At 41.4% G+C, this 71,357-nt stretch overlaps 4 protein-coding genes, 2 long non-coding RNA genes and 1 pseudogene across 12 annotated transcripts; 5 read left to right on the forward strand and 2 right to left on the reverse strand.

Annotated features, from left to right (window-relative positions):
* Positions 1–5,615: 5,615 nt before the first annotated feature.
* LOC147644704 (uncharacterized) lies at positions 5,616–6,153 on the reverse strand. Of its 2 annotated transcripts, none has more exons than XR_015273561.1 (2): positions 6,080–6,153; positions 5,616–6,012 (listed from the first exon to the last, which is right to left on the reverse strand). It is a non-coding gene; the product is annotated as an uncharacterized LOC147644704 (long non-coding RNA). The 2 variants fall into 2 exon arrangements; XR_015273560.1 differs by having other exon boundaries at positions 6,085–6,151.
* Positions 6,147–16,996, forward strand: Not3 (CCR4-associated factor Not3). 5 transcript variants are annotated; one of them, XM_020942954.2, is made up of 12 exons: positions 6,147–6,273; positions 6,351–6,535; positions 6,666–6,814; positions 6,916–7,013; positions 7,073–7,222; positions 7,284–8,105; positions 8,180–8,249; positions 8,307–8,678; positions 8,733–8,885; positions 10,386–11,050; positions 16,436–16,645; positions 16,754–16,996. In XM_020942954.2, the coding sequence occupies exons 3-12, from the start codon at positions 6,790–6,792 to the stop codon at positions 16,850–16,852; spliced, it is 2,664 nt and encodes an 887-aa protein (XP_020798613.1). In that variant the 5' UTR covers positions 6,147–6,273; positions 6,351–6,535; positions 6,666–6,789; the 3' UTR covers positions 16,853–16,996. The 5 variants fall into 5 exon arrangements, with proteins under 5 accessions (XP_020798613.1, XP_086697376.1, XP_020798614.1 ...); XM_020942955.2 differs by having other exon boundaries at positions 6,168–6,279; XM_086841249.1 differs by having other exon boundaries at positions 6,168–6,246.
* A 1,908-nt stretch (positions 16,997–18,904) lies between these two features.
* On the reverse strand, positions 18,905–21,568 carry LOC110176564 (protein-associating with the carboxyl-terminal domain of ezrin). Its single transcript, XM_020942952.2, has 2 exons — positions 20,934–21,568; positions 18,905–20,873 (listed from the first exon to the last, which is right to left on the reverse strand). The coding sequence occupies exons 1-2, from the start codon at positions 21,219–21,221 to the stop codon at positions 19,014–19,016; spliced, it is 2,148 nt and encodes a 715-aa protein (XP_020798611.2). The 5' UTR covers positions 21,222–21,568; the 3' UTR covers positions 18,905–19,013.
* Positions 21,222–22,362, forward strand: LOC147644705 (uncharacterized). The gene is made up of 2 exons (XR_015273562.1): positions 21,222–21,330; positions 21,565–22,362. It is a non-coding gene; the product is annotated as an uncharacterized LOC147644705 (long non-coding RNA).
* Positions 22,363–26,813: 4,451 nt separating this feature from the next.
* On the forward strand, positions 26,814–29,564 carry LOC147644706 (uncharacterized). The gene has a single exon (XM_086841251.1). It carries the CDS (start codon positions 26,921–26,923, stop codon positions 29,270–29,272), a length of 2,352 nt encoding a protein of 783 aa, XP_086697377.1. The 5' UTR covers positions 26,814–26,920; the 3' UTR covers positions 29,273–29,564.
* Positions 29,565–30,704: 1,140 nt separating this feature from the next.
* Positions 30,705–34,622, forward strand: Spf45 (splicing factor 45). Of its 2 annotated transcripts, XM_020942951.2 has the most exons (4): positions 30,705–30,953; positions 31,009–32,026; positions 33,756–33,861; positions 34,349–34,622. In XM_020942951.2, exons 1-3 carry the CDS (start codon positions 30,837–30,839, stop codon positions 33,848–33,850), a joined length of 1,230 nt encoding a protein of 409 aa, XP_020798610.1. In that variant the 5' UTR covers positions 30,705–30,836; the 3' UTR covers positions 33,851–33,861; positions 34,349–34,622. The 2 variants fall into 2 exon arrangements, with proteins under 2 accessions (XP_020798610.1, XP_086697378.1); XM_086841252.1 differs by lacking the exon at positions 34,349–34,622 and having other exon boundaries at positions 33,756–33,888.
* A 30,677-nt stretch (positions 34,623–65,299) lies between these two features.
* LOC147644707 (uncharacterized) lies at positions 65,300–70,242 on the forward strand (annotated as a pseudogene).
* The last annotated feature ends 1,115 nt before the right edge of the window (positions 70,243–71,357 follow it).

Below are 71,357 nucleotides of genomic sequence, written 5' to 3' on the forward strand. Positions count from 1 at the left end.
CTCTCGTTGTGTGTTAAAGTTTAAAAATAACCATCGAATAACATGCACACTTCGCGTGTGCATGCAGCTATTCTGATTTGTGTTTATAATTTGTTTCATTTCCCAATTTTGTTGTGCTGCTAGTGCTAGCTTTTGCATATTTTGCATTTTGTGCCTTCTTCGTTTGGCTTTTGTTTGTGCCGTCGCAACAGCTAAACGTTTTTGCTTTTTATCTCCCACGCTCTCCCACTCTCTCGCTTTCGCTGTACCGCTGCACTTCTTGTCTTATTTAATCTCCCACGCTCTCCCGCTCTCTCGCTCTCGCTGTGACTCTTCACTTGTTATCTTCATAGCTTTGTTGTTTTTTTTTTTCTCTTTTTTTTTCAAGTACAAGTACAGTGGTAAGTCCTTATAATGTCCTTATATTTTCTGTTTCGCCAAAACCTGCAAGAAGGCTATTTCTGTAGGTGACCTTACAATCGGCTGCTGGCTGTGCGACAACGTCATGCACGCCAAGTGTATTGGTGTTGAAGCTCGGACGGTGGACGATGTAAAAAAAAACATCGGCCTGCGTTACTGCTGTGAGGCCTGTCGCGATAAAGAAAGGGAAATGATGTCTTTCATGCGGCAAACCAAAAACGGTTTTAAGGGCATTTTAACGAATTTTCGTAAAACTCTTGATATGTTCTTGGCACTGGACACCCAGCCTTACGCTATTAAATGAGTTTCCTAGGCGCAAAAAAACTGCTAATGGTGAGCAGCATGTAGATGGACCCCAACTACCTGCAACGGGCTCTCAGCAGCAGCCTCCCTCGGCTCAGCATTCGACCTCAGCATTAATTCCAAGAGTGCTGAGATCGAGCGCTAGAAAAGATTCGGTATCCGAATGTGCAGCGGGAGTGCCCGTACCGCCGGTGATTTCTGTTTTGTCCCCTGGGGGGTCGCAAATATTGACCCCTCAAAGTCCCGTGTTTAACAATATATCTGCCCAGGGTGTTAGGCCCGGAATACCGGCCGGCAATGGCACGGCAGATAACCAATCTGCCTTGCCAAAAGCCCTTATAGCGGTTCCACCGAAGAGACATATTTTTGTCACGCGGCTCTCCCCTGATCAAACAACGGAAGATGTTCTCGCCTTTATACAAGGCAACACCAGAGCCCATAAAATTAAGATTAAGGTGGAACAGTTTAAATTTTCGTATGCTAGGGACATTTCCTCTTTCAAAATAAATGTCCCTAACGAGCTCTTTAACACTATTTGCTCTCCCAACTTCTGGCCAGAGTACATCGTTGTTAAGGAGTTCGAAGCGAAGAAAAAGAAAAAGCGGCCTGTAGGAATAACTCTTCCCAGGCCTGATCTTCGAACCCCGACTCAAAAAACTAACCTACTCCCTAGGTATTTCCTATCAGAATGCAAGAGGCTTGCGTAGTAAGCTTCCTAACATGTATTCTGATTGATATTTTTATTACCTGTTCCTACAAACCCATATTGTCGGAACTTCCTATTTATTGGAATCATTCAGATGGTTTCCAGTAAACTTTTGGATATACACCAGTTGGTAGTCCTAGGAGATTTTAATATCCCTGGTGCTATTTAGTGCTCAAATAATTCCACCAAAACTCTCCATACACCTACACAACATGACTTTATAGCAGGCTTGTTCGACATATCGCGGTCTCAAGTCAACCATGTCCGAAATTCCTTACAGCTTGCTCGATCTTTGCTTCGTCTCTGATCCTGCGAGAGTCAGTTTAGCAAGGGTGGCGCGTCTGACGCAGACCGAAGATCCATCTTTCGATGTGAACCTTGATATCGGGTGTGTCGTACAGAATATATCTGACCGTCTAGCCAATAAAGTCCTATGCTTTCGTAAGAAGGACTTTGAACGGCTGAATAATTTTATAAACGAGTTCAATTGGTCCGATCTATACATGTGCACTGACATGGCAGTTGCCGTGGATATTTTTTACAGTGCCATGAATTCATTTTTTACTGAATGTGTTCCGTTAAATAATCCAATTCGCAGTTTTTTCAAACAACCTATGCAAACTCTTCGTATTTACACCAGACTTATTTCTACGACATACCCAAATCAAACTTAATTTTCTGTCCTAGACTAAACGAAAGCTCTCTTTTTTAGATCTTCACCGTGTCAAGCCAGTTTATTCGCCAGGTCCCGACGGAATTCCTGGCTGTGTGCTCAGGTATTGTGCCGACGTTTACATTATTTATAAATGACCTGCCCAAAGTCTTGACTAACTCCAGAATGCTTATGTACGCGGATGACATCAAGCTTTGCGTGCAATTCAATGACGTTGCCTGCCAGTCGGATTTACAAACAGATCTTAATAATTTTCAAACTTGGTGCCGTGTAAACTTATTAAACTTAAATGGCTCGAAATCCAAGCTAATGACATTCTCTCGTGTCGTTCCTAAGCTTTCTACTTACACGGTGAACTGCTGCTCTTTGGAAAGAATTAATTCTGTTGATGATTTGGGCGTCCGCTTGGACCCAAAACTTGACTTTATTGATCATATTTCGTCTATGGTGAATAGAGCCAGGGGTGTGCTTTCATCTATTAAACGTTGGTCGAATGAATTCAATGACCCCTATGTTACTAAATACTATATACTTCTTTAGTTCGTCCTATCTTAGAAATTGGATGCTGCGTTTGGAGCCAACATTACGGCGTCCAAAGCAAACGCATCGAGTCGGTTAAAAAGAACTTTTTAGAGTGTTTTGTGCAAATTATAATGATTTGTATACACTAAACTAAACTAACAATACAATACATACAATATAAATTTTATATATTTATGTTAAAAAACAATGAAGTAATACCTGCTTTCATTTCATTCACCTGTACATATTATATTTGCAGTTTTACATTCACAGATATGCATTTTTGATCCACATAGCGATCGTTTGTATGGCACCTATATGATATAGTCGTCAGATTTTTAAATAATTTGACACAAAATTTAAGACTAATATTAAATGGCTATATCTCAAATTCGATGAAAATCTTTTGAAAACTGAAAATGTTATAATTTTTTATTGAATTTATTTCTCGATCGTTCCTATGGGAGCTATAGGATATAGTAGTCCGATTTTGATAAAATTTTACAAAAAAAAATTTGAATAATATGAAATGGCTGTATATCAAATTTGATTAAATTCTGTTGAAAACTGAAAATGTTATAATTTTTTTTGTAAAAATTATATTATATGATATAGTCATCCGATCCGGCCCTTTCCGACATTTATACGAGTGAGAGTATATAGAAGACTAACTACAAAGTTTCATTCAGATAGCTTAAAAACTGAGAGACTAGTTTTCGTAGAAACGGACGGACGGATCCTGATCCTGATCCTTCAGTGCGTTGCAAACTTCTGACTGAAATTATAATACCCTGCAAGGGTATAAAAAGTGATGCAGTTTTTTAATGCAAACACCTCGGATCAACAATTGCTTGTAAGGTAGGTAGGTAGGTTGCAGTGGTGAGGCCCATTGTTGGGGCCTCCAATTAGAGCTAAGCTCCTTTTTGTTCCACTCCCTCTGTTTGTTGTTGTTATTCACTATCAGTACCATCCAGAGTCAGCCAGGAAACCTAGGATTGCTGAAACTTTCAGCTTTCCTATCTTTCTCAGTGACTCCATCAGGTAGGCACCGAAGTGTCGAAATCTGATGTGGTTTAGCGCTGGGCAGAAGCAGAGCAGATGTTCCGGTGTCTCTTGCTCTGTAGGTTGCTTACAGCTACATATTGCGTTGTATGGCAGTCCCAACTTCATTGCGTGCGAACCGATCGCCCAATGTCCTGTGGTGAGTGCCGTGAACCTGCTGATATCCCGCTTGCTCTTGGATAGCAGTTCAGTGGTTCGTTTCTTGTCGTACCTCGGCCAACATTCCCTTGACCTTCTGTGGTCGTTTTACTTTGCCATTTTTTATTAGCCTTGTCTGGATCGCGTTTAGGAAGATCGGTAATTCGAATTCAGAACTTAGCCCTGCCGAACCTGCACGGGCTAGTTCGTCTGCCTTCTCATTTCCTGGGATCTCGTTGTGTCCCGGTACCCATGTTACTTGTACCTTATTTTTGTCGGCAAGTCTATTAAGGGCCTTCTTGCATTCTGCCACTAGTCGTTAGTTCGTTTTCACGGCAGATAGGGATTTTATAGCCGCTTGGCTATCCGAGTAGATTCGAACTCTTTTGCCCCTGAGGTCCTGCCTTAAGGAAAGTTCGACTGCTTCCCTTATGGCTAGTAACTCAGCCTGAAAGACCGTCGCCGAGTTAGAGAGATTGAAAGCCTTTTCAATTCTCCAATTTTCAACGAAGATCCCAGCCCCTACGCCGCAGCTCATTTTTGACCCATCGGTGTAGAGGGACACCTCGTTCTCCACTACTACTCTGCCCTTACTCCAGTCTTCCCTTGATGGGTATGATGTCGAGAATGCGTTCCTGAATTTCATTTCCGCGATCATGGTGTCGGTCTTAACGTCTGTGTTAATGCCGCTGTTTCCAAGGATTTTGCCGTGCCCGGCGCCGTAGCAATTGCTCGCCTTCAGTCTTACTGCGCTCTGTTCCGCAGTGTCCTTCACGAACAGCTCTATCGGCATTATATCCAGGATGGCGTTGAGAGCAGCCGCGGGGCATGAGCGCATTGTACCCACTGCCCCCGCACTCGCTGCCCGTTGCATCCGTGTCAGCTTCGTTCTGTTGTAAGCCCTAGTTAGTGCCGGCCACCATACTAGGGCTCCGTATGTAAGAATTGGTCGTACCACTGCAGTGTAGAGCCATAAAATTATCTTTGGGTGCAGTCCCCATTTGTTCCCAAACATTTTCCTGCAGGAGTAGAAAGCAATGCTTGCTTTCCTTACTCTTTCTGCAATGTTATCTTTCCATGAGAGCTTTTTATCCAGGATAACTCCTAGATACTTCGCTCGCTCCGATAGTTTTAGCTCCATGCCGTTAATACTGGGCATGTTGAAGGGTGGTATCGTAGTTCTTCGCGTGTAAATATTCATTAAATATTTCACATCAAAAAATTGTATTACCGTTAATATGCATAACTTTGATTTGTTTCCATGGGGAAATATGTTGCTGTGTCAAACTAAAAATTTCAAGGGATATTCTCAGTCTCCGGGGTCGCTGAAGACTGAAAAAATCTTATAAACCGTTTTTATGGGAACAGCTGTCTTCAGTAGGGGATACTTTCAGTAATTCAGTCATTAATTGAATTCAGCAGGGCAACATGAACACTGATTATTAATGGAACAGAAACAAAATAACTGATTTCATGAGTTAAAATTTAATTTCCATTGTTTGTATTCCATATTTTCTATTATTATTATCACCGATATTTCACCATCGATAAAATCCAACATTATCGTGAAAAACTACCGTACTATTATCATGCTCTCTTTTTGCTGATCATTATTTATAAGATCCATCACGGATCAGTGATCATGTTGTTCTGTTGAACGAAACCAATTATTAATATAGGGAATCCCTATATGTTTTGAATCAGCTTGTGTCTGCCTTTGTGAGAAAATATGTACGCATTTGAGAAAAGTTAAGGCGATTGTAAGATGCTGTTGAAACAAACCACATTTCGATTGAGAAAAAATAAACAGAATGCTGAAAAATCACAATTTAATTTATAAAGAAATACATAGATTATTTTGTTGCTGATTGATAAACAAATAAATTTACAAATTTACTTTACTTTTTGAATTATAAAGTTTCCTCTTCACGTTTAATGGAATACAACTCCATAATTTAATTTATTAAGAAATACATTGATTATTTTGAAGCTGATTGAGAAACAAATCTCAAATTTCACTCTAAGTTGTTGCATTGTCTTCAATTTAATAGAGGGAATTAATCATATTACTACTACAAATAACAAATATCGGCTGCTGAAAACAGTTGTTTCATCTCGAGGTTGTCCAAAGGGTTCGAATAAATCGACTTTTTGGATAGCTAAATGATAGGTATATCCATGTATAGCGTCTAAGTTTTTTTGGTCATTCCTGATAAAAATATCACCGAATACCGTGAAACAAAACAAGTAAAACAAATTAAAATACAATACAATACCGTACTTATGGATTGCCGTGCGATAGTTAAAAACAACAAGAAAATATTTATAGATTAGAGTTGAAATAATATAAAAGATACAGTCGATATATCGATATATTGTACATAAAGTATTGGTGGTATATATTTCAAGATGGCGGAATGTGCGAAGAAGAAGAGAACAAAAAGCAAGCGAAAAATCATAAAACGTATCTGTAAATGTATAAATGCATAATCTTTATATTTGCTAAGCCTCATTACACATTAACTAATTATCTTATCAATATTTAAGAAACCCAAACACAGCCGCCACGTTGTGCTCCGTGCCTCTCCATCACAGAGTTCTAAAACTAAGGAAAAATCGAAATCTTGTATCTGACTCCCAAAAGAGAATCATCAAAGCAAAGAGTAACAGAAGGGGGCCAAAGAAAAGTTATAAACTTACAGGAGTAACTGTGAGAGGTGTTACCGACCAAGGTAAAGGTGGCTCCACGAAGAAAAGATTTTTTTTGCATATTCGTGTGCATCGTAACTTACGCGCCCTTACCGCCACGACGCTCCGTTTGTTCTGTACAACGAACACTCATAACATTCCTGTTTATTGCAGACTCCTAATTTAGGATTCCTCCTGCCCAAGCGGCTAGGGTGTTGTACTCTAACATTCGCCGCATTTAGAAGCAGACTATGTCTGACTTTTTGCGTCACCAAAGTCCACAAGATTACACATAGCCATGGCTGCGACGAGGAAACTGCAAGGTAAGCAAAATATATTTTTCTTTTAAAATTTGTATACATTATCTGAGATTCATAAGTATGCACATAAATGAAGCCAACTCTTTTAAACTATTTTTTTTTAGGCGAAATCGATCGGTGTTTAAAAAAAGTTGCCGAGGGCGTTGAAACATTTGAAGATATTTGGAAAAAGGTGCATAATGCTACAAATACCAACCAGAAGGTAAGTGTTTTCAAATTTAAAAAGAGTATTATTATTATATTATAATAAATCTTTATTAGCAAAAACATCTGCAGGAGAAATATGAGGCAGATCTCAAGAAAGAAATTAAAAAGCTGCAGCGATTGCGGGATCAGATTAAGTCATGGATTGCTTCAGCTGAAATAAAGGACAAAAGTGCACTGCTGGAAAATCGAAGACTCATTGAAACGGTATTTACTCATTGTCGACTTGTTATATGTTTACATCAATACAGCGATTTTTTTATTACAGCAAATGGAACGTTTTAAGGTTGTCGAGCGAGAGACAAAAACAAAAGCATATTCAAAGGAAGGCTTGGGAGCAGCACAAAAAATGGATCCAGCCCAACGAATTAAGGATGATGCCCGGAATTGGTTAACCAGTTCAATTAGTTCACTACAAATACAGATTGACCAGTATGAGAGTGAAATTGAATCGCTGTTGGCAGGTAAAAAAAAACGCTTGGACCGGGACAAGCAGGAGCGTATGGACGATCTGCGAGGCAAATTGGATAGGCATAAATTCCATATAACAAAGCTAGAAACTCTGCTGAGGCTGCTTGACAACGACGGTGTCGAGGCGGAGCAGGTGAACAAGATCAAAGATGACGTCGAATATTACATTGATTCATCGCAAGAGCCAGACTTCGAGGAAAATGAGTTTATTTACGACGACATCATTGGACTCGACGAGGTGGAGCTAAGTGGCACTGCCACGACTGACAGCAACAATAGCAACGAGACTAGCGGATCACCAAGCAGTGTTAACTCCGGTGGCAGCCCGTCGCAGTCGCCCGTTACGGTACAACAAGTGCTTACTTCTTCCGCGCAGGCAGCGGCAAGCAGTGGCAGTAGTGCAGCCAGCGCTGCTTTGTTCCAGCAACAGCAAGCAGCAACTCAGGCGCAATCAAATGGAAACAACATAGGTTATGCGAGTGACACCAGTGCAGCATCATCCTCAGCGACAACATCTACCGACCCGTCTGGCAGCGTCCCGGTTGCACAGTTTAGTGGTGGAAGTGGAAGTGATAAGCGCAACAAAAGCAGCGAAAGCAATGCCAACATCAAATTGAAAGTGTGTATTGAGAAACGGATTTACCTTGTTCCCTTGTATGAGTTATGCAATGAATGGTTTACTTTTGTCCGCAGCAACAACCTCTGCAGCTTATTAAGCCCACGCCTGTTCGAGCGACGGCTAAGATGCCCTCGAGTAGTGATAGTAAGTAGCAAATAAATAGAGTGCAGAAAATATTACTAACTCTTGTTACTTTTTCAGTTCAAATCAATAAGATTGTCAGCTCAACGCCCAGTAAAATACAGCAGCAGCAGGCAACAACTACCGCGGTTTTAGCTACTTCCAGCTTGCCACAAAGCAGTACAAGTATGAGCGGGGCCGGAAATAATGCTAACGAGGGAACGGGAGCGCCCGCTGCACCAGCAACCAATAGTGGTCACAATCCTGCCGTACAGCAACATGCTCCTACGCCTGGCATATGTTCCTCCGCCAGCATTCCTGCAGGTACCACTGCAACTGCTGCCTCGAGTCCCGCCAGCTCTGCAAACACGAACAGTGGCAACGTTCAGGGCCTATCTGTGATCCATGCCTCACCACCAATTGCATTTGCAGCTGTAGCAAAACACAATACATGTAGGAGTACAACAAAATTTAATGATTGCACTTACTTACTGTAACTTTTTTTAGCACTCTTGGAGAATGGATCTGTATTGCAGCAGCAGCAACAACAACCTGCAGCTCCCACGGTGGCTGCTATTGTTGGAGCGGGAGCACAGGCCCAGCAACAACAGTTGACACAATTATCCAATCTTCAAACGAATTCCTCACATTTACATAACGGTAAGAATAAGTTTTACGAAACATTTTTTATAAACCGTTTTTGTTATGCATGGGTTAAACCTTTTTTTAAATTCGGCGCCCCAAAAAGAATTTAAAGTACTGAAAATAAGTGCCTGCCAGAGAAACTTCCTTTTTACAGCTGGTCACCAAAATATGTTATATGCGAGTTAACCGATGACTTTAAAATTCAGCACAATATATTAAAATAGTGCTTAGAAAAAGCTAATATTCCCGAACCGACAAATGCTGTTTTAAGTGATTAGTCCGATCGATTTATAAAATATAAATTTTGTACAATTAATTTAAAAAATAACAAGAATATACAAAACATTACATTTTGGTTGCCCCAGTTTAAAAATACGTTTTCAGACTTCACTCGTAACACCTGCGGTAAGTCTGAAACCAAGAGGGATAGGAACAAAATTACTTCATTGTCTTTTGATTTATCTTACCTTTCAACCAATATAAAGCTGAGTTGTTTTTACATAAATTGAAATTATAAAACTAAATTGATCTGTGTGCAACAATTAAGAATGTTAACACAAAATTAAGTAACTGTAGCTCTTATAATCTCATATATTTTTTTTCACTCGGACGGACCGACGACCGCGGCTAAATCAATTCGGCAGGTGATTTTGTTCAAGAACATCCATAATTGACCAAAATTTCTAAAAAAAAAAAATAATAATAAAAACCAAGTAAGGAAGTTAAATTCGGCAATCCGTTGTATAAAAACGTGAGTTTTTAATAAAACATTCCGATGTCAAAGAGTAAAATAAAACAAGCATTGGTATATTGAACTATAAAAATTTGACAGCAAGTATTACCCATGGTAAATTGCAAAAGAAGTATATAGTTTCGTTTTCGGCACTAAGCTGCAAAGCAGAGAGAATTGAGAATTGGGTAGAAATATTCTAAAGCAATACCTTTTTTTATACCCTTGCAGAGTATTAGAGAGACTAAGAGTATTAGAAGACTAACTACAAAGTTGCATTCAGAAAGCTTCAAAACGGATAGACTAGTTTGCGTAGAAACGGACAAACGTACAAGAATATATATACTTTATGTGGTCGGAGGTGCCTCCTTCACTGCGTTGCAAACTTCTGACTGAAATTATAATACCTTGCAAGGGTATACAAATAAATATTTCAACTAGCGTGCCGTATCAGAAACTAGTTAATTTTTTTTTTTTTTTGCAATCTCGTTAATCGTTTTTTATTTTTATTTATTTACTTAAATGTTTATTTCGAAGATCCTTCGGGTATCTCTCAATCTATCACTCTAGGCAGCGGTTTTCTTTTTCAAATCGACAGAAATATTGGCTTCTGAAAAAGAGTTACGCAAATAGGCTCTCAGAGGCATTTTCAATATTTGTTAATTTAACATAAAGATTCATTTATAAGATACCTCACAATTCTCAACTCTAGTTCTTAACAAATTTTTAAAATGTTTTTTTTTTTTTTTTTTTTTTTTTTTTTTAATTAAATAATATATTTACAGGTCTGCAAGTCTCCTCGGTTGGTACTAGTGACAACAATAGCAATGTAGCCGATGCAACGATTTCATTAAAAACGATGGCACAAGAAGCTATTAATCGATCTACAATCGATGTCAATTCCGTAATCCAGCAGCAACCAAGCAATGTCGACACTAGGCAGCCACTGTCTTTATCTCATCAACCGCAACCGAAATCCATCCTCCAGCAACATTTCATCTCGGAAAACACTGCCAACCTACAACAGCAGCAGCAAAAAGTAGCGGCGCAGCAACAACAGCAGCAGAACGCAGTAGCGGTTAATGCTGCAGCGATCGGATCAATCGCAGTTGCTGGGTCCCATGCGTCAACAAACAGCAACGGCCCCATTGCCACCAGCACTGGGATAATGACTCTGGCGAACGCTGCTGGTCAGCAGACTAGTGGAAATGCTAAGGTCCTTACATTGCAACAACATCAGCAACAACAACAAATGGCCACTACAGAGGCGCACATTCCTACTCTGCTGGGAGTGACACCATTGGGACCAACGCCGCTTCAGAAAGAGCATCAAATACAGTTTCAAATGATGGAGGCTGCCTACTACCATCTACCACAGCCCATGGACACGGAGAAATTACAAACGTACTTTCATCGCGCACCAGTACCCACGCCTGCACATTACCCACAGGTAAGCTTTTCTCTGGATCCTAGTTTCTGTAGATTTATATTTATCTGAGCTCGTAAATAACATGTTATTGGTCCTCCTTCGCGGTATAGATTCGAACATATGTAATTTAAAATATTCTTATGGTTTTTCAATACCATTTTATTTTTCAAATTCAATATAATAGCTTAGTTACGATTTTATCATTATTTGTGAAGGCGGATGTTCCCGTGTTCAAATTGTATACAAAACATGATCTGCTTGAACACATATAAAGGTTGTCGCTGAATTTGGTTGCAATATCCATTAGAGTATCTAAGATCCGTTTTTCACACGGAACCCCAACGGACATGACTGAATCGACTTGGTTGGCGATGCTGTGTAATCTACGGTGTCGGAGATGCCTACTGCCCGTTACATACATATAAGTAAATTATAAATTTTAACTTTATTGCATTCTCGAATGTTTCGGAACATTCTTTTCAAAACTAATTAGTTCACTACAAGATCGCTTTGATTCCAATCTTGTGCAATATTGCAAATCGGCCTCCCCTGCTCATGTTTCGAACGGAAAAGATAAAATTGAAAGGAACAATTTAAGGGCTGTCAGCTTAACGAAAATGAACGACATATTTCTGAGATTAATGTTATACAGTTTGTTTTAGTATTAACAGCTGTCAATTCAAGTTAATATTATATGTTTAGAATATCATTTAGTTTAGTCTATAAACTGCACATAACATTATGCGAAGGCAAATATTCCTCGAACTTGTCAATACTTTTGTAAAAGTATTTGTGAATATTTCACAACACTGCTCCAAAAACGGTTGATTTAAAAATATTTTAAAGTGTGCATTTGTGGCCGTTTATGCTTCTTAATTTAATTTTAATTTTAAAGATTACATTACTACATAACTATCTACATGTTGTAGACTACAATCAAAATTTAATCAGCCCCGTATTAGCAAACTTCGAACAGGACTGCTGTAAAAATACATATTGTATTAAATTAATGAGCCATTTAGAAATAATTTAATTCTATTATATAGGTGGCATATACTTGAGAACTGCGCTACAAAATTAAAAGTGTTAAAAATTAGAACAAATTTTACCCATGGCGATGTGAGCATTATCTGTAGGTTTAATGCTATTCGTATCGTTAGCTCACTTTGAGATCCCTATGGATTAACTTTGGTTCTACTTGAATTATTGTGTTTTAAAACAATAGTTTTTCGGTTTCGTTTTTTCGGTTCTCCGATGCTGTACTTCATTGACTACATACTTTAATAAAAACAAGAAAGGAAGCTAACGTCGAAGTTTATATACCCTTGCAGATAGAAATTCTATGACTAGGAATCCATACCATATAAATTATATATAATTTGTGTTAAAAAACAATGAAGTAATACCTGCTTTCATTCCATTCACCTATACATATAATATTTGCAGCTTTTCATTCACAGATTTTCTACATCAAACGATAGTTGGTATGGCACCTATATGATATAGTCGTCCCATTTTCATGAAATTTTACACAAAATTTAAGACTAATATAAAATGGCTATACCTCAAATTTGATGAAAATCTGTTGAAAACTGAAAAGATATAATTTTTAATTGTATTAATTTCTCGATCGTTCCTATGGGAGCTATATGATATAGTAATCCGATTTTCATAAAATTTTATACAAAATTGTAGAGTATAGTAAAATGGCTATATCTCAAATTTGATCCAATTCTATTGAAAACTGAAAATGTTACAATTTTTTTTGTACAAATTTTCCGATCATTTCTATGGCAGCTATATGATATAGTCGTCCGATCCGGCCCGTTCCTACATATATACGAGTGAGAGTATATAGAAAGCTAACTACAAAGTTTCATTCAGATAGCTTCAAAACTGAGAGACTAGTTTGCGTAGAAACGGACAGACGGACAGAAGGACAGAGGGACAGACGGACAGACGGACAGACGGACATGGCTAGATCGACTCGGCTGTTGATCCTGATCAAGAATATATATACTTTATATGGTCGGAGGTGCCTCCTTCACTGCGTTGCAAACTTCTGACTGAAATTATAATACCCTGCAAGGGTATAAAAATGCGAATATGCTAAGAAAATAAACCTTTTAAAAAGCTCATACAAATTAAACAAGTACAATATATTGTAAAGAATTAAAAGATACGAATTATAGTTAAATAAAATTTTGTTTACAAAGATCAAGCAAAGGATTAAACTTTTATTTTAATTAATATATATATATATAAATATATTAATTAAAATATATATATATATATATATATATATATATATATATTAATTGCTTGATCTTTGTAAACATAATTTTATTTATATAGTTTATATAGTTATAGTTCGATCAATAATCAATTGTTGCGGACATGCGATTATGAAATATCTAACTAACTATTTCGTAATCTCAATATTTCATTTAAGACCTCTTTGTTGCATGGTGTTTTTTCTGTTAACTTTGAGCAATCAAATTCTTCAATGAAATTCTTCAGTGAATTTTTTTTAAAATAAATTTGCCAAAAAAACTGATAATTCTATGGTTTTTTTTTTCTCATACTTAGGAAAGTGATAAAGTGCTATACTACTTAGCCTTAAAAATTGAAAAATTGAATATTTATATATTTTAATTCATTTTCTGGAACGTCAAAATGGCAGTATGACTCTGGCTTGCATTTTGGAAATCAATTTCAGTAAATGGAAAACTATGATGCCCCAAAAAGAATAAACAAAAACATGTTAGGTAAATGTGAACTACTCGCGTAATTTGTAAATGGCGAAGGGCTTTTAATGAAAAGGCAAAACATTAGTAATTCCTTTAGATTTAGCAACAATTTTTTCAAGATCTTAAATTTGGATGGCTGTTTACAGCATGGTTGCATTCTGCTGGAACTATGCTAAACCGGATACTGGGCTTTAAGGGGTTAGACCACCCTAAAAATTTTGAAAAATGTTTTTTTTTTTATTTTTACATAATTTTTATACCGATGTTCTTATGGTAATTTTAAAACTTCGGGCTTATCTCATTTTTTGTGGATATTACAGTCATTAGAAGTGAGCATTGCCTGTTTACCTTAGAGTACTGTATTATATTCTTTTGCGTTTTTCTCAAAACTTCGTTTTGTTAAACGGTGTATATGATTTCTCAAAATCTACTCAACCAATTCTCTTCAAATTTACACAGCTTTTCTATAACATTCTCTATGGCATGACGTAGTATTTTTTCGATATGTTTTTTGTACCCTTGAAGGGTATTATAATTATTAGTCAGAAGTTTGCAACGCAGTGAAGGAGGCACCTCTGACCATGCAAAGTATATATTTTAGGTTGTTTGGTAATGACATACCGGTTTTTACATTCAAATTTCGCGCTTCGCTTGTAAAGTCAAATATAATTGAATCTGGGAATGCTATATATCGTTTGAAAGGTATTGGCATCACCTTTAAAATGATATATAGTTTGTTTACATGAGCTTCCACGTTAAAAAATTACAATCGATTGAAATGGAGTTCACAAACGCAGAAATTCGGGTAATTTTAAAATTTTATTTCGCACAGGGAAAAACTGCTGCGGAATCTCGCAGACAGATTATTGCTGCCTTAGGAGATAACAAACTTTCGATTCAAACCGCCAAACAGTGGTTTAGGCGATACCGAAGTGGCAATTTGATACCGAAACACCCAAGCCTTCCGGACGACCAGTGACCGTTGATACGGATAAAATCATGGAATTAGTGGATCGAGATCGTCATGTGAGGAGCTGCAACTAAGCACGTATCACAAGCTAAGGGAGCTTGGTTGGGAAGTGTTAATGCATCCACCTTATAGTCCGGACATTGCCCCAAGCGATTACCATCTGTTTTTGGCCATGAAAAATTTTTTCGATGGACATAAATTGAGTTCAAGGGAGGATTGTGAAAATCGAATCGCCGAGTTTTTTTTGCCAGTCGTCGTCAAAAATCAATAAAGAAACCAGTATGTCATTACCAAACAACATAGTATTATTGATCAGGATCAAAAGCCGAGTCGATCTAGCCATGTCCGTCTGTCCGTTTCTAAGCAAACTAGTCTCTCAGTTTTAAAGGTATCTGAATGAAACTTTGTGGTTAGTCTTCTATATACTTTCACTCGTATATATGTAGGAACGGGCTGGATCGGACTACTTTATCATATAGCTGCCATATGAATGATCGTAAAATTTTTACAACAAAAATTTTAACATTTTTAGTTTTCAACAGAAATTAATAAAATTTTAGGTATGGGCATCTTAAATTATTCTACAATTTCTTGTACAATTTTCAAAAATTTGACTTCTATATACTATATAGCTCCCATAGGAACGATCGACAAATACAATTAAAAATTATAGCTTTTTCAGTTTTCAACAGATTTTAATCAAATTTGAGATATAGCCATTTTATATTTTATAGCCATATTTATACCTGTGAATGTAAAACTGTAAATATAATATGTATAGGTGAATGAAATGAAAGCAGGTATTACTTCATTTTTTTAACATAAATATATATAATTTATATTGTATGGATTCCTAGTCATAGAAGTTCTATCTGCAACTTCGTCTGTCCGAAGTTAGTTTCCTTTTTTATTTTTATTTAAGTTATATCATACATTTTTAAAGCACAAATTTCGTATACAAAAAAATTGTTTTTTCAAAGTGCTCCTATTTGGTCAAAAAAATTTATTTTTCTATACCGACTACGTTAGCTATATTTATATAGTTAAAAAAAATTTTGTTTTCGGGTTTCAGAGAAAAACTGTCCTATGCAGCAGGTACTCCATACAACTGTTCACTAAAAAAATTGCCTTATTAGATTGGCTATATCTCCACCATTTGTGAATATTTTGTATTTTTCCAATAAATATTTTCTAGTTTAACATATTTACTATGATATTCCAATCAATAAAAAGTTAATTTTTTAATAGCTTTGGCAAAATACATTTTTAAAATACCCTCCCATTTTAAGGCGTTCAGGGTGATCTAACCCTAACTATCCAATGATCTCCTTATCAGTATCTAAGGCCAGGATGCGTAATCATTATTATCAACACCTTCATTTCTGTTGATTTAGTCAAGAAAAGAATATGGAATAGTGCTAATAACAACTTATTAACAGTAGGACAATAATAATCATGATTAAATTACAGCGGGAAAATGGTTCTTTTTATTGTCTTACTTTTGCATTCTAATGAAAGAGGTTTAAATTTAGGACCCTATTTTTCCCAAATCAATAATTCTATAATTTACATTTAAAGGTTTTTGAAAATTACAAACTTTTTGGGCGATGGATTAATAGTCAACTGTCATTTGCGAGCTCTAAAATTTTTATTTATATTATATAGTAAATAAATATTTAAATATAGTCACAGCTGCCCATATATGATACCGTTGAATTCTATCAACGACTATCAACGGAGACGCTGTTCTTTGTGTTCTATTATATGGAGGGCTCCAAGGCTCAATATTTGGCTGCCAAGGCATTAAAAAAACAGAGTTGGCGTTTCCACACCAAATATATGATGTGGTTTCAACGTCACGAGGAACCCAAAATTATCAATGATGATTACGAACAGGTAAGATTTTATATATAAAATCAGAAATAAATAAGAAGATAAAAAACTTATTGACTATAACTATTAAATGTTATATATATTATAATTTTAATATTATATAATTCCCAGGGTACGTACATCTATTTTGACTATGAAAAGTGGAGTCAGCGCAAGAAGGAGGGATTCACCTTTGAATACAAGTACTTAGAGGACAAGGAGCTAAATTGAAAAAATTTGAGAATTGTTGTCCCTCCTTTGTCAATAAGAAAATCATTTTAAAAAAAAAAAAAAAAAAAAACAATAAAATTAAATTAATATCACTTTCATACCAATCACAAAACACACCCAATATCGTACACACAAAAAATAAAAGAGAGAAAGATTACGACGTACAGCAAGAGAAAAATCATGATAAAGCTAAGAAAAATGAGGCAAAAGCATACGTTCAAAGGAAAAAATTAAGTTGAAATACTTGTTCAAAATGAATGTAAAACTATGCTTTTTATATAGATTTTTTATATTTATTTTATTGTCTTCTCGCACGGCCTTTCAAATCGAAAGACGAAACGACACAAAACTTCTATAAAAAGTTCGCTTAGCGCTTCTGCTAACATGGAGTGGAATCTAGCTATACATAAAGCGAATACTTTCGTGATTCTCCTTAAGCAAACCTTCAATAATTGTATAAAACCAGATTGTAGTACATACACTTTCAATTATACATACATACACAGATTTAAACAAAAAATTCACCAATTTTTATGAGTGTAGACTAAGAGACAACAAAAAAAATCAGCTGATCTTAAATAAATTTAATAATGTCATTTTGCGGTTACTAAGATAATTGATATAGATTGAGCATGTGTTGAATGGAAAAAAAGCAAATTAATAAGTAATTAAATACTTTTTTAAAATAAAAAATGAGCGAATAGTTAAAAAATTTTAAGTATTCTTTTATTTATTTAGCTAGTGACTATACATACTGAATGTCATTTAAGTAAATAGGAAATATTGTGTTAAATGCTTGTGACGGTTCCTCAGAAGAAATGTTTCTAGTAAATATTGAAAATACTTAGGAATGTATTTACATTATATCAGATATTGAAACAACCAACTGCCCATTATTAGTTAATGGGCCCTTAAGGCTCAACAAAAAACATATGATTTTGTTTCTCTTTTTCTGGGCATTAGACAACAGTTTTGATGTTGACGAAAAATAAAAATTTGGAATTTTATGCGTCCGCTCACTTTTTATTTTTAGTCAAAGTTTTTTACATAAAATATTCTATCTGTAATGATTTATGTTTTGTATTTGAAGGCAAAAGACGTTTCACGTTAAGACCTTTCAGTTTACGCGTATTTGTTGGGTCTATTATACATATATGATCTTTCTACAAAAAAGGCATCAAATCGATACCTACCGATATATAGTTACAACTCATGTACAACACCTTTGTAAATATTATCTTAGTAAAAGGGCGTAAAACAACTATATTTTCTCGGAGTTATATTAAATATCTAGTTAAATTAAACTTTGATCACAATTAAAGGGAACTAGTTTTAGACATATTTAGCTCTTGATTACTTTAAAATCCGACTATGAAAACTTATTAAATCCAAAGAAAAATAAGAGCTGAAGAAGTTTTCTCTTCACGATATCGATTTTGCCACTTACATATATTCTGAACTCCTAAAATGCGTTATACACAAACAAATGGAATCCTAATCTCATTTTAAAAATGCAAGTAAGTAACACGGATGGGAATTTATCCGCGTTTCCTCGGTTTCGTCTACCGAACTTTTTTAACTAGTTTTATACGCTTGCAGGGTATTATAATTTCAGACAGAAATTTGCAACGCAGTGAAGAAGTCATTTTCGACCATATAAAACATATATGTACATAAGTACATATATTCTTCGTCAACAGCCGAGTCGATCAAGCCACGTCCCGATAGAACGACTATGTCATATGGCTGATATAGAAACGAAGAGAAAATTCTTAGAAAAAAATGTACTTTTCCAGTTTTCAACAAATTTTCGTCAAATTTGTGATATAGCCATTTTTTTATTATTCTAGAATTTCAGTTTTAATGTTCGTTAGATATAGAGGAAAATGCAAAACTGTGATTGTAAAACTGTAACTGTAGTTGAATGAATTTGAATCTGGAAGGGTATAAAAACTTCGGCGTGCCGAAGTTAACTTTCTTAATTACACATTTTACTGAAAGTGGAAGCAAACCCAATCGCTATTGTATGGACGCCAAAGGAAAAACGAGATGTTAATTTCGAGCTAACCTTTTCTTGATGTGGATTTTATTATATAGCTTAACGTTGAATTTATTCTCTTATCAAACATTATTATTCTGTATAATAAGTTTAGGTGTCGTCTTAGGTTTTTGTGCCCGCGTTCGTGATGCCCCAGACAACGTCATCGTCTTCTTCTTCGTCATGACACCAACCCTGGCCTGGTTTTGTATTCAGATTGTCATCATTTAAGTTTAATGAATCTGCTGCAGCAAAGCGGCTACTGGTAGCTTCTGCTACTCTACTGCCACTTGTTTTTGTCTCAATGACGGGTTCCATGTCCTTAAAGAAGTCGAATTCGGTTAACTCTGAGCTGATGACCGCTGAAGTCATCAATTGCACTTGTATGTCCAGTGTACTAAGATCATCGATAAGGTGCGTACTTCCCTTCACTGCCCCCATGGATATGTTAGAGCTGGCTATAGGATATGAAGCCGTTTGAGTTGGTGAGATTGGGACACTATTAATGGTTTCCAAATTTTTCGAAGCCAAATCATATTGACTGGCCTGTTCATCCTCTCGTGACTGCTTAAATTTTAATCGTTGCAACTCATCTGTAACATCCCAATCCGACCAAATATAATCTTCATCCCCGTTTAGTACGGGTTTTTCGCAAGCTCCACCAACGGAGCTGAAGGACCTGTTACTGTTATCCAGTGAGGATTTCTCACTTAAATTAGCATCTTTGTCATCTTCACCTCCGTCTGGACTAAGTCGAAGCTCTAATTGATCTGCATTGCTCGCTGTCTCGGCTGGCAAGGGACTACCAGACACCATGAAGCCGTCCTCCTCCACATCGACCGAACTGCCGTTCATTAAAGGAGTAATAGATCGAGGCTCTAGCACAAAGTTCTGTATATCTGTGGAGACAGCAGCGTGCGGCCGACCATCAGAGAAACATCTTCTACGATTATCGCCACCTAGAACTTTGTGAGCCCCCAAAATGGGAACCAAATCAGCCATGCATCTAAGCGTTTTAGCAACTAAGGCGTCATTCGTGTCATTCATGCCGAGCTGCAAATATGGCAGAATTTCGGATATCAACTGTTCATCGCTTAAAAGACGAACATAGTCCATGAAGTAATCGAGGAGTATTAAGCGAATCTGAGCATCACGCAAACGAAACATCTTTAGTATATGCGGCAGCAAATATTTGACATAAATCTGTGGTGAGAACAATACTGTTGCTTTAACTGCCGTGGCTTTTGTTCGTAAGACATTGGGTGTTACAAACTGGTGGGCTGTTGGATCAAGTAGTACCATTCTAGATAACAAACTTTTACCTAGTTCCGAGGCCACCACTTGCTCATCAAAACAACGGAGACGTTGAATCAAAGTCGAAAAGAAATTCTGGCGTTCCTGAACGGACTTTAACGGCAGCTCGAACAAAAAGGAATGTATAAATACAAACTCGTGATTAAAGAATGGATGCAGTAAAACAGCTGAAAGCATCGGCCTTAGTTCACTATTTTGGTGTTTCATATGTGAACGGCAGTATTCGCGAAACTCGTGAATATGTGGAGTGACGTCGTTCATTCTAATTTGTTTGTCCAAGACTTGTTCGCACAGAGTAGCAAACGCAAATTGCTCAAAGTCTTCGCCACGGTTGTTTGGGTCCATAAAAGTACGTGCCAAATCGATCAACTGTCTATTCACCTCATTTGCTTTCCACACATATTCAAATCCAGCGAGACGCCAGCTACCACCGTCCGTCACATAAATGGAATGGGTGTTTATGTTCAAATGTCGAGCCAGAGCTTTCTCTATTAAAAATATAAGACTACACAGTATTGTGCGTAGGCCAAGGCAGATTTGCATTCCACTTTGCTCGGCCAAAACCTCGTTTAAGGGCCGAACTCTCTCCGTAGCTAGATGCTTCTGGCCAGATTGTTCCCAGGTAGCTATGTATTTTAATATATACGGATGCCGGTAGACCATAAGGTTCTAAAACAAAAGCAATTAATTAGTTGATTGCCTTTGATGGATGCCTTTTCCTTTTTATACCTTTATGCACCTTTCCATTGGACCTGTACCCTCGGCCCACAACTGACCCTTAACAAAGTCCTCACCCTGGAATATAGATAAAAGCATGTTGCTTCCTTCTTCATTTGAGCAGGCCGATGATTCGGCGTTGTACAAAGTCCAAAAATCGTTGGCTTCAACCGCATTTTTTTCAATAATTAAACCCCCTAATTTGCTTCCCTCATTCCCCATTGTTTTCGTAAAGAATAGTGGTGGAAGAAAAATCAACGATATATCGATACATCGAAAACAAATATTTTTAAGATTCATGTCATTGTGTTTTCAAGGATTTTATTTTTGGAAATTTTACTTAAATATAAAATGTGCTAAAATCTTGTACCCCATTATTATTTCAAACAAAAAAAGAACCCAACCTTAGGTAGAGCATTTCGAACGATTACCGCAGAGCAACAACCACCCGATAACAGTAGATTAATAAGTTGTGGCTAAACAAGCAAAGATTTTTGAAGTGATTGCCAGCATAAAATTAATAGTTTAGTTTATGCATCTCTGTGGAAAGAGATTAAGAGGAATCAAATATTTTAGTTGCTTTTTTTGTAATTGCTCAATATTTTTAAAATTCATTTTTTTATTAACATTTCTTTAACTATAGGTAACCGTCCATGGAAACTACATGTCTCTAAAAGGATTCGGACACAGCTCAATATATAGAAACATAATCAGTACATCTGAATACATGTTTCTCGGAAACCAAAACAAGAACGGTCAATTCAAAAAATACATTCCTAAGCAAGGAGCGACTAGATAATTTGAACACGACTATGCCAGTCACCAGGGCATTGATGGCAACCTCACGGTGGACGAACTTGCAAGGAAAGCATCGGACTTTCAAATAAAGGAATATTAAACGTGCCTGAGTCCACAACAACGCTTCAAAGCGAAGCAGAGAATCGGGCGGAAGCACGAGCCAAACGAAGATGCAGAAACTTCGCGGCCTGGAAAATAGAAAAAAAAAAAACAAATGTGCAAAGATAGTAATGAAGAACTCAGCTGTTAGTCGGAATTAAGTTAATATCATCAACATTGGCAACAGCAGTAAATTTTTGAAGTTGAATCCGTAGCAATCGAAACCTTGGAGCATCTATCTGCGCAAGTATCTGGTCCTAACACAGACAAGAATAGAGCACCAAGGTACCCGTCACTAGCATCGCTAGAAGATGCCGCCAGGAGGACATACTGCTAACTTTTCTTCGCCATAAACACATCGATTCCCACGAACCCATCCAGAGATCTATGGGTCAAAGGTTAAGGGTTAACCTAGACTAACTTAATTTTGAATATTTAATGGAATATCAAATTGGAAGCTAATTCTATCATTCAGGACAGAAATAGGTTTTGAAATACTTTCTTGGAATAAATTAGGGTTGATTGTTGTAACTAGACGCACTAATTTCGAGCTGGACTTGTATTTTATTTATTTTTATTTTAAATCATGCTTCATGTTGCATATTGTTGTAGGTATTGTTGTTTTGCCAATTTCAACTTGGTGCGTGTATAAAATTATTCAGTTCGAGGTACATTTATCACTTCCTTTTTGTTTTTTTTTTTTTAATATTCAAAGCTACTTATATGTATTTGTATTAAAATGTCCCAAATTGCTTCCATCTTGTTTTTTTAGAATACTTCAAATTTATTTATAATAGATACCGAGAGCCTTAATTACTGAGCCAACTGTTCGGGGCATTTTCCCTTGGATACAAAAAAATCAACATAGAATCTAAAATTCCTTGTCATTGAATTCTTTTTTATTAATTGACTATAAATTTTTCAGCAATCATCGGTATTTCTGTTCTTGAACAAGCAAAATAGTTTGTAAAAAGCTTACATTAGGTGCGCAGAAGCAGCCCCAACCATTTTTGCTTGTGTTTTGGATGCCCTGCATGTGTTCAAATATCGGTTATCGGATGATAGTGGAAGGTTGGACTGTGGAAATAATAGGTAAATATTTATTAAAAATCTAAAATGTTTCTCACTGATGAACTTAGTGGAAAGGAAGAGAATATTTTTCATTTAAAATTGGCAATAATTTATTAGTATTTCTCAAGCGGCAAAATTCGATATGAAAAATTGCAGCAAAAAGAAAACAAAGAAGTTTTTGATTTTTTGCTCGGGCGGGACATAAAATGTGTATCGAAAATATAAAATTTGCTGGATCAAAATACTAAAAATGAAAAACAAAATAATCGTTTATATTCTAAAGCCAAGATGGAGGGATATTTAATGGATAAATTTTCTAACCGGTAAAAATTAGTTGAAATTAATAAGTGCAGGATAGACGATATCAGATTAAATTAAAAAAGTCGATAAATTCGGCGTCGATTGAACCAAAATATGTAAATATTTCATTCTTTAAGCCTGGTATGAATGTTTTTATTAAAAAATAATAATTATAATTAATGATACGAAAACATATATATTTTCAATAATTCGGCGTGGATAACTTTTTAGAAATGTCATTTGTATTCTCCTACATTATCTTAAATTATTTTAAAGTATTGGTCCTTTCATTTTGCATTCCGAAACTTAAATGTATACCCACAGTAGTTATTTTGTCATTTTGCCAATTTCTTAAGGCCGTTGAATGACCAAAAGTATCGAAGGACCAATATGTATGGGAATAACTGTATTCTGTTCGTGATATTTTCACACATTATTTATATTCATTCAACCTTAATCATTTTTAACACGCTTTTATTAGTTCGGGATGTATGTATGTACATATGTATGTGTCGACGATCGAATATTGTAATCGATAGGCGTAGTTAGTATATTAAGAATAACGTAAAAAATACTGATGGATTTTGAGCCCAAGAGAAAGGGGCATATTTTTACCGCTAAGTTAACCGCAAAAATTGAGCGTCTTATTGTAGGGATGCAGAAACATCGATGTGTGCGTCAATCGATGTTTTCAATGTTAAAAAAAAAACATCGAGTGAAACATCGATGTTTCTAAAAAATATGGAATTTAACAATATGACTAGATTTTATTCGAGATCTGTGATATCAGGACTATCAATAGTATCATTGAAATGTGAATTCTTATTGTTAAATAAAAGCTTGTTCACAGAGCCTTGTCCTGCGGTCACTAATGGTTTGTCCAGCTTTGCTGAACACTCTTTCCGCTTCGCATGACTTGTTTAGACAAGTATTTGGCTGATACCAATTTTAAAGAGCAGTAATCAGTACTCATCTATAAAAAAAATGGTTATTTAGCATTTTCCGTATAACAATTTTAAAAACTTTCCTTCCAATATTTTAAAGGGTTTTCATTTTCTCTAATCCAAATCCAAGTGAAGCACGACAACTCCTTTTATTCGCAGTCCGATAGAGACTGCTAAAGCAACTTGGGAGCGCAGGCAGTGCCCCACATGTTGATGGAGAAGTCGCAGCCAGAGACAAGAAGACGCGGGTAGCGTCAGTGGTCGCAGCCAGCGACAAGGAGACTCGGGTAGCGTCAGTGGTCGCAGCCAGCGACAAGGAGACGCGGGTAGCGTCAGTGGTCGCAGCCAGCGACAAGGAGACGAGGGTAGCGTCAGTGGTCGCAGCTAGCGACAAGGAGGCGCGGGTAGCGTCAGTGGTCGCAGCCAGCGACAAGGAGACGCGGGTAGCGTTAGTGGTCGCAGCCAGCGACAAGGAGACGTGGGCGGCGTCAGTAGTCGCAGTCAGCGACAAGGAGGCACAGGTACGCCATTTGAAGTGCGCTAAGTCAGCGCCCTATTGGAATCGGGAAGATGCAGCGCTCACCCAGGAGGAGCGCCCGGCTGAATGGAGGTGAAGCCACCCCTATAACAACACGAGTGGATCAGCAACCAGTGAGTAGTGAAACAGAAACCTGGCCGCTGGTAGACATAACCACGGCAGCGGCTATACCTAGCCCAGCAACTACGGAGATTACATCAGCTCCCCAACATGGAAGCACTGCAGCCTCAACTGCGAACATCAATGCCAGAGAGGATCTCACGTTGGATCTCCTGGCGAGGATCGCAGCGCTGGAAAATAAGCTGCAGCAGGTTAAAGCCCTGGGAAGCGTGGGCACCGCCAATTGTGCGCCAGTCGCAGTTGGCGCGCACAGTGTGGCGACAGGCCGGCCGCCATTTTGGAGCGGTCCGCCATTAGCGACATCGGTTGAGGAGACCTCATGTAACGGGGTCGGGTCGGCGCCCTATCACAGTGTCGGTGGGTATAGCGCGTCCTGCACGCTGCCGCCACCTTGCAGTGGGCCGCCGTTCACAGCAAGCACTGCGCAGACGGCGCATGGATTCACACTACCGAGCGTGAATGTGCGCAACGTGGCATCAGTTTCGCCACTTGTCGGATTCCCCACTATATTGACGTCGAATGGAATTCAAGGAACATACGGGCCACGAAAGCTCCCAGATCTGCTTATATTTAGAGGTCAGCCAGAGGAAAGGCCGATTTTCAGCTGTGCATTCACTGAGACGACACGGGCGTATAACTGCACGGATTTGGAGAACAATCAAAGGTTGTTGAAGGCGCTAAAGGATGACGCTCGCGAGGCAGTGAAGTCGCTATTGATTCATCCAGGGAACGTCAGCGCCGTGATGGAGCAGCTGCGCTTTAGGTTCGGCCGACCGGAGCAGCTTATACGCAGTCAGCTGAACAACATGCGAGAAGTGCAACCAATTTCGGAGCACAATCTAGCGAAGATTGTTCCCTTCGCTACCCGAGTGAGTAACCTCATGGCTTTCTTGCACGCGGCGAACGCGGAGCAGCATACCCATCCCTCATGGAGGAGCTTGTGGCCAAGCTCCCTACGAGCAAGCGGGTGGATTGGGCCAAGTATGCTGCGACGATCCAGCCCTTCCCCACTATAGTGCACTTCAGCGCATGGTTACAGGGCTACGCAAACGTTTTGTGTACCGTTTTGGATGTAGAGGAACAGGAGCCGAAGCGTCGAGTTCTACATGCTAATATCGACGCCAAGAAATGCGATCGACAGGATGATCGCCACGGATGTTGTCCAATCTGTGGAGGACAACACGCAGTTACGAACTGCAAGGAATTTATTGGAACTCTGCCACCGGGCAGGTGGAGCATGGTGAAGAGGCATAAGCTCTGCTTCTCATGCTTACGAAGTGGGCACACGACGAGATTTTGCAATATGCATAGGGAGTGCCAGATTAATGACTGTCGCAAGTTGCATCACCGTCACCATGACGCGGACGATGAGCAAAGGCCGCAGCAACGAGGTGGGTACAGTCGCCACAACGAAGGGAACCAGCAGCCAGCGGTTTCCAGACACAGCCCGGACAAGAGGTCTTTACCACGAGACGGTCACAGGGACCACGAGGCGAACCAACAGCCCGCCGTAAACAGCCTGGAGAGAAGGGCACCGCAGGAAGCGGATTCGCCTGTGCAGAGGAATCTAAGCTGCGTTGATGCCGAGGGAGGCCGCCTTCTGTTCCGTATACTGCCAGTAACGCTGTACGGAGCCGGACGGGCGATGAATACGTACGCGCTCTTTGATGAAGGATCCTCCGTTACGATGATCGACGACGAACTACGGAAGGATCTGGGAATACAAGGAGAGCGCCGACAGCTAAATATCCAATGGTTTGGAGGAAGGGCATCCAGAGAGACCACGAACGTAGTGAGTCTGAAAATAAGTGGAGTTGGAAAATCCACTCGCCATGTACTGAGAAACGTGTATGCCATTTCGAGCTTGAGCCTACCGATGCAGACGTTAAGTCGGCAAATGTCAAGGGTGTGCATAAGGATGCGCGTCTGCCGATGAAGCCTTACAGCAATGTGGTGCCGAAGTTGCTCATCGGCCTGGATCATGGACACCTGGGATTGCCATTGAGAACTAGGCGATTTGCCAGTGAGGGAACGTATGCAGCTGCCACCGAGCTAGGCTGGGTTGTGTTCGGGCCCGTAAAGGGGCAGTTCACTTCGCCACCACCGAGGCCTGCCTACTTGCCGTGTCGATGGATGATACGGTGGAAAAAATGGTAGAAGATTACTTCGATTTGGAGAACTTTGGTGTGAAGCTCGTGTCACAGGTCGCAGCCTCAGGACCTCATCACTACAAGTCTTTGCCAGCCGTGCTCTTCCTGATGATTACAGCGAAGCTGTTGCTGAGAGAGATTTGGAGGCAGAAGATCCAGTGGGATGAACCACTACCGAAGGAGATTGGCAAGGCCTTTGCGATTTGGCGTAAAGAAATGGATGCCGTGGGACAGTTCTGTTGTCCTCGCCATTATTTTGGGCACGGAGCAGTTAGAGCCATAGAGCTGCACGTGTTCGTGGATGCAAGTCAATCTGCATTCGCGGCGGTGGCCTACTGGAGGGTCACATATGAGGACGATAATGTGCTGGTGAACTTCGTATGCGCAAAGACGAAGTGTGCCCCTATGAGAACGATGTCGATCCCACGGCTGGAGCTGCAAGCAGCAGTTCTTGGAACCAGACTAATGAACTCTGTCAAGGAGGAGCACAGTGTGGTCATCAACGACGTGGTCTTATGGTCAGACTCGAAGACGGTGCTGAGATGGATTGGCAGCACACACCGCCGGTACAAGCAGTTTCTTGGCAATCGAGTGTCGGAGATTTTGGATTTGTCGAAGGTTTCCCATTGGCGATGGGTACCTACAGCCGAAAATGCGTCGATTGATGCGACTCGGTCGCAAAGAGAAGTGGACCTTAGTCAGGAATCCCGATGGTTCCGGGGACCTGCCTTTTTAAGGCAGCCAGCAAACAGCTGGCCGGTGCTTGAAGAGGAGAATAAGCGTGTTCCAGATGCCCCTGATGAAGAGGAGATGCCCAGTGAGTTTGTCTTCGTTGCGGCGAATGATTTTGTTATCTCATTCCAGAGGTTTTCGAGCTTCAGTCGCTTGGTTAGAACCACAGCGTGGGTCTTGAGGTTTACGCGCCGGTGCCGTAAACAGAGAAGCGTGCTCGAGGAATACGGCCTTACAGCAGCAGAATGTCAGGCTAGAGAGAACCTGTTAATCAGACAGGCTCAATTGGATTCTTTTCCCGACGAGATGAGGTCGATGGGATGCGGAAAGGCTGAAGCCATGACGAGCGACATTCGAGGGCTGATGCCCTACGTGGATGACCACGGAATTCTGCAAGCTTGTGGCAGAATTGATGCCGCATTATGCGTTCCGTATAGTGCGAGGAGGCCCGTAATACTGTCGCACAGGCACAATCTTACGGAGATGATCGTCAATCACTTCCACGTCAAAATGAAGCATCAAAACGTGGATGCGACGATTGCGGAGATCCGGACGAGATTCTGGGTCACGAAGTTGAGGCGAGTTATGAAAAAAGTGATCTCTTCGTGCAACGATTGCATGTTGCAGCGAGCCCGGCCGGTGCCGCCGATAATGGGACCCCATCCAGAAGATCGACTGGAAGCGGGTGGTTGGCCATTCAATTACACAGGATTGGACTACTTTGAGCCACTGTTGGTGACTGTTTCCCGTCACAAGGAGAAGCGTTGGGTCGCCTTGTTCACGTGCTTGACGACAAGGGCGATCCACCTGGAATTGGCACATGACATGTCGACGGATTCCTGCATCATCGCAATTAGGAATTTCGTCTGCCGTAGAGGACCAGTACACAATCTTCGCAGTGATAACGGCAAGAACTTCGTGGGAGCAGACAGGGAGGCCAGGCGCTTTGGAGACGTATTCGAGACGGAGAAAATTCAGGATGAGCTGTCAAGCAGAAGCATTGAATGGATCTTCAACTGCCCAGCGAACCCGTCTGAGGGAGAAATATGGGAGCGAATGGTGCAATGCGTCAAAAGAGTACTGCGTCATACCCTAAAGGAAGTCGCACCGAGGGAACATGTTTTGGAGAGTTTCCTGATAGAGGCGGAGAATGTCGTAAATTCGCGTCCGCTTACCCATTTGCCGGTGGAAGCGGACCAGGAAGCACCGTTGACGCCGAATGACCTACTCAACGGAGTAGCCAATCTGCCGGATACCCCTGGCCTGAGTGCGGAGTTGCCCAAGGAATGCTCTACACGAAAGCACTGGAGGATTGCTCGCCTGCTGAGAGACCGTTTCTGGAAGAGGTGGGTCCTGGAGTACCTACCTACGCTGGTGCGGCGCGAGAAGTGGTGCAGGAGGACGGAGCCCATCCGTCAGGGCGACATGGTCTTCATCTGTGATCCTGCCTTGCCCCGACGAGAGTCACGCAAGGGCATCGTGGAGGAAGTCTACAACGGAGCTGATGGAGTCGCCAGACGCGCTACAGTGCGCATAAACGACAACGGCCTATCTCGGACAATGATGCGACCCGTCTCTAAACTTGCGGTTTTGAATTGAGTGAAGCGGTTCTTCACAGGGTCGGGGATGTCGACGCTCGAATATTGTAATCGATAGGCGTAGTTAGTATATTAAGAATAACGTAAAAAATACTGATGGATTTTGAGCCCAAGAGAAAGGGGCATATTTTATTTATTTTTACCGTTAAGTTAACCGCCAAAATTGAGCGTCTATTGTCGTGCGAAAATTAGGAGAACACACTGCGGTAAGCGCGTGTGAGAGTTATAAAAGTGTAAAAATTAAGTTTAAGTTCATTTTTCCGCAGAATAAAACGTACAAACGTCACATCTAATTGTCGGCCTCGGACCAGGAGTCTTCCCTATTGTTTAGCACGAACCAGAGATGTGGAGTCGTTAAAGGCAAATCCAAGTGAAGCACGACAGTATGTCTGTATGTATCTACCCTGCAGTACCAGTTATCAGTAATTCATTAACGTTTCATCAACAGTCAAGGCGGTGTTTGTGATGATTCATCGATGAATGGTCATACAAATTGTTGATGAATTTAACATGGGAATGTCCTAGGCTGTCATCAACAACAATTCATTAACAAATCATCGATGATATATCAAAAATTCATCAACAATTCTTCGATGATTCATCAACAAATTCATCAATAATTCATCTATGTTTGATCAAAAATTCATCGATGTTTCATCAAACAAATTCATCAACGGCCGGGCCATGGTACTGCCGACGACTGCCGTTTAGGCTACCGCCGTAACTGTATCGTGGACAGAGCGTCGTAGTAGAAGTCGCAGTCGACAGAGGGTCGATTCGGTAGAAATCGCAGTCGGCAGAGCGTCGACTCGGTAGAAGTCGCAGTCGGCGCGTTGATGACAGCCGATGACAGTGGCCTATTGATGACATGCGGTACTGCAGGGTATGTACATATGTAATGTATGTAACGGAATCTTTGAACACTTTTTGAAGGGTTTTCAAATACCTGAAATATCTTAAGGACCGATGACAATGCAATAATTTGATAAAATTTTTTTTAATTATCCTGATTAGGATCGTCAGTGTTGACAAATTCACACTAAAACATAAAAAATAAATAATAGTTTTAAAAAACACGCTTTTATAAATAACCGAACTAAAAAGAAGAAAATAATTTATAATTACAAACAAAATTATTAAATTCAGAGCAATAGTACATAATTTTTTTTTATGTTCACAGAAATACATTTTTCATTGTTTGGAACAATGGTTAATCATGTACTTAGCGAAACATTGTACAGTAAAACTGTTATTTGTAGGATTTTTCTATATCTTCATCATTCTCCCCTTACAGATAGTTGCCCTTAGAATAATTATAACATTGATTATAGATGCACTCCACGCTTTTAACTCTGAATTTAATAATTTTGTTTGTAATTATAAATTATTTTCTTCTTTTTAGTTCGGTTATTTATAAAAGCGTGTTTTTTTAGTTTTTTAAACTATTATTTTTTAAATTATATATCGATGTATCGATCAATACTATCGTGTGTTGCGAGCCCATCTCCAATGTATTATATTGTAAATTTTATATTTCAAAATAATTTTTTTGGGCAAAGACTCCAATGGATCTGTACGACGATATCGACACTAAGCCAAGATCTAGCCAGATAGATGGGTGGTCATCAGGCATAAAAATGTTACAAACGCAGCTAGCAGTGAAGAAAGCCGTCAAGAAACCTGTAAGTGTCTGTCCGCCATCCATTTTAAGAACTCATCTCACCAACCGTATTTAAGCTGATGACTCCAGTTGTCAACTTGCGAGCCAAGCGTCCTGCAGAGGCAGAGAGTCCAATATCCCTAGCTCCCATTGGGCCGGTGGCGACGACAAAGCCCGTAATTACAGGCAAGGCTCTGCCGCCGCTCATGCTAGAGAGCTTAAAAATTGACGAGTGGGACTATGTAGACGAATACGACCCTCAGTGGCCAAATGAATATGAGAAATTAAAGGAAAAGACCAAGATTGGAGATAAATCCCGAAATAATGGTGGGAACAACAGTGGAAGCTGTCGCGAGGAACGCGACAGAGACAGGGAGCGAAAAAGAGGACGCGGTGGAAGACGAGAGGGCAACAGAGATGAATTGTCCCCGCCGAATATAAAATTCGGCGGATTTGGTAGTCGACAAAACGCCGAAGAAAGGTATAGTCCACCGCTCCCTGGTTTTGTTTCTAAACAGGGGGGTGGAGCCGCCATTGCTCCACCGCCTTCCCTCCAAGAAATATCCATTGAAAATGGAGACGGATCGTCAAACGTTACCATACCATATTCTGCCACCTCGGTGGCCGCCAAGATTATGGCCAAATATGGCTTTAAAGATGGCCAGGGCCTTGGAAAGTCAGAACAAGGAATGTCGATGGCCCTGCAAGTAGAGAAGACTTCAAAGCGAGGGGGACGTATCATTCACGAAAAAGATGTATTTCTGGCGCCATCGTCGCCGCCATCTGGCCCCATTGAGTCGGTATCCGAACTAGAAATTCAACCACCTCAGCTGTTATGCCCAGCGCCTCCTGCCAACGGCGAAGACGAGCCCAGCATAACAGAGATCATGAAGTCCCCTAGCAAGGTGGTCCTCCTTCGTAATATGGTGGGGCCCGGAGACGTTGACGAGGATCTGGAACCAGAGGTAAAGGACGAGTGTAACACAAAATACGGCGAAGTAAAAAGCGTTATCATCCACGAGGCATTTGGCACAATTCCCGAAAATGCTGTTAAAATATTTGTGGAATTTAAGCGCATTGAAAGCGCTATCAAAGGTACAGATAATCAATTTTGTTACCGCACTTGCCAGAAAACTTACATACATATATACATATATGCTAAAAATATGCATTAATATAAAATTAAATTTTTTTTAGAAACAATAGTATATGGGCGATTCTCCAGAAAGGTCCACCGCGGCCAAAAACTTAAATTTGCTTAAAAACGAGTATTTTTAGCACGATTATTTAAAAAATTGGTCAGGATGATCAAGACTAAGAGAATTTTTCATTTCCTAAAATAAGTTTCAAAAAAATCGATTTCAAACAAGAGCAAACGCAAATAATGTTTTTTTTTATCAAAAAAAGGCATGTTTTGTTTTGATGCCAATCTCTTAAATCGAAGCATTTTGCTTTGACTTTTGGTTTCTAATATGACATAAAAAACCCAAAAAGTCAATGTGAAATGCAAAAGGACATATGCGATTACCAATAGTCGTAGAATTTTAATTTAAATTATCGCTTTCCAAAATGTCGTGTGCGACCGGGACTAAAATTGAATTTAAAAAATAACTACTTAATATTTTAAAATCAAACAAAATACATTATTAAGAGAATTCATTGCGTAATTCATTAAAATTTATTGTACTACAATTTTTCATCACGTTTCGCAGAAATCAGAGCTTAAACTGGTTTTTTGCCGCGTGCGAACGCAGTATATTTTAGTGAATATCTTGAAAGCAAACAAGGGTTCAAAATCGACCTTAGCACCAATTATACTATATACTATATATATTATACAGCTATACGTTTCAATTTTTATAAAATTAAAATAAAGTCTTGGCACTTGTTTTTTTTTAGTTTGAATGCGTACGAAAGTCGCATTCGACACCAGAGAATTGCCCATATGGTTATTTCAGCATAAGGATCCCCAAATGACAGAAATGGACAGTTGATTTAAAACAATTTTTAAAATATTCGTTTGCAAAGTCGTGTAACGCAATTTTAGTTATTTTGATGAAAAAAGAAATTAAAAAAGCATGCTTTTTTCTGATAAAAGTCTAAAACAAATGCATTATCCTTTGACTTTTGCTTTTTAATATAACTCAGGGAATGCAGAGTCGAAATAAATGCAAAAGAAAATATATGATTAGCAATCATAGTACAATTTGAATATAAGCGTTCCAAAAGTGTCAAAACTAGAATTTGAATTGAATTTTTGCAAAAACAATTATCCGAAAAATAAAAATTACTTAAAATCAAAGGTTGTGCATGATTTTGGAAATTCCCATATGTATGATGTTTTATTATAATTTGGTGTTTATTGTTTATGAAATATATTAAATGGACCGAGCAGTGTGTACTGAAAACCAATATGGGTACCATTCTTTCTAAAAAAAAAAATAAAAAATAAAATAGAGCAAGAGCATATTATCGAGCAATCCCAAAGCTTTATGTATATTCTGTCATTATTTAGCTAATTGCATGTATTCCTTATATAGTAAAAATGCTTTAAAAAATATAGTGTTCTACCCAGCTTCGACCAACCCATTTATGACTTTGTTTTCTTTTCGAAAATAGTATAATACATTAAATGAAAAATATTAAAATACAAAAAAATGCATGTAAAATGTTGCATACCTTAGAATTTAGTACTAATAAATTTGTATGAAAAGCACCACACTATAAAAATTCACATCTTCACGCATATTTGAATAATATGCGCATAGTTTTCTGGAAAGTGTACTTGTTTGATTAACTTTTAATCTTTTTTATTGATCCCTAGCTGTGGTGGACCTAAATGGACGTTTCTTTGGAGGCCGACAAGTGCGAGCTGGATTTTACAACTATGATAAATTTAAAAGTTTTCAATTAAATTAACTGTATTAAAGGTGATCTATTAAAAAAGAATTAACAAATTGTATATTTTTCTATTCACAAGAATTTTTTGTTAATTATGTTTTCGACTTTCAGTTTAAATGAAAGTTCACAATCATTTCACGTGTATATGCGGAAAGCTGGAAAACAAAATATCTCTGGTATAATATGCTTATCTCTTCCCAGAACATATTTCAGTAAAATAGCATGCAGAAAATATAAAAAAATATTGTAGGAAAAAGTCGGAATTTTCAATTTATCGGAACCACGTTTTCGCTATCCAGTTGGTTTATAAATTCTATATACATATATATAAATATTTTGTTTCCAATTATTCCTCAAGTACACTTTTAACTACAACACTGAATGATTTGAAGATCGGCTGTTTGAAATTTTCGTATCTTAAGCAAAGCATTTACGAAATTCCTTAGATAGCTAGCTTGATCTTAGATTTATTTCTAATCCTACGAGATACAGTTTTTAAATATATTTTTTTTACAGTCCATCCGTGTGTGTGAGTTACATCTACATCCTCCATCTGATAACAGCTCACCGAAACACCAAACGGGTTAAAGTGGCTTCTGCGGAATAAGTTACCAACTTTTTGGGCTGTTTAGCAACAGGAAGTATGCAGACTGCGGCAGAATATGTTGGCACTATATAAAAATGAATTAGATGACGAAGAATTGCACATTTTTCTTTAACAAAGACTACTCCAAACAGTATGTATAAAAATATAAATGAATAAATATAAATAAAAATACGTTGGCCAAAATCCTCTACCTGAACCCTCCACGAGAGCGCCAGCTGGGCAATGTTATTTATTTATTTACTTATTTATTATTTATTTATTTCATTTATGTTATATATTTTATTTTTTTAATTTATTTTTTTGTTTTATTTATTTTATATATTTTATTTAAATAAATCCCAGCACAGTTTAGGATCTAGTCGGACACCTAGATCGTCAACAAGAGAGATTCTTTCCAAAGCGCAGTCGTTAAGCATATAAGTGGTAAACATTGGTGTGCCTCGGGGAAAATGTCAACAGTTTGCATTTAGAGCTGTTGAGATGTAAAGAGTTAGCATGACACCACGCCGGAAAGTTGCTTAGATCCAATTGCAAGTCTGACTGGCATTGACTTTCCCTATACTGCACGCAAAGTTAACAAAGGTGGCGACCTTGTGGGACGCCAGACGTTACACTGAAGCTATTGGATAGAGCATTTTTAAACAGAAGTAAACGGTTTAATGAATTAGGCACATGGTTAACTTGAGATAAGGACAAATCAAGCAAGCCATCTGTGAGGTCATGATGTGCAGCAGTCTGAAGGACATTTGACACACTATCAGAAGACCAACGAGCTACAGGTATACTAAAGTACCCCATAGCTAATAGTTGGTCCCAATCTGAAAGCCTTTTGGAAACGACCTAAATTGCCGAAAGGTGTTTCCAATAAGTTGGCTTCAGACGATGGAGGGATATACGATCAAGATATATAAATAAAACTACCTGGAAATGATAGTTTCACACGGATAAATTCTATATCCGTGCAATCTTCAGACCAGGTTTCAGTTAACACAATTATCAGACAGATGGAGGTTAGTTTTTTGTGACTGAAAAAGTTTGAGGAGACAGTTATCTTAAATGATAAAACTTCTCTGGCATGATACAATTATATACAAGGGAAAACTCAAGCCGATAATGTCAAGGTGGAAAATTTAAGTTTTCATATGCCAGAGACCACGATAAAATTACGAAGGTAGTCCCTTCAGCAGTCAAAGCGGTCGGGTTTTGCTTCAGCGTCTTCGTTTTTCATAGTAAAAGGTTGTGTGCGCACAAATTGTTTTTCTAACATTAATGGGGCCCATCCACAGTAGAACATGTTGGCCGAGCATGTTGAGCTCGACGAAATTTTCATCGTTAGTGCTAGTGCTCGCGTACAAATTTCGTGTTCGTCGAGCCGCTCGAACAAAATAGAAATCATTCTATCTTGCTTGTGTTCGCAACAACATGCTCGACAATGGATGGCAACGTTGGCACGAACATCATTTGAAGCAAACGTTTGAAGCGACAACACCTAATAGAGCAGCTCTAAGATGTCAAAAAAATTTATTTATTTTAATTGAAAACTTTATTTTCCAGCCAAAGGCGCAAACATTAATTGCCAAAAGTGCAAAAAAAGTGGCGCTGTCGTTGTCCGTTGCCATGTTTGCTTCTCAAAGATTTGCCAGCAAATGATGTTTGCGAGCATGTTGCCACTAGTTGGTGGCAAATGAAATTTTTGCTCGACGAGCGGCTCGGCCAACATGTTCGACTGTGGATGGGCCCCATAACCCTTATGCAACATGACATTTTGCTTAACTATTTAAGAATTCTATTTTAAGACAAGAATATACTTTATGATTAAGCATTTTAACAAAAGACTCGCCACGCAAAAACAAAAACGGCTCATTTCCAACTCAAAATTGTTAAAAATTAAATTATTACAAAAAATGTTCTGCTCGTTTTATTACAAAAGAAAACTTAAAGCCCCATAAATATCTAAGGGTTAATTAACACATTCTATTGTTGTCCCGCTCGCCCTTACTCGGTTGAGCCCCTCTCACTCGCACTCGTTGCTATGATTGAAGAGGTACCAGATTTTTCCGACGGAACTACCTTTTTTAATTGTATCTTGGGCAAGAACATCTTCCGATGCGAGATCAGGGGCAAGCGTCGAAACAAGTATTATTTTCAACAGTGGAACTGCTGTTGAGGGTTTTACGTAACGTATTGTTACTAACATTGACCGGTAGTCCGGGCGTTAATGGACCCTGGGTCATTATTTCAATGGAATCAAGCGGTGTCAAAGATTCTGACACCGCAGCGGACATATCGGGAATTACTGGCGAAGCTGTTACCGTTGTCCCCATGCTCGTTTCGGTTTCTGAATCCTGATCAGCTGAAACACATTTACTGCAATTTTTAATTGCGCAGACAATACCTAAGGACATTATCACAAACTCTTGAACCATTGCACTATGGTCCAGAAGTCAATTTTTTTGGCATAAATTCAAAAAATAGAGTTACAGACCTAAAACTTTGCACATTATGATTTTTCAGAAAGACAATAATGTAAAAAAAACTTTTGAGTCTGTGAGACCACGCCCTCTATTGCCTCCCATACGAACCGATTCGTAGTATTATAATTAGAAATTGAGTATGAAGCTGAATTCAGACAATATACTTACATTTATATATGTATATCTGTACATATTTATATGTTATGTATGGGTTTTGTCTTAAACATTATATTCTTCTTCTTCTTCTTCTAGTATTATTGAGCTGCCTTCGTTCAAGTCGTCATCCGAATCACAATCAGATTGCAATTCCTTTTCAAATGGGATGTTGTTCTCGGTTGACGGCAGCTCCAGAAGGCTTAATACTTTTTTGGGAATAGCTTTTTTTTGTGTTTTTTAGTTCTCTTTCCCTTAAACAGACACTAGGTAGTAACGGATCCGAGGAATCGATCGCCCTGTGGAAAATGTCAGTCATAGTATTGATTCGGCTATTTTTCCTTGCGTGTGAGAGTCGGTCTTTTTTATAGATTTTATTGCGGGCTTCTGAAGCATTTTCGCCTAAGCATCCTAGTGGAACTAACGTTGAATTATTTATTTGAAAACCGTGGACTAATATTTTGTGAATCATTGGTGACATGGGGTACCACGGGTATTTATGCATATATAGGCAAAACGTTTTCTTACAAAAAGTTTGAAATTTGTCAGAGTTTATATAAAAGTTACATGAAACTGCTATTAATATAACGTGAAAATTATTTAAAAGGGTTTTGTCAAAGCCGGTTATGGGTGATATTTGTTCAATATTTGCAAAAGCTCTTCTTGCTGTATTACCGTCATTGCTGTTCCCGCTACCATTTTGCTTTGGCACGCTTACTCGTAGGCCCATATCATATCATTCAACATTTTTTTCCTGGTATTCCATTTTGGTAGTCATTTTTTTAATAATTGATTTTTAATATTGATTTCTAATTTTTTATCATCTTCGACGTGGTAATGGCTCATTTTCTCATAAATGCAATCTAACACAGATGATATTTTGCGATTATTGCTGAGCCAAATATCGAAGAGATCGCTATGGCGAAATTCGAACGTCGCTAAATATTGCGGAATTGTGTGAAAAGGGGGACGAACGGGGAAAAGTTGTTAATTACCGATAAAGAACGACATATTTTAGTACAAACTGAAGTAATTAGTTTTTGTCAGCAGCCGTCAGGTCGTTAGATTTTTTCCACGAAAAACAAGGGACGCATGTTAATTTTCTATAGAAAATACACATAAATTAAACATTAAACAAAACACAAACACTAAGACTACACATTAACAGAATATATTCAGTAAAAAATACATACCTTGATTTACAATTTCCATTACTATCAATAGTTTGTTCGGACAAAGAATTTTTATTTTCACGTAAAAAACTAAACACAGCAATTGGCCGCCAATTTCTTATTACCAAACAGCTATTCGATTGTATGGTTTTGAAAGCTCATTAAAAACTTCAGAGAAGCTTGTAAAGCATATTTTCTTAGTTTTGTTTATGTTTGATATTTTAACTTTAATAATTTTAAATCAAAAATACAAAATATAAACATGAAAATTTCGAATTTATGCCAAAAAAATCAACTTCTGGACCATAGTGCATTGTCCACGTTATGAAGTCCGAAAAAAATAGGAAACGAGAATTAAAGAGAGAGTAAGAGAGCAAGAGAACAATAGAGCTTGAGCGCGAGCGTCAAACCACTTAGGTGCAGCTAAAAGCAAACGACTCTCAAGCGGGCAGAAAAAAAAGGACGGGATGAGAACAAAAGGAAAGTAAAACCGTCTCTGCACAAAACTAAAAGTAGTAATAAATAGATATGTATAAACTACACAGAAAAGCATATGCATACGCTGTAGTTAATCGGTGTATGTAATTAATTATATTTAACGAAGAATTGGAAGAAACCCTGGTGGTTTAACACAAATAAACACAACAATTCGGAACACAAAACAAAATCACGACCGTTCGCTATAAAGTGATAGACGATACGATTGGCACTGTATTATCCCGTACAAAAAGGGAAATGCAGCATGCTCCGTCCGCAATAATTCAGTATTTAGCTTAGGGTTTTATTGAAAAACAACCTTGGCTGGGATGCCAGACAAACCGTTAGTGAAATTCTTGACTGCTAACTCTAGCCTCTCTGGGTGTCGCCAACGGTCACGGAAGCAGGTCATATCAGTTTTAACACAACTTCCACAAAAACATTACAGAAGGAGCTAAGCCGCACAGACCCGAACCTGGAGAGCGTGCAGATGTTGAAGAAAGAGGAAGATCGCCTCCTTCGCTCCCCGGTACCAGGCATCACCCAGTCGGACTTTGCTTCATGCGGGGAGCGATTCAGGATAGAAAACCATGTCGAGCAAAGACGGCCTTATAAATGGTTCCCAGTTCAACAAGGTGGCAAGCGCGATACCCAGGTACCTGGATCGAACGCTGGTGCTTTCATCGTAGAATTCTGTGCTTAGCTAATTCACTATCGGGAATTTTTTTTTTAACACAAAGTGCGCAGACAGAAAAGGAAAATCCCCGCAATTATTTTACGTTTTGTTTTTCCTACTTAGTTTGAATTCCTCTAAATGAAAATAGGAAAAGATCTAGAGAAGAGAACGTGGCACGTCCGGAAAGTAAGTGTACTGGTACTCTCTGTAGGGAATAATTTAATTGTAACACTGCCGCGTGTCCAGACCTCTCCCCTTCAAAAGAAGACCAATCCGAAGATAGTGTGTTGAAAACTCTTGACGCAGTAGCATATCGCGCTAAATTTGTCGATCATATATCCCGCTAAATGCGAAATTCGTCATTAACTACCTCGTTGCGAAGGAAAAAGTTCCGGTTGAAATATATAATGACGTGAAAACTGTTTACGGTGACACAGCACTAACCTGGCCCCTTCAGATTTCCATTTCTTCACTTCCCTGAAGATGCACATGGGTGGAAACAAGTTTTCAACAGACGAGGAGGTGAAGGGGGAGGTGGAGTAGTGGGCGAAAGAGCTGGCGGGCGACGTCTTCGAGGCAGGCATAAAAAATTGAATTATAATAAATATCTTTTGCCAAAAAATAGCAAAAAAAAAGTACAAATTAAAAAAAAATACACGAGCCGAGCAGCAACGGCGGAACCATGAATTACCACACTGGGCGCTGCGGGTGAATTTCATGATAATGATGGGTCCTGCCCACTGAACGATTCCGCATGAAAATCAGGAGGAATCTGGCTAAAAAAAACCTGCTGGGACAGCTGCCCGCGTGCGATATATAAGGCGCAGTACAAGGTTGCCCTTGGACGAGCAAGGGTTAGAAGGGAGAAGACTGCACTTCGAAAAACTTCCCAACAAGACCTCTACGGGCGGTTTCGTCAATAAGGTGAAAAGGCAACACACCTCTGAGAGCGCCATACAGGACATGGTCTCCGACTCCTTCCTTTGCAAGTTCGTCAGCGGTCTCGTTGCCATCGATACCCTGGTGGTTAGGAACCCAATAGAGTCGCACTACCGTTGTCGTGTTGTTATCTAGTGCATGGATCTTATTGCCGTATAAGTTCACTACCTGAGGTGGACGGTCTATGTTCGGTTAAGCTCTGCCGTCTTCCTGATTCCAAATACTTCCGCCTGGAACATTCTGCATTTGCTTAATACCTCATATGACAGCCTCATCTCAGGGTCTCTAAAGAATATACCCGCTCCTACTCCTGCTTCCAGGTGTTTTCCAGTTTTCCAGTCATCGGATCCCATGAACATTGTTGTTTTTACATCCGGGCGAGTTCCGGATATAGTCAGATATACTGATCATGTCTCGACCAATTAAACTGTGCCTGAATCCTTGTAGCAGTCAGTTGCACGTGGATTATGGTTTCAAGTGCTTTTGTGGGGTTAACCTCAGAGTCCCTAATATGCAGAGCAGTATTTACCGCTGTTCTCACCATAAGCTTGTTATACGTCTTCTTTTCCATGGCCTTCCACCACACTAAGACTTCATACAGCAAAGTCGTACGCACCACCATATGTTGACCCACTACATTAGAGCGGGTAAGAAACCTCATATGCTGCTAATCATCTTTTTGAATGTGTATAGCGCCCTCAACAGTACATTGGGTTTCCATGCCATCTTGCTGTCTAGAACAATGCCGAGGTATTTGTGTTTTTGGGGTTAATTTGGTTGTGTTGATTTTTGGGGGAGCCATAAAATGAGGTTCTTCTTTTTAATAGTGACTTTTCATATTTCCCTGAGTGTTGATTCCATAATATTAATATATAATATTCGCATGAGCTATTATCTGTGGGGCCTTTCTCTCGAACATCTTGACGGTCGACCCTAGATTCCATATGAGAGGCGATAGGACTCCATCTTGCGATGTGCCTCTGTGCGCTCCTTTCACCATGGAAGCGGTGCCCCAATCAGATTGAAGAAGCCTACAACTTAATATATTTTTTATAAGTAATGACGGGGAGCGTGTTGGTCGCTTCTTGGCGGTCCATTATTGCGCCTGTGTGTCTTTTGTGTATGCATGCTGGTTGGTTGACAGTAGTTTACCCACATCGTTCTTGATGTAAAGGTCCAGCAAATTTTCTATTATCTTGAGAAAAAAAGAGGTGAGGCATATCGGCCTGTAATCCTTGGGTCTCACGTGAAAGCTCTTTCCAGCTTTAGGTAGGAAGACAATTCGAAAGGTCCTCCATTGAACAGACATATAGACTGCTTTCCAAGAGCTTTGCGCCCTGCGTATTTCCTTTTTGTAATCTCTTAGTAGGACTTTCTATTCCTCTTTGATTATATCATTCTTAGCCTAGAGATTTTTAGGTTATTGCTTTGGAGCGAACGGTCCCTGTTCCTTGGCTTGGTCCTCTTCTTAGTTCTTGATATTGAGCATAATGTATGGTACTCGTCTAGTAATGCCTTGGAGAGAGTCTCTGGGTACTGTAAGTCTTTGTGGTCTAAGAAGGATGGTCTCTCGAGAACTTTCCGCTCTGATACCAAAGTACCTTGTCCCGCTTCGTGGTGGGACCTACGGGGGTGTGTTCCTCCCCCACATTTTTTATATACAAGTTGGTGAAAAGTCACCTCACCACTGTAGCTTATATCGGGGCTCCCCCACAAGCGCGTTGGTGCCTGCACCCACGAGCAGTTGCTGGTGATGCTGTCCGGTCGTGTGCTATGTAGCAGGAAGCTACCACGAGGAGCTTCTTTCTTTCAAGCATCACCACAGTCAGGTCGTCAGAGCTGTAATATATATGGACTTTGATGCACTACTGGCCTGTTTGGGTTATGTTTTAGTAGGCGCGTAAGAAAATATGGGAAAGAGTACGAAGAAATTAACTATCGGATTGCTGCCAGATTGTTTGCTTGCATGTTTACTAAGTGGTTTAAGATTCAAGTTTTTATTTGAGGAAGACTACTTAAGATATAAGTGGTTTAAGATCATTATGATGTGCACATTAGACTGTAAAAGGTTCATGCAATTCAAAAGAAGTTCTACAATGGGGAACACTTAGTTTATATAGGTTCTAGTATATCTACTTGGTACGTGAAAATTGAGCTGACTCAACAAGTCATTACTTTGCACGTCAAATGCATGAGGTTTTTTATTTACAAAAGATATAATAGGGCCATGCTCGTCAAGGTTCGTCTTGCAAACATCAAGGGCTATTGGGCGAAAATGACTAGAAGGTCTAACAGGGACAAAAAGTCTAAAGGCGTAGTCTGATGGCTGTAATGTGGTCATTGAAGTCTAGGTTATGGTTAAACAGAAGTCCGCGATTTGTTACCGTGTAGATGCGTTCCAGATCGCTTCACCTATATAAAATTACATGAGTTTGCATTTATACTTTAACGTCATCTGCGTAAATCATCACATGTGAGACTAGAACCACTTTAGGCAAGTCGTTGATAAAGAGGTCGAACAGAAGTAGTCCAAGATGGCTCCCTTGAGGAAAGCCAGATATTTCAAAACGTCTGAAGAACATCGTCTTCGCGGATAATGGGCATGCAAATAAAATTAGAGTGTGGAAGAGAATAGGGATACGAAGAGGTTGTATGAAAGCCAATGAATGAGTAGGTGGACTGTAAAATGCAATGTCAAACTCATTAGAAGCGGACTCAGTATTGAGATGAAGACAAGAAGGAAAAGTTGGGATCTTTTGAATTACAAACGCGTAAAATTGCTTTGCAACCCGAGGATTCCTCTTGTTAAGAAATTCGTGAATAATTGCATGTTCCGGCCATACGAAAGTATTAAGTACCCTAGCAAATAACGCATATGAAACGAAATTTGTAATGAATATGTATCTAGAGACGGGGAATCGGACGTTGATGCACTACGGTCAGTACATTCAAGTGGCCCGTATGACATCAGGCACGTGCCTGTTTGGGTTAGGTGTTAGTAGGCGCGATGGAAAATATAGGACAGAATACGAGGAAATTGACTACCGGCGTGCTGCCAGGTTGTTTGCTTGCATGTTGACTAAGTGTGTTAGTATAAAATATTTAATTTTGGGAAGGTATCTACGTTAGGGATTAGTATGTACAAATCATTATAATTTGCACAAAACACTCTAAAAGGTTCATGCAGTTCAAAGGAGGTTCTACAGTGGCGCAACACTAATGGGATATAGGATCTAGTAGTTCTACAGGTTACGTGGAAATAGAGCTGACTCAACAAGTCAACACTTTCACATCACCATGGATAAGGTTAAAAATTGGCTAAGGACGGTAAGTTGATTAATAGAGCTTGAACTAGAGTAGGATGGTAATATTTGGTTTGCTTCCCAATTTAAACCGCGTAGAGCGAAAAGTAAAAAGTTCTTTTGAACCGACTCGATGCGTTTTCTATGGACGCCGTACTGAGGGCTCAAAAAGCAGCATCGATATTCTAAGATAGGAGGAACTAAAGAAGTATATAAGGATTTAGTAACATAGGGGTCATTGAATTCCTTCGACCACCGTTTAATAAATCCAAGCACATCCCTGGCTCTATTCACCATAGACGAAATATGATTATAAAGTCAAGTTTTGGGTCCAAGCGGACGCCCAAATCGTCAACAGAATTAATTCCTTCCAATTCTTTCGAGCCATTTAAGTTTAATAAGTTACACGGCACCAAGTTTGAAAATTATTGCAAAGCTTGACGTCATCCGCGTACATAAGCATTGTGGAGTTTCTCAAGACATTGGGCAGATAATTTATAAATAATGTAAACAATAAGGGTCCCAAATGGCTTCCTTGCGGAACGCCAGATGTAACCCTTAGAACATTGGATAAATTATTCTTAAAGAGGACCTTTTGCGTCCTGCCATTCAAATAACTTGAGATCCAATTAAGAAGATCACTTGGAAAACCCATTGAATCGAGTTTTCTAACGAGGAGAGAATGGTTAACAGAGTCAAATGCTTTACTGAAATCAGTATAGATTACATCTGTCTGACAATTATTATGGAAGCCCTTTATAATATAGGAAGAGAGCTCCAAAAGATTTGTTGTTGTTGATCTTCGCTTAATAACTGATCTACAAAGGTGCTGTAAGTGAGGGGTGATAATGTTTCCAAATAGTTTAGGGATGGCCGACAACTTAGAGATTCCTCTATAATTGCTAGCATCCAATTTGCTACCTTTTTGTGGAGAGGAATAATGAACGATTCCTTCCAAATAATGGGAAAGTGGGAGGTTTCTAAGGATAAGGTGAACAATTTCAGAAGGGGATAGCACAGGGCGTCGACACAATACCTGAGCACACAGCCAGGAATTGCGTCGGGACCTGTCGAATAAACTGGCTTGACACGATGAAGATCTAAAAGGAAAGAGCTTTCGTCTGGTGTAAAGAGAAAGGATTTATTTTAGGCTTACGTTTAGTGTTAACAAAATTATAAAACTGTTTTGGGTCCTGTGAGAACTGGGCCCTACAACGAGTCAAATAATTTTATAACTCTAAACGAGCTGATAAATAAGATGAAAGGGCAGATTGAGAACCGCTGAATTTAAATTTAGCATACAGCCTAAATTTTGTATTTTTAAGTATTTTTAAGGCGGTTTATTCGAGCTTGACGGATAATATAACGGAACACATTCAGAAAAAAATGAATTCATGGCATTCTAAAAAATATCCACGGCAACTGCCATGTCAGTGCACATGTATAGATTGGACCATTTCAACTCATATATAAAATTATTCAGCCGTTTAAAGTCCGTCTTGCGAAAACAGAGAATTTTTTTGGCTCGTCGGTCAGATATATTCTGTAAGTCAGACCCAATATCAAGAGTCAAATCGAATGGATGATATGGATCTTCGGGCTGCGTTAGAGGCGCCACCCTTTCTAAACTGATTCTCGTAGAATCAGAGACGAAGCAAAGATCGAGCAAGCGCTGTAAGGAATTTCGCACATGGTTGACTTGAGACAGCGGAATGTCGAACAAGCCAGCGATAAAGTCATGTTGTTTAGGTGTATGGAGAGTATTGGTGGAATTATTTGAGCACCAAATAGCACCAGGGATATTAAAATCTTCTAGGACAACCAACTGGTCTCTATCCAAAAGTTTACTGGAAACCATCTGAATGATTCCAATAAATAGGAAGTTCCGACAATGGAGGTATGTAGGAACAGGTAATAAAAATGGAGCTACCTTTGATAGATAGCTTCACACAGAGGAATTCAACATCGTTATTAGCATTGAAGGTTAATAATTCTGACGTGAGTGAGGAGTCCACCGCTATAAAAACTCCACCCCCGCGTCTGATAGGACGATCTAGCCGATATACCGTGAACACAGCTGGAAAAACTTCGGAGCTCAGAATCTCCGGCTTTAACCAGATTTCTGTGAGCACAATAACCTGAGATGCAAACTAAAGGCTATCAGAATACAAGTTAGGAAGCACTACGTAAGGCATTAGCTTTTTGATAGGAAATACCAAGGGAAGTAGACGTAGAAGGCGCAATGGTATGATCAGGCCTGAGAAGAGTTAGTCCTACATGCTGCTTTTACTTTTTGTTCGATTCGAATTCCTTAACAACGATGTACTCTGGCCAGAAGTTGGGACAGCAAAAAGTTTAAGGTGGAAAAGTTTAATTTTTCGTACGCTAGGGATATTTCATCTTTAAAAATAAATGTCCCTAACGATTAAAGAGCTCGTTAGGGACATTTATTTTTAAAGATGAAATATTCCTAGCGTACGAAAAATTAAACTTTTCCACCTTAAACTTTTTGCTGTCCCAACTTCTGGCCAGAGTACATCGTTGTTAAGCTCTTTAATCGTTAGGGACATTTATTTTTAAAGATGAAATATCCCTAGCGTACGAAAAATTAAACTTTTCCACCTTAATCTTAATTTTATTGGCTCTGGTGTTGCCATATATAAAGGCGAGAACATCTTCCGATGTTTGATCAGAGGAGAGACGCTAGACAGAAATATGTCTCGTCGGTGGAACCGCTATAAGGGCTTTTGGCAAGGCAGATTGGTTATCTGCCGTTCTTGACCGTTACTTTGAGGGGTCAATATTTGGACAAAACGGAAATCACCGGCGGTACGGGCACTCCCACTGCACATTCGGGTACAGAATCTTTTCAGCAGTCTTGAATTTAATGCTGGGGTCGAGGGCTGTGCCGAGGTAGGCTGCTGTTGAGAGCCCGTTGCATGTAGTTGGGGTCCTAGTTTTCGCCTAGGAGACTCATTTAATAGCGTAAGGCTATCAAATCGTTGAGTGGCGTGGTCTGGGCGCTAGAAATTGAAGGAGATGAGATTGTGACCGCCGGAGAATCACATGGTGGGCATCCTTGTGAAGATTCGAGGCCAGCGACGCATTATCCATATTCAAGATCCATATTCCAGGATTGACGAACTGAGGAAATATATAAGGATTTAGTAACATAGGGGTCATTGAATTACTTCAACCAAAATAATTCTTTCTAAAGAGCAGTAGATAAGCGTGTAAGTCGCAAGCTTGGGAATGACACCAGAGAATGTCAATAGCTTGCATTTAGAGCTGTTTTAGTTTAAAATGATTATTATTAAGATGTGATTGTAAATCCGACTGGCAAGCGCAAAGAATAAGCGGTCCCTTGCGGGACAGGTGGGCAGAAGCAGGGATAGGTGATTTGACAAATTTTGTACGTTAAACTCGATGGACAACTCAACATGTAACTGAAAATAATAATTATTATACATGGAACATAGAACACGGAAAGGATCATGCTCGTCAATGTTCGTCTTACACACGTTAAGGGCTATTGGACGAAAATTACGAGAAGGCCTTACAGGGACAGAGAGTCGTAATTTCCTTACTAGGTACGTGGAGCAAATTTTACCATTAATAAGCTTAAAAATAAAAATAACGCCGTGGCAGGTTCGACGATCCTTTCGGGTTGGGAGGCTTAAAAGTCGTAGCCTGTCGGCATATGATGGAAGACGACGATGTGGGTTCCAGTTCAATCCACGTAGAGCAAACAAAAGGAATTGTTTCTGAACAGATTCAATAAGGTCTTTATACTTCGCATATTGAGGTGACCACACACACGAACAATATTCTAGAATAGGGCGAACGAGCTATAAAGAAGTTTCGATGTATAAGGATCATCAAACTCATTTGACCATCGCTTAACAAAGGCAAAACCCCTCAAGCTTTACTAATAACACAGGCACACAAAAAAAAGTGTCATGTACCAGAGCGTAGACCATTCTTTTCCTAGGTTTTCGGGGTCGCTGAATCCGAATCTGAAGTCACAATAGTAAGTTTCTTTCCAGTTTTCGAGATATTGGCTTTTTAAAAATTTTTTGAGGTTATGTCAGTTAAATAAATATAACTCGAAAATGTAACGGATACCCCAGTATCGGCGGCTGGTCAGGGTGAGCAAGCGGGCCCGCAGGGCTCGTCATCAAGCGACCGCAGCTCAAGAGTGGTGGCAAAAATTACAATTTTTGAGTTTGGCGGCTTATATCTCCGAAACTACTAACCGAATCGAAAAGTTTTGGGAGAAACATATTTAGGTTATTCTATTAGCTTTCATTTGATATGAAATTTATGTGAATTAGACATTTTCGAGTTATATCTATTTAACTGACATAACCTCTAAAAATTTTTAAAAAGCCAATATCTCGAAAACTGGAAAGAAACTTACTGTTCTGACTTCAGATTCGGATTCAGCGACCCCGAGAACCTAGGAAAAGAATGGTCTACCCTCTGGTACATGACACTTTTTTTTTTTTGTGCCTGTGTAATTAAACCAATGTGGTCATTAAAATTAAGGGTATGGTTCAACAGGAATCCGAGATTTGTTACCGTATAGATGCGTTAAAGATCGCTCGCACCTATAGAGTAATTGGCATGGAGGCAATTCTTTTGGTAAAATGACATAAATTTGCATTTGGAGTTGTTGAGAAAGAGGAGATTATTAGTGCACCAGAATTTCATGTTATTGAGGTCCTTTTGCAAAAGGTTGTGTGAATGAGAGTTCGTCAATGGCAAACATAGTTTTGAGTGTAGAACCACTTCAGACAAGTCGTTGATAAAGAGGCCGAACAGAAGTGGCCCACGGTGGCTACCTTGAAAAACGCCAGAAGTAACAAAAACCCGGTTTGAGAGGGAGCGTTTAAAGGCAACACGTTGAGTGTGGTTGGATAAATATGTTGCAATCTAGTTAATCAATAAAACAGAGAAACCCAAAAGCGTTTTCCTAGTAATAGTAGGTGATTTACCGAGTCAAAAGCTTTGCTGAAATCGGTGAAGATAACGTCCGTTTGGAAATTCAATTTCAAAGCGTTTCTAATGACAATGAAGAGGCATCTGAAAAAGATTTGACAGAGGTCAGCATAAAACACCAGCGCAGTATTTGAAAACACAGCTAGAAACGATTTCTGGGCCAGAAAAAAAGGAAGGCTTTAGTGTTTTGAGATTCTGAAGAAAATCGTCTTCGCGGATAATGGGCATGAAAATAAAATTAGTGTGTGGAAGAGAATAAGGATACGAAGAGGATATATGAAAGCCAATGGATGATCAGGTGGACTGGAACATTTTTGTGAATAAGTTTGCTATGTCGGGCTCATTAGAAGCGGACTCAGTATTGAGATGAAGACAAGAAGGAAAAAGTTAGGATCTTTGTTTTGAATTTACAAACGCGTAAAATTGCTTAGGATTAGCCTTTAACTCATTTCTACACCGATTTAGGTGGTTTCTGTAGCATTCAGACTTGTGTGCTAAGAATTTTGTGCGAGCTGCCAAATATCTAGAAAGGTCCACTAGTGACCCAGTCCTGGTGAATTTCTTGTAAAGTCTAGACTTTAAGTTTTTAAGGTAAGAAAGTCGACGAGAAAACCATGGGGGATTGTGAGACGCATCAGGTGAAGGAAAGGATGGGACAAAGGCAGAGTATAAAATATCATAAAAGTGCATAACCATGTTATTGTGGTCGTCTAGAAAATCCAAAAAAGTCCAATAAGCTAGGGATAAATAGGAGTTAATGCTATGGAAATTAGCTTTGCGGAAGCAGCGAAAAGTTGTCGGTTCAACTTCTGGACTAGGAAGTAAAAAAAACGACGCTTCAAGAATTATCTCCAGTGTGGGGTGATAAGCATCTTCAAGATAGGAGATTGGGTCAATTTGTAAGACCAGAGCGTTGGCGAACTCGGACGGAAAGAGAAGGTCTAAGATTTTATCACCACAGTTCTTGACGTAGTTCAATTAGCCCAAAGAAAGGTCAATAAGACCATGGACTAAGTCATGAGTGGCAGCGGGAACCAGAAAACTGGTGTCAGGTGATGGCATACATGATAAAACAGGAAGGTTAAAATCGACCATAGTTATAAAATGGTCATTAACACCCAGAGTTGAGTGAATTCCCTGAATTAAGAACAGGTGCTAAAGATAAGTAGTCAGACCGTCAGACCGGGGTGGGATAAGAGCATGATACATAGACAAAATAGTCGTGAACATGAACACGAGCCGCAACAAACTCCAAAGCATTATCTGAGTAGGTTATGGGAACCAGTTCAGAAATTAGGTCAGATTTCACAGCAATAAGAACGCCGCCGCCAGTACGCATTTGACGGTCACGCCTGTAGACAATATAGTTGCCAGCAAATAATTCAGAATCAGAAACATAGGAGTTCAGTGAAGGAAATAACGTTGGCATCGAAGGAGGCACTATTAACGTGCAGCTTGCTAAGTTTCCCCAACAGACTACGAGCATTCTGATAGTGCAAAGAAAACGAGTTTATTTGTTTTTTGGAGGCCTGGGGCCCAGCCCGAGGGTTGCTCTTGTAAAGAAATTCATAAACAATAGCATGTTCGGGCCAGACGGAAGAATCAAGAATCTTTGTATATAACGCGTCTGAAAACGCAAGCAAACAATCTGGCAGCAGGCCGGTACTTCGTATTCTTTTCTATATTTTTTTTCGCGCCTACTAAAACATAGCCCAAACAGGCCAGTAGTGCATCAAAGTCCATATATATTACAGCTCTGACGACCTGACTGTGGTGATGCTTGAAAGAAAGAAGCTCCTCGTGGTAGCTTCCTGCTACATAGCACACGACCGGACAGCATCACCAGCAACTGCTCGTGGGTGCAGGCACCAACGCGCTTGTGGGGGAGCCCCGATATAAGCTACAGTGGTGAGGTGACTTTTCACCAACTTGTATATAAAAAATGTGGGGGAGGAACACACCCCCGTAGGTCCCACCACGAAGCGGGACAAGGTACTTTGGTATCAGAGCGGAAAGTTCTCGAGAGACCATCCTTCTTAGACCACAAAGACTTACAGTTCCCAGAGACTCTCTCCAAGGCATTACTAGACGAGTACCATACATTATGCTCAATATCAAGAACTATGAAGAGGACCAAGCCAAGGAACAGGGACCGTTCGCTCCAAAGCAATAACCTAAAAATCTCTAGGCTAAGAATGATATAATCAAAGAGGAATAGAAAGTCATACTAAGGGATTACAAGAAGGAAATACGCAGGGCGCAAAGCTCTTGGAAAGCAGTCTATATGCCTGTCCAATGGAGGACCTTTCAAATTGTCTTCCTACCTAAAGCTGGAAAGAGCTTTCACGTGAGACCCAAGGATTACAGGACGATATGCCTCACCTCTTTTTTTCTCAAGATAATAGAAAATTTGCTGGACCTTTACATCAAGAACGATGTGGGCAAACTACTGTCAACCAACCAGCATGCATACACAAAAGACACACAGGCGCAATAATGGACCGCCAAGAAGCGACCATTAAGTTGTAGGCTTCTTCAATCTGATTGGGGCACCGCTTCCATGGTGAAAGGAGCGCACAGAGGCACATCGCAAGATGGAGTCCTATCGCCTCTCATATGGAATCTAGGGTCGACCGTCAAGATGTTCGAGAGAAAGGCCCCACAGATAATAGCTCATGCGAATATTATATATTAATATTATGGAATCAACACTCAGGGAAATATGAAAAGTCACTATTAAAAAGAAGAACCTCATTTTATGGCTCCCCCAAAAATCAACACAACCAAATTAACCCCAAAAACACAAATACCTCGGCATTGTTCTAGACAGCAAGATGGCATGGAAACCCAATGTACTGTTGAGGGCGCTATACACATTCAAAAAGATGATTAGCAGCATATGAGGTTTCTTACCCGCTCTAATGTAGTGGGTCAACATATGGTGGTGCGTACGACTTTGCTGTATGAAGTCTTAGTGTGGTGGAAGGCCATGGAAAAGAAGACGTATAACAAGCTTATGGTGAGAACAACGGTAAATACTGCTCTGCATATTAGGGGCTCTGAGGTTAACCCCTACAAAAGCACTCGAAACCATAATCCACGTGCAACTGACTGCTACAAGAATTCAGGCACAGTTTAATTGGTCGAGACATGACCAGTATATCTGACTATATCCGGAACTCGCCCGGAAGTAAAAACAACAACGTTCATGGGACCGGATGACTGGAAGACTGGAATGCTCCAGAGCGAGTTGGAGGCGGGCAGACGCACAAGCAAGAAGCAGATGGAGAAGAAACTCCGTAAACTGCAGAACATCTAAAATCATGTGGAAAGAAAGAAAGATTGCAGGCTGTTGATTGGAATTCTAACAGTGAATGACTGGCTGCATTTAAGCTGGGCATCACCGACAACGGGAAGTGCAGGAAATGTAATGAGTTCAAGGCAATTGAACCCTTAGAGCATCTCATCTGTAAGTGCTCAGCCCTAACGCAATAGGACGCCAGGCGTTTTCCAAAGTTTAATCGTTCCTTACCATCTTTGTTTACATTTTCGTAGTGAATGGTAAAATTTTCACAGAAGTGAAGAAGAATTCAGAGTTGCACCGAAGAACTATAGCATAACTATCGGCATAAAAAGTCCATCAAATTCGGATTTACAACTGATTGAGAACAAAATGAGAAATTTCGGAACGGAAAACTCGTATGCACCATCCGTTCAACGGGTGTAGGAAGGCAAATGGATCTTTGTGGGAAGGCCCTATAAGGGGGTGCGCCATTGTGGAACGGTTTTTCAGGAATGTAATGGGATTAAATTACTTGAGATATGATTATTCTATTTTTATTTCTATTCAATATAATTAATGAAATTTATTCATACTACAAATACAATGTTTTTGGTTAAAGCGGCGAGAAACTTCTCAGTCGTAAGTTCAGATGTAGGCTTTAAATGGATGGAGAAGCACACGAACACCAAAACATATCCTTTTTTAATGAGACAGACTCGGCCTGTGTAGTTTTTTATGTCGAAGGGCCCGGCGTCGTCTATACCGGTGTATGTAAAGGGACGCGAGAACGAAGTCCTTTCCTAAAAAGTCCTTTCCTGGAAGATAAGTTGAGACAAAGGCAGTTGTATGGGAGGATTATAGGATGCCGTTCGTTTTATTGGAAAAGGTCGAAGGCCGTGACCCGGCCGCAGGTTCTTATGAGCCCCTGTGAATTAACGAACGGGTTCAAATTTTGAATGGGACTGGATGCCGGTAGTAATCGCTCTTGGCCTAAGCAGCAGACACCAGGAGACGTTCGGCCGAAGCAATTTTGGTGGCAGGCATGGGATCCTCACGGGAGAGTCATTGCTCTGACTGGGCCACTCGCAACCAGGCATCACCACGCCGCCACAGCTGACTATCCTCGGCTAGCAAGATCCGCCTGGTTTTGCTCGTAGCGGACATGTGCCCATTTCTCCACCTCGGTAAGTTGTGCAATCTTGGTCACCCCATTGGCTACGAACGTTGTTCAGTGACACGCCGGTCTGTGCAACCAGGCGAGGACAATCGTTGTATCTGTCCAACAGTGTAGAGCGAATGCCGGCCCAACTCCAACCGCCGTCGCCTTCCATCGCACACCAAGAGTCTTAAGAGTCTGCGTCTATTTCAAGGAAATCAGCCCGAAGGAGATGGTCGCTCTGAATGCCGGCCAGTATCGCCTTGCTATTGGAGGTCCATTTCCTGCCGAACCCAGTGCCTCAGTTTTGGTGTCGACATATATAAATCGTCGGATAATTTTACTAGCCAGCGGATAACTCGATTCTTTGAAAGGGGCGCAATTGCCTCCAAAAGTGACAGTTTTTAATTCATAGTCGCGGATTTTCCCATCGAAACTGCGAAACAGGATACGTTGGAGAGAAGTATGTTTAGGGTCTACCCAAATTTACCGATATATCTTCTCGATGTCAGCTTTGAACACAAAATTAAAGTACCGCCACTTTAAGATCTGAATGGTTAGGTCGGACTTTAAGACCGGGCCAGCATAAAGGATATCATTCATACTGGTCCCGTTTGCTGAAGGGCTAGATGCATTATATACCACACGCACTTTGGTAATTGTACTTTCGCGCTTGAGAACCGCATGGTACGGAAGGTAGTAAGTGGCGGAATGGCTCGTCGGAGAGACTTTGGTCATGTGAAAAAAATTGGGCTTTTCCTGAATCTCGGCGTCATACCTGGCCTTTAGGGACGGATCCCTTTTCAGGCGCTGCTCATTACGGCGGAACCGAGCCAGAGAGAAGGATTGTGAAGACGCTGCAGTCTCTAGTTGTAGCCCGGGTCTGGCTGGCTTGAAAAGTGGCACAACTAAGTAGACTGAGCTGGAACGGACTAATTAAGGCCGAAAACTTGGGCTTGGATCGTCGCCACGAGGGCGCCGGCTGGGCAATGGGCATCGTATTATCTCATACACGTACGGTGCAGTGTCTAGCTAAGGCTTCGATTCAATTCCTCCTGCGTAAACTTTGGAGGAAATTAATCACTAGCCATGACTGGAGGTGCCTGGCGGCAGACATAAAACGCGAGTGGGTGATTCTCCGTAAAACTAACCAGCTTATGGACACTGGAAAATGGAGGACATAAGAAAATCAAGTGGGGCTGAAATGTCAGCCCAAACGGAGCAATCCTCTCGGGAGCGGGTCAAGTCAGTTGCAACGCTACTGCCAGAAAAACGACTTAAAGAAGGCTAAGCCGCACTGGTGCCGTAGTCTATACAGACTCTGACCTAGAGAGCGTACAGCTTTCGAAAGAAGAGGAAGAACCCCTTCTTCGCTCGCCGGAACCAGGTACCAGCTCATCGCGTAGGGCCGGGCCAAAGCGTTTAAGCAAGGGAAAGAAGGCAAAGGCGCAGTATGAAGCTGCCCTTCTAATCGACCGCCCCATCCGAAGAGAAGAAGGTAAAAAGCTTACCTGGGCCGAGCAAAGACTTCCTAACATAATCTCAACGAACGGTTTCGCCAACAATGAAAAGAAAATCGCCAAGGGCAGTGAGGTGGCAGTGATCGGGGCACTCATTGAAAGGAGCGATGAAAATGGCAAGATTACTGAGGCGCGGAGAAAGACGGTGCATGCGCGGTAGTGGCTGGCGCAAACGGTCTGCCGGTCAAGCGCTGTGGGACGGGCCAAACTGGATCCCATCCATCACAAAAGCGAAGGTAGTCATCCCCACCGCTATTCAAGGAGACCGAGCGCTGAAGTGCTGCAGTGTCAGAATCCGGACATCCCAACCGCAGACTGGAAGGTACTGCAATGAGCTCGTTACCCAACGAGGGGGGCCAATGCGAGGTCCTGCATATACATATGGAGGCGGAAGACATCTTGTATCCCAGATACGGGAAGATGGCATAAACAGTGTATACCTGCGCCTCCCGGCTCTGGAAACCATCGTTGACGCCGTCCAGGAACTGACGCTGGACGAGTCCGAAGAGGGGTAGACGGTGACCTGACGTTAGTAGTCAACCCGTCTAGTGGAGATGAGCCCGGTACCCATGGTACCCATGTCCCTAAGGGTGCTGCAGCTCAATCTCCATTTGAGCAAAATCGCGTCGGCGAAACTCCACATTGCTATAGAGCAAGGATCCACCGAAGTAACTTTAGTCAACAAGCCATGGATTGCCTCAGGCAATGCCAGACTAAAGTCCTTGAATTACAACGCATTCTACCCACCATCGGTAAGCAGGAACAGAACCGCCGTACTCGTACGGAAGGGTCTCCAAGCTAAGCTTATGTCTCATTACAGCTCTGATGACCTGACTGTGGTGATGTTAGAAAGCAAGAAGAAGAGCCTACTAGTAGCATCCAGCTACAGGTCACACGAACCCAGTCCAAAGGACCAGAAACTGTTCGTGGGTGCAGACGCAAACGCGCACCACAGCATGTGGGGGAACCCCGATATAAACGACAAAGGTTAGTCACTTTTACACTTTATACTTTCGACTAACCTATATATAGCAAACGTGGGGGAGGAACACACCTTTGTCGGCTCCTCCTTGTCCAAAGGGCGGTATAAAGTACTATAGTATCAGATTGTAAAGTCCTTGAGAGACCATCCTTCTCAGACCATACAATTCCAATACGAATTCGATCACTCTCCAAAATTAACAGTCTTTACAAGCCCCTGGAATACTAACTGGGGAAAGTAAAAAAAAAACAATCGCTACTAATCCTTTATATGGCATAAATTCCGATTTTAATGGGGTTTTTGTTATTAGATAGATACGTAAAAATAAAAACTCATTTTTTCGTTTTCCCAATTTTTGATTTTTTACACCTTTAAAGGTGTATAAAGGATATGTTGCATAAATAAATCAAAAATGCCTGGGTTCAAAATTAAACTTTATGTATTCCAAATATGCATTTAAAATAAATGAATTATTTTTTGTTATGTTCTTAGTGCATTAAACAAAATATTTGAATATATAGTGACATATTCATCTTCCGGCAACCCAGCCTCCTTACTTAATTACACAGTACTTGATATTTAAGAAATTCTACCCAAGCCTTTAACGTAAACATAAACAGTCACAGCTCTTGATATTTAAGAAATTCTTCCCAAGCACTTAACGTAAACATAAACAGTCACAGCACTTTGCAGCGCGTTGATACAAACAAAAGACCCTGCTCAATAATGTAAACAAAGATTGGTGGCTAATGCAATGAGAGCATGATTCTCGAAATTATTCAGTGCCGCCGAGGCTTCATACAGAATTATAAAAAACTAAGCTTTTAGTCTCAAACGAATATCCATTGTGAAGAGAACAAAAATCTTGTGAAATAAAAACCCAAATAATTTTATTCAAACGAGAAACTGGTTAATGGCGCAGGCGGATAGGATACGTTTAAATCTTCGCAAACATTTACGGCTTACAGATCAATTAAACGGAATTTATTTTAATTTCTGATCTGCAGTGAAATTCCCCACAGTAAGCAATTGACTAACTATTTTGTACACAATTAGTGTTTGGTGTATTTTGTGTTACAAAAATTGAACATTTGGTACAATTAAATCCAATCCAATATTTAAATCGTATCCGCAAAAGAACCTTACGTGTCAAAAAAGTTCAATCGACGTTTAAATCCAATTCGGTCGTCGTAACAAACATTAAATTTGTGATCGTAAACAAAATAAACACAAAATAAAATGGAACCACTACAAGCAAACGAAATTGCTATTCCAATAGCTGCACCAAGTGTACTAAATGACCAAAACTTAAATCAACTTTTACAACAAATTCGAAATGTGCCACAATTCGAAGGCGAGCCTCCTACCTTGGCTCCATTTGTCAGAAGAATCGACTATTTGTTGCAACTATATGCCACGACTAATGAGCGACAACAAAGTATCATCTTTGGGAAAATGGGCTCCAAATTTCCGGGGATGCCCAGAAGTTAATACAGATGCTACAGATCAACACTTGGACCAACCTCAGACAGGCCCTTATCTCTGAAGTTTTACAACGAAATTGAAGCCCGAATCCTGATTATTAGCAATAAGTTAGAATTCGAAGGAAATCTTGAGAATTCTAGATTATACACAAATGCAATGAATGATGAATAATGAATATCTTATTTCATTTTTCCAAGTGAACGGACGTGTTTTTTTTCTTGCGCTCTCGTTTTGTGTTAAAGTTTGTGTTTAGATGAGGCCCACTGTGCCGCCTCTGCTCGCGGAGCTTTCCGAGCAAGCGCCTCCCTTGCTCTCGCGCTCCGACTCTCGGGTCTAAAGTGCCGACCATCGGCGATCTCCCGCGCTCGTATTTGGAGAGCAAAGCGGCCGAGAGCTCGGCTTAGGTTTAAGCTAGTAGTTAGTCTTATGTATGCAGCGAAATAAAGCTGATGAAAATCTGAATTGCCCACGACGCCCCCGCCTTACTTACTTTCGTTTGCGACGTGGGAATTTTTCCTTGGACTACTTCCATCCAGGATCTTGCGGCAGGACGCCCCCTTCACAGTTTGAAAATAACCACCGGGGTTAACTTAAATTTTCTAATTTGTGTTTATAACTTCCTGTTCACTTCGCGTGTGCATGTATATAATTGTGTATATAATTGGTTTTATTTTCCAATTTAGTTGTGCTGCTAGTTCTAGGTTTTGCACATTTTGCATTCCTTTTTGTGCTTTCTTCGTCTAGGTTTTGTTTGCGCCGTCGCAACAGCTAAACGTTTTTGTTTTTTATCTCCCACGCTCTCCCACTCTCTCGCTTTCGCTGTACCGCTGCACTTCTTGTCTTATTTAATCTCCCACGCTCTCCCGCTCTCTCGCTCTCGCTGTGACTCTTTACTTCTTATCTTCATAGCTTTGTTGTTTTTTTTTTCCTCTTTTTTTCAAGTACAAGTACAGTGGTAAGTCCTTATAATGTCCGGAAATATTGTCTGTTTCGTCAAAACTTGAAAAAGGCAATTGCTGCAGGTGACCTTACAATCGGCTGCTAGCTGTGCGACAACGTCATGCACGCCAAGTGTATTGGTGTTGCAGCTCGGACGGTGGATGATGTAAAAAAAAACATCGGCCTGCGTACTGTTGTGAGGCCTGTCGCGATGGGAGATTATGTTTTTCATGCGGCAAACCAAAAGCGGTTTTAAGGGCATTTTAACGAGTTTTCGTAAAACTGTTGATATGTTCTTGGCGCTGGACACCCAATTTAATAGCCTTACGCTATTAAATGAGTCTTTTAGGCGCAAAAAAACTGCTATTGGTGGGCAGCATGTAGACGGACCCCAACTACCTGCAGCAGCCTCCCTCGGCACAGCCATCGACCTCAGCATTAATTCCAAGACTGCTGAGATCGAGCGCTAGAAAAGAGTACATCGTTGTTAAGGAGTTCGAGGCGAAGAAAAAGAAAAAGCGGCCTGTAGGAATAACTCTTCCCAGTCCTGATGATACCACTGCGTCTTCTACGTCTTCCAGTCCCGACCAAAAAACTAACCTACTCCTTAGGTATTTCCTATCAGAATGCAAGAGGCTTACGTAGTAAGCTTCCTAACTTGTATTCTGATAGCCTTTAGTTTGCATCTCAGGTTATTGTGCTCACAGAAATCTGGTTAAAGCCGGAGATTCTGAGCTCCGAAGTTTTTCCAGCTGTGTTCACGGTATATCGGCTAGATCGCCCTATCAGACGCGGGGTTCTGATAGTGGTGGACTCCTCACTCACGTCAGAATTATTAACCTTCGAGGAATGCAACGATGTTGAATTCCTCTGTGTGAAGCTATCTATCAAAGGTAGCTCCATTTTTATTACCTGTTTCTACATACCTCCACTGTCGGAACTTCCTATTTATTGGAAGAGACTTGGAGACTTTTGGATAGATACCAGTTGGTAGTTCTAGGAGATTTTAAAATCCCTGGTGCTATTTGGTGCTCAAATAATTCCACCAATACTCTCCATACACCTACAAAACATGACTTTATCGCTGGCTTGTTCGACATTTCGCGGTCTCAAGTCAACCATGTGCGAAATTCCTTACAGCGCTTGCTCGATCTTTGCTTCGTCTCTGATCCTGCGAGAGTCAGTTTAGCAAGGATGGCGCCTCTGACGCAGCCCGAAGATCCTTATCATCCAATTTTCGATGTGACTCTTGATATTGTGTGTGACGTACAGAATATTTCTGACCGTCCAGCCAATAAAGTCCTATGTTTTCGCTAAACGGACTTTGAACGGCTCAATTTTATAAACGAGTTCAATTGGTCCGATCTATGCATGTGCACTGACATGGCAGTTGCCGTGGATATTTTTTACAGTGCCATGAATTCATTTTTTACTGAATGTGTTCCATTACATTATCCGCCAAGCTCGAATAAACCGCCGTGGTTTACTAAAGAGTTGAGCTGACTCAAAAATAAAAAATCTAGACTGTATGCTAAATTTAAATTCACCGGTTCTCAATCTGCCCTTTCATCTTATTTATCAGCTCGGTCAAACTTTACCGTGCTGAACGCGCAGTGTTATAAAAACTATTTAACTCGTTGTAGGGCCCAGTTCTCACAGGACCCAAAACAGTTTTATAATTTCGTTAACACTAAACGTAAGCCTAAAACAAATCCTTTCTCGCTTTCATTTGAAAATACTGCCGCAAATAATGATCAGGCAATAGCCGATCTATTTTCTTTGTTTTTTCAAACAACCTATTCAAGCTCTTCGTATCTATACCAGACCTATTCCTACGACATACCCAAATCAAACTTAATTTTCTGTCCTAGCCTAAACGAAAGCTCTCTCCTTTTAGATCTTCATCGTGTCAAGCCAGTTTATTCGCAGGTCCCGACGGAATTCCTGGCTGTGTGCTGAGGTATTGTGCCGACGCCCTGTACTATCCCCCTTCTGAAATTGTTTACCTTGTCCTTAGAAACCCTCCACTTTCCCATTATTTGGAAGGAATCGTTTATTAAACCTCTCCCTAAAAAAGGTAGCAAGTTGGATGCCAGCAATTATAGAGGAATCTCTAAGTTGTGGGCCATCCCTAAATTATTTGAAAACATTATCACCCCTCACTTACAGCACTTTTGTAGATCGGTTATTTCTCCATGTCAACATGGTTTTATTAAGCGAAGATCAACAACAACAAATCTTTTGGAGCTCTCTTCCTATATTATAAAGGGCTTCGATAATAATTGTCAGACAGATGTAATCTATACTGATTTCAGTAAAGCATTTGACTCTGTTAACCATTCTCTCCTCGTTAGAAAACTCGATTCAATGGGGTTTCCAAGTGATCTTCTTAATTGGATCTCAAGTTATTTGAATGGCAGGACGCAAAAGGTCTTCTTTAAGAATAACTTATCCAATGTTCTAAGGGTTACATCTGGCGTCCCGCAAGGAAGCCATTTGGGACCCTTATTGTTTACATTATTTATAAATGACCTGCCCAAAGTCTTGACTAACTCCAGAATACTTATGTACTCGGACCAAGTTTGGAGCGGGTGGAAGCTGAATCAAAAAAACCCGAGAAAAAAAATAAGAACTGTGTCGAATGTCGGTACGCCGTGGAAGCCGTATATGGGTATTCAATGTAGATAATTATTTGTTTTTATTTATTGATATGGATATTTAATTGTGTGGTAGAGCTGCAAGACCATCGATAGCACTATCGATAGTGTTTTTTCAACTATCGACTGTTTTATCTATTAGACACTTTGTTTATTTGGCGCCTATTTTGAAAATGAGAAGTACATTTTTGGAAAAAATTTCATAAATGGACAAATTTTTGAAAATAAGTGTCCAAAGTAAGTTATAATGTACCAATATTTATATATGTCTAATTTTAATAAACAATAATAGATTCAAGTGTAAATGATAGCAACTCTGAAGATAAAGTGAATTCGCTTAAACGGAGATCAAAGGGCGGCAGTTCTTTACAAAATCCACTAATGGTAAAATGCCAATATTGTGACAAAACTTATAGGACAAGTGACCCATTGACCATAATGTGTTATATATTTAATTTTTTATGATTATAGTTAGTAAGAACATGAAAATCATTAATCATAACTCATAATCAGGTCTCGGAATGTAAACTATTTTATTTTTGTTGATTATATATATTTTTTTTGACGTTGATGCACTACGGTCAGTACATTCAAGTGGCCCGTATGACACCAGGCACGTGCCTGTTTGGGTTAGGTGTTAGTAGGCGCGATGGAAAATATAGGACAGAATACGAGAAAATTGACTACCGGCGTGTTGCCAGGTTGTTAGCTTGCATGTTTACTAAGTGTGTTAGTATTAAAGATTTTAATTTGGGAAAGGTATCTACCTTAGAGATTAGTGTGTACAAATCATTATAATTTGCACATAACACTCTAAAAGGTTCATGCAGTTCAAAGGAGGTTCTACAGTGGCGCAACTCTAACGGGATATAGGATCTAGTAGTTCTACATGGTACATGGAAATTAAGCTGACTCAACAAGTCGGCACTTTCCACATCACCATGTATTAGGTTAAAAATAAAGGTTATCCCTAGCATCGTTCTACGATTGGCTAAGGACGGCAAGTTTATTAATAGGAGTCTACTAGAGTAGGATGGTAATCTTTGGTTTGCATCCCAATTTAAACCTCGCAGAGCGAAAAGTTCTTTTGAACCGACTCAATGCGTTTACTATGAACGACGTACTGAGGGCTCCAAACGCAGCATATTTTAAGATAAGACGAACTAAGGAAGTATATAAGGATTTAGTAACATAGGGGTCATTGAATTCCTTCGACCACCGTTTAATAAATCCAAGCACACCCCTGGCTCTATTCACCATAGACGAAATATGATCAATAAAGTCAAGTTTTGGGTCCAAGCGGACGCGCAAATCGTCAACTGAATTAATTCTTTCCAAAAAGCAGCAGTTCAGCGTGTAAGTAGCAAGCTTAGGAACGACACGAGAGAATGTCATTAGCTTGCATTTCGAGCCATTTAAGTTTAATAAGTTTACACGGCACCAACTTTGAAAATTATTAAGATTTGTTAAGAAAAACTGCGAAAATAGATCGGCTATTGCCTGATCATTATTTTCGGTAGTATTTATAAATTAAAGCGAGGAAGGATTTGTTTTAGGCTTACGTTTAGTGTTACCGAAATTATAAAACTGTTTTGCGTCCTGTGAGAACTGGGCTCTACAACGAGTTAAATAGTTTTTATAACACTGCGCGTTCAGCACGGTAAAGTTTGACCGTGCTGATAAATAAGATGAAAGGGCAGATTGAGAACCGGTGAATTTAAATTTTGCATACAGTCTAGATTTTTTATTTTTAAGTCAGCTCAACTCTTTAGTAAACCACGGCGGTTTATTCGAGCTTGGCGGATAATGTAACGGAACACATTCAGTAAAAAATGAATTCATGGCACTGTAAAAAATATCCACGGCAACTGCCATGTCAGTGCACATGTATAGATCGGAGCAATTGAACTCGTTTATAAAATTATTCAGCCGTTCAAAGTCCGTTTTGCGAAAACATAGGACTTTATTGGCTGGACGGTCAGAAATATTTTGTACGTCACACCCAATATCAAGAGTCACTTCGAAAGTGAGTGCTAAACTGACTCTCGCAGGATCAGAGACGAAGCAAAGATCGAGCAAGCGCTGTAAGGAATTTCGCACATGGTTGACTTGAGACCGCGAAATGTCGAACAAGCCAGCGATAAAGTCATGTTTTGTAGGTGTATGGAGAGTATTGGTGGAATTATTTGAGCACCAAATAGCACCAGGGATATTAAAATCTCCTAGAACTACCAACTGGTATCTATCCAAAAGTCTCCAAGTCTCTTCCAATAAATAGGAAGTTCCGTCAGTGGGATATGTAGAAACAGGTAATAAAAATGGAGCAACCTTTGATAGATAGCTTCACACAGAGGAATTCAACATCGTTGCATCAGAGGCTATCAGAATACAAGTTAGGAAGCTTACTACGTAAGCATCTTGCATTCTGATAGGAAATACCTAGGGAGTAGGTTAGTTTTTTGGGTCGGGATTGGAAGACGTAGAAGGCGCAGTGGTATGATCAGGCCTGGGAAGAGTTATTCCAACAGGTCGCTTTTTCTTTTTCTTCGCCTCGAACTTCATAACAAAGATGTACTCTGGCCAGAAGTTGGGAGAGCAAATAGTGTTAAAGAGCTCGTTAGGGAGCCGGATAATACCGACAGGATATCCTTCCGCCGTCTTACCAGCAGTTCCCGGCAACTGTCCGCCAAGATAAGTACGACCTCTTCCGTTTTTCCGTTCTCGCTGCCGTTTATTTTAGCAGTGGGCCGAACTTTTAAATTCGGTCGCACCGCTGAAAAATTTAATGTTTTTCTTCGTGTCAACTCCTCCGTTTCGTGTGCGCCGCCATCTTCCTCGCCGTTTCTTCGATTCCCCGTTGCTCCTCCACTTGCCAACGGTCGAGGCCTATGTGCTGCAACTACACACACACGCATTCTTCACTTGTGCTTATATTTCCGCATATAAAAAGTCCCCCCGTGAACAGGAAAAGTGTGTTACCAAAAGAAAGACAGAATTAATATCGGGCAGCCGGTGTGCGCTTGTTGCGGAATTTCCCCTGCTCGCCGAACAGTCCGCCGCTGTCACGCTATTCTTTTCGCTAATTTTCTCTACACATTTTTTATTCGTTCGCATAATTCAAATACAGTCCACTCCTCGACGCTCCACTGTGCCAATATCAACCCTACATATTCCAGCTATTACATCCATATACATATACACACGCCCGCACAAGGGCTTATCAAGTAATTATTTGTCATATTGAGCAGCTTCGCGCTAGTCTATGCTGAGCATCGATCGCCCAGCTATTACAGCCATAAACATATACACACGCTCGCATAAGGACATATCACGTAATTACTTGCCTTTTTTCTCGTCTCCTCTTTGTGCCTAGAGCGTGTGCCAGCGCCTGCACTGATACTTTCCACAGCCAAACAGTGCCGCCGAAACAAAATCCGCCACCTACAAATTTTTAAAGAAAATAAAATGAACCAAGGATTTAAAATTATGCGAAATTTATAAATCCTATCCTTTATCTATATACATTTACAATACATACAGATTTATTGGGCAAGCTTCGCGCGATGCTGCGCTGAGCATCGATCTCCACTATCATTTTACATACGTCCATACATATATCGGGCAAGCTTCGCACTACTCGGAGCGGAGCAGCAAAACCCAAACACAAACGAGGGTTGTTTTTTTTTGGTTTTTATTGTCGTCAATTTAGCCGCCGCCACGACCGTGTTGTTGTTGCCCTAATTCTTGGGTTCTTCATATACGCACTGCTTGCTGACGGCATCACACATCAAGCAGTTCCGATACCAAGAAGAGAGTTCTTTTTATTCCACCTTTACGGCTCAACCAATAGGCATTCCCGGCTAATTAAAAATTAAAAGTAATTTTGTTTTCGGGTTGCGCGACAGTTACCAACACAACTAAAATCCGAACTCCCTCCGTGCTTAATTATTTTTACACTTAGCCACAGCCGGCGAGTTGTTGTTGTGTTGGCCGTTTAATTCTTGGGCCCCTCAAATGCGCACTGCTTTGCCGACGGCATCACCCAGCAAGCAGTTCCGCAACAAAAACAAATCGAGTTTATTTTTTAAAATTCCACACGGTCAAACCAGAAGCATTCGCGGCTAATTAAAAAAATTAAAAAAAAGAGAATTATTTTGTTTTCGGGTTGCGAGACGGGTACCCATATAAAAGAGATTTGATTATCTTTTGATTATTTTTACACTTAGTCGTCACAGCCGGCGAGTGGTTGTTGGTTTGGGGTCCCTCACATGTACACTGCTTTGCCGACTGCAGCAACCAGCAAGCAGTTCCCTACAAAACAAAAACGAGATTTTTTTCTAAATTCCACACAGAGACATTCGCGGCTAATTAAAAATTCAGAAAAATTATTTTGGGTTCGGGTTGCGACATAATTCCCACTACCACTCGAATCCGAACTCCCACCCCCACGATCTGCGACCGCGGCGGTTGCTGACATTTCAGTCGGCTTCCTCGATCCGAGCGTCAAGCCTTGTGGCCGAGGTTCAGCTCTTGTTTTTTCTTTTCTCCATTTTCTCCATTTGGGCGACCCAGTCTGTGCGTTAGTGTGACCGTCCTCTCGTCCTACAGTCGACAAGTCCTGATCTACAGCATTCTATTCCGAGAATGCCCACGGGAGACGACAAAAAACCGCGTCCGATCCCATCCATCCGTTTGGACAGATCCCAATCCGCATCTCCGCGGGCGTCCCAATTGAAGCCAAAGACTACTACGGCCATCTCAAGGGCAAAAAGCGACGAGTCTGTCGATACCATTCGCGGTTCCTCGCCGGTAACAACTCGGTCAGGTGCAAAAATGGCTCAGAATGCGATAGATGCCGCTCTCAAGCGCTTCATTGCCACCACAGATCGGGTTAGCCACTTCGAGGCTACGATCCACACTCCGGGCGCCCTGGAGACTGAACGATTCTCCCCCTACATGTGCCAGGTTCATAAGGACCAAATCCGGGCTTTGTGGGAAAAGGTGGAGACGAACTACGAGAGCTGCTCCGAACTGCTCTTCGGATCCGACGACGGCGCGGACACTTCGACGGTGTTAGAAGCTAAATATAGCTACTGCTACTCCGTCTACTCCAGGTGCGTGGCCCAGCTGCAGGAGATTATAGAACGGGGCGCGGCCCAGTCCACTCTGGCTGCCAGCAGCGCCTACACACCCCCTTCCACAGGTTGTCGTTTACCACCGGTAGACACCGAGGTGTTTGCGGGTGACTATCTTCACTGGCCCACCTTCAGGGACTTGTTCACGGCGATTTATATCAACAACTGTCGTGTCACACCAGTCGAAAAATTGTTCCACCTATTGTTGAAAACAAGTGGCGACGCGAACGCCATTGTTTCTAAGGCCCCGCTCACCAATGAAGGTTTCGTCTTGGCGTGGCGAAGCCTCACCGACCGCTTCGAAAATCGAAGATTATTGGTTAACAGCCAGTTGAAAATCCTGTTCAACATCCAGGCTGTCCCTCAAGAATCGGGAGTCGCGCTGAAGGAACTGCAAGGCACTATCCAAAGCTGCCTTACCGCGCTAAAAATGTCCTCCATTCAAGTTGAGGCTTGGGATTGTCTGTTGGTTTATATGGTTTCCTCAAAACTTCCCAAAGTAACTCTTTCTCTGTGGGAACAATCCATCCACAACAAAGCCGAGATCCCAACCTGGAAGGAGTTGGATGCTTTCTTGACCGAGCGTCATCGCACTCTGGAGGCCATCGACGATGTCAGATCGGCACCCACGAGCGCTCCGGTTCGCAGGCTCAACTCGTACGAGACCCGAGTGGCTCCAGCCTCCAAGGGGTGCGATCTCTGTTCCCGAGAGAACCACCCCGTGCGCTTATGTCCACGGTTCCTCGAGATGGACGTGAGTGGGCGCTCCGAATACATTAAGAGAAAGCAGCTCTGCCTAAACTGTTTTGCACGAGGGCATCAGCAGCAGGACTGCCCCAGCGCTCACAGCTGCTCCACCTGCCACAGCCGTCATCACACGCTCCTGCACCGCGGTAATCCGTTTGCAACCGGTCCAAATCCGTTGGCGTCGACCAGGCCCCGGCCCGGGCCTACTACTAGAGGGACGGGAGATACAGACGAGCACTCAGATGTACAGGTGTGTTTCGCTTCCGGCTCAGGAGCCGTCCTGTTGGGCACCGCCCTCATCACTGTGTGCCATTTGGGGTGCAGTTTCCAGGCGCGAGCCTTAATAGACTCGGGGTCCGAGGCGACCTTCATTACGGAGCGGCTGTTCAACCTGGTTAAGCTTCCCTTCAAGACGATCCAGGCCCAAGTTTCCGGCCTTAATCAGTCTGTGTCCGCTCAGTCCACCAAAATGTGCCATTTTTCTATTCAGTCGCCAGTCAGACCCGGGTTACAACTTGAAGCCGCAGCTTACGTTCTCCCGCAGCTGTCCGGCAATCTGCCCTCGTATCCGATTCCGCGAGCCCTTCTTAAGGGGCTTCCCGACGTCCCCCTGGCAGATCCCAAGTTCTTCGAGAGCTCCCAAATCGACGTCTTAATAGGAGCTGACATTCTTCCATCAGTCCTCCTCGGCAACTTCAAGGCTAACATCTGCGGGTCGCTTCTCGGCCAGGAGACCATTTTTGGATGGGTGTTGACAGGGCCCTTGTCTCCGGCCACTCCCCCCAGTTTGTCTGCCTTTTCCACACGAGTGTCCTGCGCCCCGGCCGACTCGCTGGATAAGCTCCTGACCAAATTCTGGGAGGTGGAGGAAGTGTCAACACGAATCGGCCCAAAATCGGATGAAGTCTGCGAACTCAATTTTGTCCGGACTATCCAGAGGGACGATTGTGGCAGGTATGTCGTGTCGCTTCCCTTGCGCGATCCTGAGCACCATGGTTCGGAATTAGCGTCTTCACGATCCTTTGCTCTTGCCCAATTCCTACGTAATGAGCAGCGTCTGAAAAGGGACCCGCCCCTAAAAGCCAGGTATGACGCGGTGATTCGGGAATACCTTGACTTGGGGCACATGATCGAGGTTTCTCCGACTAGCCACTCCACAACTTACTACCTTCCGCACCACGCGGTTCTCAAACCCGAAAGTACGACCACCAAGGTGCGGGTGGTCTTTAACGCATCAAGCCCTTCCGCAAACGGGATTAGCCTGAATGATATCCTTTATGCAGGCCCAGTCTTACAGTCCGACCTAACCATTCAAATCCTAAAGTGGCGGTATTTTAAGTTTGTTTTTAATGCTGACATCGAGAAAATGTATCGCCAAATTTGGGTAGATCCGAAATATACTCCTCTCCAACGTATCCTCTTTCGTAATTCCGATGGGGACATCCGGGACTATGAGTTAAGGACTGTCACCTTTGGAGTCAATTGCGCCCCCTTTCTAGCGATCCGTGTCCTGCAGCAGCTCGCCGACGACGAAGCCTCGAGGTTTCCGCGGGCCAGTCAAATTATCCGGCGTTTTATGTATGTTGACGACATTCTTGCGGGAGCCGACTCCCAAGCCGAGGCGAAGCTTGCAATCCGCGAGCTGCAGGAGGCCCTGGGTTCGGCAGGGTTCCCACTTCGAAAATGGACCTCCAATAGCAAGACGATACTGGCGGGCATTAAGAGCGACCACCTCCTCCGAGCTGATTTCCTGGAAATAGACGCAGAGAGCACGGCCAAGACTCTGGGGGTGCGATGGAAGGCGACAACAGACGAGTTTTTTTTCATTCCGCCAGAGTTGACCTCAGAGTCGGTATTCACGAAGCGCCAGGTCCTGTCCCAGATTGCCAAATTGCTCGACCCAGCAGGCTGGCTCGCCCCCTTTATTGTCCGGGCGAAGATGTTCATGCAGGACCTCTGGCTCCAGGATTTAGGGTGGGACGACGTCCTTCCCCAAGAGTTCTCTCAACGATGGGTTGACTTCCTAGAGAACTACTCCGCGCTCGACCAAGTCCGCATTCCTCGATGGGTCGCGTTCCGCCCTCATTTAAAAATCGAGCACCACGGGTTCTGCGACGCTTCGCAGAAGGCATATGGCGCCGCCATCTACGTCCGCGTGGAGGTCGAGTCCACAGTAATGACGAGCCTGCTAACGGCGAGGACCCGAGTGTCCCCAGTGAAAACGGTGTCACTCCCTCGGTTGGAGTTGTGTGGAGCTCTGCTGTTATCCGAAATGGCCAGTGCCGTGCTCCCGGAAATGCCAGGGCCGGCGTTCACCCTACACTGTTGGACAGACTCGACGATTGTCCTCGCCTGGTTGCGCAGACCGGCGTGTCACTGGACGACATTTGTAGCCAATCGGGTGACCAAGATTACCCAGCTGACCGAGGTGGACAACTGGGCACATGTCCGCTCCGAGCAAAACCCAGCGGATCTCGCCAGCCGGGGGGCAACGCTGCAAACAGTCAGCTGTGGTGGCATGGGCCCCCCTGGTTGACGAAGCCGCGTTGCGAGTGGCCGAGTCAAAGCACCGACTCCCCCGTGACTGAACTCGAGACGCGGGCAATCAAGGCCCACGTCGCGATGACCCCCCCGGAAGACATCCTGGAGCGTTTCTCCACCCTCGACAGGGTCTTGCGAGTCCTGGCTTATGCCTATCGCTTCATCCAGCGCTCTCGGAAGATCAAGCTTCCGGCTGAGGACCCCCTGACGGCGACCGAGATTGCCTCGGCCGAACGACTGCTGGTGGCGGCTGCGCAACGCAGCGCGTTCACCCCTGAGATCAGCTGCTTAAGCCACGATCGACCACTACCGGCATCCAGTCCCATTCAAAATTTGAACCCGTTTATTGACGCACAGGGGCTCATGAGAGCCTGCGGCCGGGTCACGACTTCTGATCTTCTCCAATATGACGAGCGGCATCCGCTAATCCTTCCGTACAATTGCCGTTTGTCCCGACTACTTGTCCACTTTACGCATCGCATAACACTGCACGGCGGTAATCAGCTAATGATCCGTCTGATCCGCTCCAAATTTTGGATTCCGAGGGTAAGGAATCTGGTGAAGTTCGTCATCCGTTCGTGTAAAGTGTGTGTCATTCACTACTATGGACTACGCCGGCCCCTTCGACATTAAAAACTACACGGGCCGGGCCTGTCTCATTACAAAGGGATATGTTTTGGTGTTCGTGTGCTTCTCAACTAAGGCCATCCATTTAGAGCCTACTTCGGACCTTACGACGGAGAAATTCCTCGCCGCTTTCGCCCGGTTCGTGTCCCGAAGAGGATGCCCCCGTCAAGTGCAGTCGGACAACGGGAAGACCTTTGTAGGGGCTGCGACACTACTCTCCCGTGATTTTCTTCAAGGCTTGAAGGGGGCTGTAACGAGTGCCTATAGCCATCAACAACTTATCTGGCATTTCATTCCCCCGGGAGCGCCCCACATGGGAGGCCTTTGGGAAGCAGGTGTCAAAAGCTTCAAGACCCTCTTTTATAAGTCGACGGCAACAAGGAAATACACCTTTGAAGAGCTGTCCACCCTCTTGGCTAAGATAGAAGCTTGCCTGAATTCGCGCCCGATTGCGCCTATGTCCGAAGACCCCGCCGACCTCTTGGCTCTTACTCCGGGCCACTTTCTGGTTGGGGGCCCCCTCCTCACTGTGGTTGAACCCGAGATAAAGGGGGATACCACATCCATTATTAATCGGTGGCAACACCTAAAGGCCCTCCAACAGCAGTTTCGGCAGCGGTGGAAGGAGGAGTATCTCAAGGAACTCCATAAGCGAAACAAGTGGCGGGCCCCCTCAAGAGACCTCCGTGTAGGAGATATGGTGGTGGAGCGCAGACGTACTCGAGGTACTGTGTCCTACCGATGCCGAGTCTGCAGGGGGATCCACCCATTGCGTAAGTGTCGCCGTTTTCTGCGCCTGAATGCCGAGAAGCGGCTACGGGCAGTACTCGCCAATCGGTACTGCCCGAGGTGTCTGGCCCACGAGCACTCGGACGGAGCGTGTCGGCGGGGGGACCGGTGCAAAACATGCGGCCAGGAGCACCACACGCTGTTGCACCTGAACGAGCCGCCGATGACTCCGCACCAACCGCGTCAGGAGGCGCGTCGGTAGGCGAGATGCCCCCGCCACGTCTCGGCGCGCTCCCACTGCGTCCCGGCCGCCGTCCGCCGCTCCACGGAGTTCGTCCACCGCGCTCCTGCCCTCGTCCGTCGAGCAAAGGCAATCATCCGCCATTGACCAGGGGCCCACGCGGAGCGTAGCCACGGCCCCGACGCTGTCGTCGCTTCTGCAGCGGCACTGCGTGAACGTGCTCCCGACCGCCTTGGTCCGGATTGACACCGGGACCCGGATCTTCAATACGGCCGCGCTGATAGATCCGTGCACACCTACAAGCTGCATCGACGCGTCGCTGGCGGCGAGTTTCCGGTTGCCTACGACGCGCGTTGGCGGTGACCAAATCTGTTCGGCCACGATTGGGTCGAGAATCGATAGCCATATCCGGCTGGACGTGATGTTTAAGATTGAGCCTCACGTTCGCATTCGCACTCCAATCCGGGAAGTAGGCGAATCGGTGCGGACCCACTTCCGGGACATCACATTGGCGGACGAGCGGTTTTACTTACCGGCTACGATCTCTGTGGTCCTCGGCGCGGACATGTATCCGCGAGTGATGCAGCCAGGGTTCGTTAAAATCCAGGACGGACTGCCAGTGGCCCAAAGCACCGTTTTTGGATGGGTCGTCTCCGGAGCCTGCCACCAGCCATAGCCGCAA

This window comes from Drosophila serrata, unplaced genomic scaffold (assembly GCF_035046125.1).
Source record: "Drosophila serrata isolate PLE 108 unplaced genomic scaffold, ASM3504612v1 contig_112, whole genome shotgun sequence".
In the NCBI taxonomy this organism is placed as follows: Eukaryota; Metazoa; Arthropoda; class Insecta; order Diptera; family Drosophilidae; genus Drosophila; species Drosophila serrata.

Excerpts from the sequence above, each read along its gene's own strand:
- Not3 (XM_020942954.2), top strand. The coding sequence starts at position 6,790 with ATGGCTGCGACGAGGAAACTGCAAG. Across the intron at positions 8,106-8,179 it reads ATGCCAACATCAAATTGAAA|CAACAACCTCTGCAGCTTAT; the intron begins GTGTGTATTGAG and ends TTTTGTCCGCAG. Across the intron at positions 8,886-10,385 it reads TTCCTCACATTTACATAACG|GTCTGCAAGTCTCCTCGGTT; the intron begins GTAAGAATAAGT and ends ATATATTTACAG.
- LOC110176564 (XM_020942952.2), bottom strand. The coding sequence starts at position 21,221 with ATGAATCTTAAAAATATTTGTTTTCGATGTATCGATATATCGTTGATT. Across the intron at positions 20,874-20,933 it reads CAATGGAAAGGTGCATAAAG|AACCTTATGGTCTACCGGCA; the intron begins GTATAAAAAGGA and ends CTTTTGTTTTAG.
- LOC147644706 (XM_086841251.1), top strand. The coding sequence starts at position 26,921 with ATGGATGATACGGTGGAAAAAATGGTAGAAGATTACTTCGATTTGGAG.
- Spf45 (XM_020942951.2), top strand. The coding sequence starts at position 30,837 with ATGGATCTGTACGACGATATCGACACTAAGCCAAGATCTAGCCAGATA. Across the intron at positions 30,954-31,008 it reads AGAAAGCCGTCAAGAAACCT|CTGATGACTCCAGTTGTCAA; the intron begins GTAAGTGTCTGT and ends ACCGTATTTAAG. Across the intron at positions 32,027-33,755 it reads CATTGAAAGCGCTATCAAAG|CTGTGGTGGACCTAAATGGA; the intron begins GTACAGATAATC and ends ATTGATCCCTAG.